Source organism: Athene noctua, chromosome 10 (genome assembly GCF_965140245.1).
Source record: "Athene noctua chromosome 10, bAthNoc1.hap1.1, whole genome shotgun sequence".
Taxonomy (NCBI): domain Eukaryota; kingdom Metazoa; phylum Chordata; class Aves; order Strigiformes; family Strigidae; genus Athene; species Athene noctua.
The window spans coordinates 2,185,551-2,242,187 of NC_134046.1; the positions used below are offsets into that span (position 1 = coordinate 2,185,551).

The window sequence follows — 56,637 nt, forward strand, 5'->3', positions numbered from 1 at the left end:
TGCTAATGGGATGAATCTCTAAAAAATAGATCCAAACGTGTTTATGTAACAATCAGAAAAGTTTTATTACCAAAGGGAAGGAACAGTTGTACTTTCAACATCACTTTTATTTGTACTATGTGCTGTGCCAAAAAAAAGTAATAATTAAAGAGACGCGATCAACGTAAAACTAAATTTATTGAAATTCCTCACCTGCGCTGCTTGGCAATGCGCTAGGGTGTTCAGATTTTTAAAATAAGTTTATTTTGCACTGCTTGGGTTCTTTGCTCTTTCTGCAGCGCTCAGTTTTAAGTATAAAATCCTTTTTTTTTTTTTTTCCTGGTTTCACTTGTAGTTTGTGTTCGATCACTCAGTGTTTCTGTGCTGTATGTGTTCTGAATTTAAAAGACATCTGCTTCACTTCAGCTATATCCCCCACTGTCAGTCTTTGCTTCCTCCTGTTATATGCGTGCTAAAATATTGCTGGCATGAATATGCAAGGAAAGTAAATGCGAAGCCAGCACCACAGATAATTGCTGATCCTTTTAAAGTGTCCAAACCTCTCACGAGGGCTTTGATGCAGAGGCTGTTAAGCAAGAGAGACTAAGATTTGACTGCTCTCTTTGCAAGCAACAAGAGCAAGCATCTGCAATTACTTTATGAAACCCACCGCTGGTGAGAATTACAAATCAATACATGCAATGTGCTTGGGATATTTTATTTTAATGAAACCCTGCTTCACACAGCATTTGGAGCTTCTCAGCTGCCTTGTTAGACCCTTGGCATCAAGGCACGGTATCGAAGGAGCGAGTTGCCTCCTCTGCAGCTGGGATCACGTGGGAGGTGCTGCAAGTGACCCTGCAAGTTTTGCTGATTTTTTTTTTTTTTGGTGTTTCCCCTGAATGGATGGTGTTGCAAGTAATTCAGTGGAAATCACAACTCAGTTGGTAGCCAAGTGTTTGCGAGTAGTATTACAAGGGACCGCATTGAAATGAAAAGAAAAAAAAATATATAAAAATGCATTCTGCTGAGTCTAGAGACAGGCGTGACCCTCTTGCCAAGCATCAGATCTGGCCAGACAGGGCCGAGCGGCGTTCGCATGCAGGTTGTGCTGAGCAGACATGCCCCGTCCAGATGTTGGAGCCGAGAGATGGGGAGGAGGGAGCCGACTCCCACCCCTGCATTCGTGTGGGGAGCGCTCTGACCCGCAGCGCCGGGCTCACGCAGCCCCACGGCTGCTGGCCTGGAGCCGGTTTGCATCTGGCCAGCTAAAAACTCAGCTGGAGGAATTTCTATCCATCTGCACCCACGGCCCATTACTGCTCAGGGTGCAGTTTGAGGTTAAAGCTAAACCAATCCTTTTTCTAGGAACAGTGCCCTGGGCAAGGCCTGTCTGATCCAGAAGATTTGATGTTCTCAAGACAAAAAAAAAAAAAAAACAACAAAAACAAAACAAAAAAACCCAACCACCCTCCTTTACTTCAAAGCCATGCCTTTCCCCCACTTATCGGGGTCATAACCAAAAGGGCTTGTGATCTTACGTGGTCAATCACAGCCCGAAGGCTGTGCAAGAGCCTGCTCTGTCAGCAAACTGCTTGTAACAAAGTTCAGAGAGGGGGGAAACCAGCCAAAAAGCAAAATGCCAGCAGAAAGTGTAAGGTCAGCTTGAGTGATGGATATACTTGAGAAAACCATGGCCGGCTCAAGCTGCAGTGGAGGATCTGCTCCCCAGACTGGTCTGCCAGGGAGTTCTCCCTCTCTCTTCAGGGCAGCAGGGAGGAGATGACCAAAACGAAGACGATGAACACTTCCTAAGATTCAAAAGAGCGTTGTGAACTAAATACTAGAAATATTTAGGTTGTGTAAATGTTCAGTCAGGTCAAAAGCCAATGGAAAACACTCTGCAAGAGCCAAGCCAGTCCACCCGACATGGCTGGCAGTCAGCAGGCTTTGTCATCAGCAGATAATGACCTCCAGAGAAATGTCACCCCCGCTGACAATTTCCTTCTGACTGGTTTCAGCCCTACCTCCTCGGATACAGCTCCCCGGAGCTTGCTGCCATCGCCGGGCCAGCACACGTCGTGCAGGACACGGAGGGGAATTCGTTACCGCCACGGCACTGATGAGGGGCTGCCTGGGAGAGGCTCGGCACCGCTGAGGGGAATGAATGCTCCTTCTCCCAAGGGCTGGGTGCAATTCCCCAGCAATAAATGCTGGGGAATAAACGCTCCTTCTCCCAAGGGCTGGGTGCTTTGCTGTAGCCGGGTTGTTTCTTTTTCGATTTTTTTTTTTTTTTTTTAATTTAAATCTCTTTCAGCCTTGGTTTGTAATTCTTCAGGATAACTAGTTTGCTGTTTTTTTCCTTCGAGGGCTTGGTAATTGCTTGGCTTCGTTCCAGTTGATGCTCCCCATGCACAAAGAGGGAAGTGTGCTCCTCTCTATTAGGGGCTTTTATATATATTCCTTCCCTTAAATTGAATAAAGAGGGGGTTTGTCTGCGCTGCGTTTTGGAGGGGTGAGAGGGGGAGCCTACAGTGCCCACGAGGTTCCAGGGTGAATTTAGACAAAATTACAGGCACACGCAGGGGATGTTTTGGGGAGTTTGCGTTGCCTTTGTGGATCTGAGCAGCCTTGGCAGCTCAGCGCGGCGTCGGTGCAGCTGCTGGGGGCTCGGTCCCTCCGGACGCCGGGAGAAGCTCCCGCGGTTCGTGGGCGGCTGGGGGGGAGCGGAGAGCACACTCTGCTCTTGGCTGCTCTTTAAAGAGCAGCATAACCTCTCCGCAGACAGAGGTTGTCTTTGTACTAGAAATGGCATTATTCCCTACGTCGTTCAGCAGTGTCCTGAGCAGGTTTGGGTTTGAGTATCCTGGTGTAATAGCCTGAGCTTGATCTGCACTGGACTTGGCCTCCTGCTGCAGGGGCATCCTTGGGAAAGTGCAGTTTGGGGGGTTAGAGTGTTCCCGGGGTGGGGAGAAAGCTCCGTGCATCTCTGTCAAATGCTCCTGCTCTCACGGTGAAGGTGCACTCCCCAGGCAGAATGCCTCTTTTTCCTGAAATTCAGCCAGGTTCTCTGCAACGTTTCATTTCTAATGTCCAAATTCATATCCAAGCAGGCTGGCCTGTGTGTTACAACAGAGAACAAAAACCACTCTGAGGATTGTTTGGATTGAATTATGCGTGCACACAAGGGAGAGACTGATAAAAATTATAAAAACCCAGCCTACGTACCCACGCTCATGTTTTGCTGCACTGCTAATGTAATATCTCCCGGGGCAAGTTGAAGCAAAGTGACACGTTTCCCCTTTACTCTGGAAGTAAACTTAATGTGAACTTACACTCTGAAATGCCTAAGTAAAAGAACTTGAATGGAACAAAAAAATGTGGATTAGTAGTGAAAGGTATCTTTAGTAGGTAAGTCGGCAGGAGTCCAGCTGATGTAACATTAACACCCTGAAAGCATAAAAGGCTGTAAGTTAACCATGAGAGATCATTAACTTCTGTCTCCTTCCGACCTATGGAAAATTATTTTCTTCCCTTTCTCCTGTTTTCTGGCCCCTTTGAACATAATCAAATGTAGCTCAGCTTTTCAATTCAGTGAAACCTTTTAATCCTGCCTGTGTATGAAACACTTCATGCCATAGTGTGGCACTTCACGGTAAATTAAATTAACTTTTCTGTATACTCCTGAACTGTGAGAGACCCTCAATAAATAAAATAAATCTGCAGATAAAGAGAATTTAGTGGAAGGCTGAACGTTTTCCATTCCCCTCAGAGACACGGAGATCAGCGTTACCCTCACACACCCGTGTACCTGTGTAGGTTCAGCCAGATGCCTGATTTCTCTGCAACTCTCTTTCTCTCATTTTCCTTCAGAGAAAAACCTGCTGTCTTCTGAAAACATTCTGGAGATGGCAACTGCAGCCTGCCTGGCTGCTCCGGGCAGTCCCACATCCCTTCCCACCACCGTGACGGACTCCTCACCCTCTCCAGGCTGTTTTGCAGGTCAGTAAAACAACCAGAAACCCCCTCCAAGTCCACGATACTCCCACGGGACGGGTGTTACAAGCCAAGGCCAGGCTGATGGCAGCACACAAGGATGCAGCACGGGGGTTTCCACGGGGGTTTCGTTTTGGGGATCATCTGTCACACCATGGGGTGCTTTTTGGAGTGGACATTTGGCACCATTTGCCTTCTTGTAACATGTGACCGCTGCGGCCCTAACAGGACACGCAGGGATCCTCAGAAGCCAACACTACACCCCCAAAAAGATGGTGTCGGCTCATCTTCAGAGACACGTTCGGGCCTGAGCACATGGCTCTGCTGCCCCTGTAGGGAGGTGACAGACAGAGCCTGGGTTGATAATAAACCCACAGAGGAGGTTCTCCAGATGGGCATTAGGAAGGAGCACAGATTCACTTTTCGGGGTGAACTGTTAGGAATCAAGTTACCTTGTTCCTCCATTCTGCTCTGCCACTGACTCATTCTGCATCCACAGGCAAGTCACTTCACCTCGATGCAAGAATTACTAATAACATGCCTCTGGGAAAAAAGTCTGTCTCGTGCCTTTCTTAGTAATTGGCTCTGTTTACTTTCTTTGTCCACGGTCAGTGATTGTTGAGTTATGGCTTTCACGTTTGGAAGAGGATAGTGTGAATTAGAAGTCCATGTTACAAGAGCCAAATGTGCAACACAGGGTTTAAAATGGTATTGAGTGAGCAATTGGCTAAATGGAGTTAAATGGAGTTAAATGGAGTTAAATGGAGTTAAATGGAGTTAAGTGGAAAGGAACCTGTGGCTACTGGTAGGGCACAGAGCTCCATGTTCTCACCTCATCAGCACACAGAAGCGTTTATGGGGCTCCTACAAAGCTTTCAAGATTCATTGCACACTTGGCTGCATACTTTTTGCCATAGAGAGACATAAATGTGTCGTGTTCCCCACGGCATTAACTTGTCTGGCAGCACGGCCTCTTCTAAATCAAGTATTTTTATAGTGGCATCACTGAAAGCCTTTTGGAGCTTGCCGCGAAGCACCAAGTACCCCCTTTCCGAAGCAGAAGTGTGGGGGGAAACTGCTGACACCCCAGGGCTCGTGGGCTTTCCTCCTGCTGGGGCTGGCTCGGGGAAGTTCTGCTGAACGTGTGAGCAGAGCTCTGCACTCACAGCTGCTTTCCTTTTGGTTTTACACAGGGCTTGTGCAATATGGTAAACTGGGGACGGAGCTCGGCAGTGAGCGTGGCTTTGGGGGGCTATTGTTACTTTGACGAGATGCTTGAGGGGGGACTCTCTCCCACACATCTTTCTGATGTCGAGTCTGATCCCAAAAGGTGCAAACATCCATCCCGGTGAGTCTTCAGGGTTTGGCGTGTTTGAAGTTACTTTGACAATTCATCTGTCCTGCTTATGTAATAGCTATAATACTCTCCTAGAATCTGGTTGAAGAATTTACATTCAAAACCCAGGACGCTGTCATTATACTAATCTCTTTTTATGCATCTGTCAATCCAACTCGTAGGCTGCGTGCTCCTTCTGCTCACCACTGCTTTCCATCATCTCCTTCTCCAACCTCAGTTCCCTACACAGCTCTGCCTACATCTTTACACAAACTGTACCCATGCCTTCATCCTCAAGTTTCTAATGCAGAGAAGACGCAGTACCCATCTACTGACCCAGTGGTGGCCCCTGATGCTTCCACTCAGAATCAGAATCCCAGAATCACTCAGGTTGGAAAAGCCCCTCGGGATCATCGAGCCCAACCCTCAGCCCGACTCTACAAAGTTCTCCCCTACCCCACATCCCCACAGCTCATTCCAACGGCCCTGAAACCCCCCCAGGGATGGGGACTCCCCCCTCCCCGGGCAGCCTGTTCCACTCTCGGACCACTCTTTGGTGAAACATTTTCTCCTCCTGCCCAGCCTGACCCTCCCCTGTGGCAGTTTCCAGCCGTTCCCTCTTGTCCTGTCCCTGATCCCCTGGGAGCAGAGCCCAGCCCCAGCCTCTCTGCAATGTCCTGTCAGGAGCTGCAGAGAGGGATGAGGGCTCCCCTCAGCCTCCTCCTCCTCACACTGAACACTCCCAGCTCCTGCCCTGCCTCCTCACAGGATTGATTCTCCAGCCCTTCCCCAGCCTCATTGCCCTCACTCCTGGCCTCTGTGTTAGAATGGGTAATAAAAATGTTGCTCATTTCATCTTTATTAGGCTTTTCAAAAAAGGCTTGAAAAATGTGGCGCTGTCTGTCTGAGGGGGTCTCAGAATTCATAGGCTTAGTTAAGGGCATGGATTAGAAACCACCTGGAGGACTTCTCTTTGATCCGTGAAAATGTAAATTCAGCAGCCAGTGTTTCCTCTGCAAGAGAGGGTGAAATGAGAACCTCTGGACTCCAAGGAAAAAGCTGCTTTCCCTGACTTCCACACAGGGCTTTAGGGTTAGTGATGAACAGTACCGGCCTTCACTCCTGCCTTCCTTGTCCCAGCACTAGATTCTGCGTGTTCAGTGAGTGAAGCAGGTACACCACCTATGGTTAAACTAGACTCACACTTCCAGCAACAATAACTCATTTCAGCTGCTTATCATTTTGCCAAATTACAACTATTCGAGTTGAAACTTCCCAGCCATAAAGCATCCGCTCCATGCCGATTAATTTGCATTAAATTTCAGCAAAAATGTTTCAGCTCTTCTACGACCAAGATTAAGGAGACGTGTTGTTGTTCTTACTACGTACTGGGTTATGGTAGAGGGATTTCTCCTTTTTGTAAAAGAAACTCTACTACCCACATGTGTTGGACTTGGAACTTGCCGTGTCTTGGATGTGCTTGAGCCAGTACGAAACAAATGTCAAAACCACAGCCCGTTTTGCTGCCTTCTGTTACAGTCTGTCTCCTGGATAACTCGCTTTCCTGCTGCTGTCCTCTCTCCCACCATCCAAGCCGAGTAGCCCGCTGCTGTCCTCTCTCTCCCTCTCTTCACCGAATTGTTTTGGGGTCTCGTCTCCCTTTCTCCTCTCTGTGGCAGGGAATTTGCAGGGAATCTGTCCGTGGCCCTGACCTGGGGGATAGTGAGCGGAGAGCAGTGCATGTGGTCAGATGTACCTTTTTCCCCTCCCTCGTGGCCTGATTTTAGTTGATTGTATGAGTCTGGACAATCACATTTGGAATATTTCCCAGTTGTTACAACCCCTCTGGAGTCAGCCACTAAAACTGGGAGATGACATTACTTTTCCCACTTTCTCAATACCTTCCCCTGGCTGCCAGGTTCATTCTTGTCCCCGAGCACCGTTGTGGCACCTGCCTCCACCCCGGTGTGTGTGGGGATCCTGGAAACCGGGGTAATTCAGATGCTGATTTGGTACCAAGTCCTGTGCTGTCAGAAATGGCACCTTCTGTCATCTGGAGAGGGTTTGGACACGCATCTCCTGGGAAATGCTCGTGCTAAGGGGGTGTCTTCAGATTGGTGATTGACTGCGCAGCCAATATTCTTGAGGGCAGGTGGGTAGAAGGGCTTTTTGGACAAGGAGAAAAACAGATCTCTGAAGCTACTTAAGGAAAGATTTCCACCCCTATTTTGCACTTAATATGATTTAAAGTTGGCAAGAAAGGCTTGGTACAGGAGAACGGAGGTATTCACATCTGTCCCTGCAACCGAAGGGGGCTTTCTCTGAGCGCAGCCCAGAAAGTCAGGTGCATTTGCTTCCACTGCCGTTGGATCTTTCACCAAAGTGCTGTTTTTAAAGCATTTGGTTCCCCAGCAGGATTTCCCGCTCTGGTTTCCATGAGATTAATTGTTTCAAAAGCTGGACTGGATGGAAAGTTTTGTTGGCTAAGTCCATATAGAAAAAGCACTACTTCTCTGTGCAGGAAAAGCTGATACTTTTAGCACTGCCATGTGTTTCTATGCAGTCTAATATGTCATTCAGCTGTTACATATTCTTACTTATTCAGCTGTTATTTAACACAGCGAGGAAGCACATGGAGTGGTTTCATGTTGCTATTGATTGATGCCATTTCCTTTATAGTCTTCTCACAGTCATTTTTTTTTTTTTTTTTCAGTTTTGCTGTCACATTCACAAATGTCAACACACAGCTGCAGATCAGACTTCTCTGAACTCAGGAGAGGTGTTTGGGACACTGCGTTCAGAAGGAGGAGATTTTGCTTTGTCATTCATTGCCATTCCTAGCCTTAGGTCACAAAGGGTGGAATTTAGGGTTAGGTTTCTCTCTACTGCGCATTTGCCCTGTCTGATTGCAGAACACATCTCGGAGGCTTCAGCCGAGAATGGTTTTCTTTTCTTGGCTTCTGCACAGTCCATTTAAGATTTCATTGGAAAATGTTAACTAGTAGAGTATATCCCTTCTCCAGCTAAATCTGAGCGACCACATAACGATAAATTCCTGCGTAGTCAAACAGTGGCTCACGAGATCCATGGAGTCCTGCCCACTTTGTCAAGCTTTGGAAATCTTGCGAGGCGGTCCTGGAAAGCCAGCATTAGCCTTGACTGCATGCTTGGCTGGTTTAGCACCATGAATCTCTGTTGGACTCTGCAGGAATAGTTTGGCTGGCTACAAACCAACTACCAGAGGAAATATAGCTAAGAGAGCAGAATAGAAGAGGACAGTAAAGCCATATATAACTGCACTGCAGAGTGGATGAGAATTAACTGTCAGAGTAACACAGCTTTATTACATTTTTTCCCCAATTCCTAATCTTTTCCTTGCATGGAGCCAGAGTCTATATTCTGCGCCAGCCATATTTCTAGGTAATGTATAATTATGGTTCCCTCTCGTTGATTATTTTCCTGCTCAGCTACAGCTGCTTTGCTGGGCAGCATGAAGCTCTTCCACGTGGTCTGTGGGCATCATTAAAAAGTGACGTGAGCTTGGTGCTTTTGGGCCAGGTGGAACTGCTGCCCCTCAGCACAGGGCTGACACAGCCCCGGGTAGGGAGCCTCAGCCTGCTCACACCACACAGGCTTGGACGAGGGCCACGTTGCAGCACTGTACTGATTTGTATTTCGCTCAGAGCGTGTCCCTCTCTGCCACCCCTGCAATTTGAGCAGCAGGTTTTCATTTCCTCATTAGTTGTTAGGTATTCCTCGTCTTGCTTTGATAAAACCAGGAGGTTGGGGGTGGCTTTACTGCCCCATCTGATGTTTGGGAGAACCCTCTGAAGGACTGGAGGACTGCAGCGCTGGATTGTTGGGCAGGGGCATTTCAGGGCATAAGCGAGGCTGACTGAAGCACTTTGTTCAAGCTCCTCCACTCCGTTAGCTCCAGGATGGCAAATGGAAGTAAAACAGAGCAAGCTTCAGTGCGCTTCTCGTGGCTTCAGGTTTTAAACATTGCAACATACGCCTGAGCTATCTTGTCCTGCATCCAGCGTGTGTTTTCCGAACGTGCCCCCACGGAAAGAGAAAATCATGTTTTGTTTAAATTCATTTCTGAAGTTTGAAAACCATTTTCTTTTGACTGCTCACTTGGCTGAATTGAGCCCCTGCACAGTAACATATTCAGTTTCTGCTGTAACATGCGACTCCTGCTTTTAGCTGTAACTTTAACCGCAGAAATAACAGCCAAAAAAACCCCACCACCCTACTATTTGCTTAATTTTTTTTTTCTTTTTTTTTTTTTTTTTTTTTCAATGACACTGGCTGCACTGTTAGTTGGAAAGAAGGTTTGGGGAAGGCATATGACTGGGCTTTCTTCCTCGGCTGAGAGAGGCATTTGAATTCTTTCTGGCTTTGCTGAAATCACAGTATTGATGAGAACATCTGTAGAAAAAAAAGAAATTAGCTTTTTCTCTCCCCTCCTCACTGACAGCAAACTTCAGAGAAGGTCAGGCTCGTTCTGTGACTATTTTAGCTACACTGGAAAGGGTAGAGCCCGTCTCATTGCAACCAGCTGGAAATACAGCAACTGCTTAAGAAGTACAGGAGTGAGCTGCCATCAATATATAGATTTGGTAGCGGTCAGACTGGTCTTTAACACTTTCAGCAGTGCTCACATTACAAGCCGAGTGCTCTGGAAGGAAGTCTGGCCATGCCCTGAGCAGTGCAGAGCACCAGGAACCCAGCCAGCCAGACTATCTGTGCCTAAATGGGAGCTCACCGTGTAGGTCACCCTGGTACCTCCCCCAGGGGCGCCCATAGCAGGGTGACAGGCTTGTTCCCACCGGGCTGTAACTAAAAACGTTTGGAAACTAAGACTGGGATGCACAGGCTTAAGTTTCTGGGAGCACATGATGCAAAAACCCATGACCCATCCCTCTGTGGTTAACATCTGCAAGAAGAGACCGAGGCATTACCCGCAAACCTTTGATCTGAGTTGGTCGGGCTGCAGTCGGCAGGGCTATTTGGGCTGTTTCTCCTGAATTAATTGCAGTAGTAATAAGAGCTCCGGCTGCAAAACCTGTCCCCTTCTGTCTGCGATGGACTGTGCAAACACTGGACCGAGTCCTTGTTTGAAAGATTATAAAAGAGAGGAGCCAGCCAGCTGGGCTTTCTCTGCGGTGGCTCAGACACTTGGAATGTGCATTCTCTGCTCCATACTAAGCTGATTTGGGAACTTTCCAGGACCAAACGTCTTGCTAAGACACCTCTGGATAGAGTTTCTGGAGCAGGCAGACACCATGCCTCCCAGATATGCCTCCTAGATGTTATGGGTAGGTGGCTGTCTGATTTTAGCAGTGCTGGCGTTTGCTAATGCAGACATAATTCAATTAGGGCACCCAGAGGATTGGAGAAAAGCCTTTATTATTTTTAGTCTAAATAAAAATAGTATCTCAGGCTTCCTAGAACAGTGAAAACACAGAGTGTCATGGACGATTGCTGGACACAGATTATTTATGTGCCTTTTCAGCCAGGGTTTACATGAAATAGAAGCTGTTTGGATTGGATTTGACCAGCCCTGTCATGTCTAGGCATATGCAATTAGTTCTCTATGCTGAAAATTGCAGTAACAAACCTGGGTTTGACTTTGTGGCGGTACATGCAGGGAACGGCCTCACAAATGGTATTTAGATGACGATGATTATTTTAATCATACGCTCTTTTGGTAAACAAGAAACTCTGTTTTTAGTCATGAGGGAATGTTTCAGCAGTACTAAAGGGATTTAGGAACCTAAAGACTAATCTAAATGTGGTCAGTGAGGGCCGCACCTGAGTCACACGGGTTTCTTTGACAACGTCACTCGGTACTGTTGTATTTTTTTTCATCCTCCTCTTCCTCCAGGGCCAGGCTGCTCCGTTGTAGGGATTTTCAGCAATGTCAGTATTTCTGGATGGTCTGGTTCTGCTGTCAGGACACGGGGTGCTGAGGGGAGAAAGGACAGACCTGTCCAAGGTTCCCTGCCGTGAGAGGGACAAGAACAGACAGGACCTGTGTCCCTGCCTGTAACACAAGGTTTTAAGGAGAAAGGGAGGGTTCTCAGCATTCTCATTCTGTGGTCGAGGAGACTTTTATAGCGCTGCTCTGACCACCGACAGCAATTTGTGTTGTTACTTACAGCGTATTTTTTTTCCCTTCTTTTTGTCTCTGGAGGCACTTCAGGTGGATATGTGTGTAAGAGCAGCAGAGTGAGCGCTGCCGGGAAGAGAGCTCTCTCTCAACCTCACGTCATCTCTCCAGGCTGAGGAGCTGCTTCCCTTGCCGTGAGCACTTCTCCCCACAGTACACCCCCTCGCCCCATTCTCAGGCACAAATTTGTCTTTGCTCAGACCTGGGGAGTTGGAGGATGAAACACCCCAGACCACAGTCTTGTGCTCACTGCTGCTATGCTAAGAAAGGGGGCTTTCCAGATGAGGTACTTCAACTAGGGACTCTCTCTTGGGCTGTATCTTGGCTGCTGGCTGGCTGGATATAGAGGATCACAAGACCAGATCATTTAGTCCTGGGGTTCTGGTCATGAACAATGTAAATAGATTGAAGTCCAGAAAACAGGACTTTTCACAGAAATTTCTGACCAGTCTTTGCTACCTGCTCTTGCTCCTAAGACACCAGACTTGTCTGTGCTATTGAGTCACATGCTTCCAAGTAAATAAAGCCCAGCTTAGAATAATCTGTTTTATACCTTCTATGAAGGTATAAAAGCATGCTGTTAACAAAGTTCTTTCTATTAAATGTATGTATAGACTTCCTGGATGTGGTCCCTCGGCTGGGATAAAAATGAATTCAGTCACTGAGAGAACGCTTACAGCAGCCAAAGATCTGGCCTTTTCATTACAGGCTTCAGACTAACAATTCTGGGCTTACAAATACATCAGCAAAGGCACCATGCCCGTGTGGGCAAACACTCCCTCCCTCTTAGTCATCACCCGCTTCGCAGGGCTCAAGTTGACCTGAAGTATAGAAACGTCTCCTGATGGCCTCTCCAAGCCCCTGATTCCCTATTCGGGGAATATTTTGAACACAAACTATGCCCAGGCTCCAAGGAGAAACTCTCTCTGACAAGCTGGAACTGTGGTAGCGAGGTCAGCACATGGTGCAGGTCTTGTGCCCATCTCACCTGCCACTGCTGGAGAGGCCCCACAGACCTGGATGCAGACAGAGGCTTAACAGATCAAGGGGTGCAAGCCCTGGACTCCCGATTACCCCAGCAAGGTCATGGTAGCTTACTGTGAGGTGTTAGCCAGTAATGACGACTCCCCAGTGTGTTCCCCCCAGTTGTAGGTGGTAGGAAACAAAAATCCAGGTGAGTTCCTCCTGTTCTCCACACACCTCAAGGAAGCAGGTAATAAAACTCGACTCATTGGGTCGTGATGCTTTGCAAAGTATTTGAGAACTAACCACTACACCAAATAAACCCTTCCTTAGCCTTCGCCCAAGGGAAACCCAAGGGATTTGTGTCTGGGAAGAGGCTTTCCTGGGGTCCAAGTCAGGAACGCCCCACAGGAGAGGGGGGCTGTGGCAAGCCTCTGCCATCCGCCACTCCAGATGCAAACTGTGCTCCTGAGAGCGTGCCTGCAGAACAGGTTCCTCTCTGTCAATGTGCACGAAAACAGCTCTTCTCAGCACCACGCAGAGTAGAGAGGGTGTCCAGTGAGTGTCTTTTTCCTGGAGGAGTTTCAAAATCAACTTTGGACAGTTGTTAGTCCCTTCTCCCAGTGCAGTGCTGGAAGGGGCAGTGAAATGGGGAGCTCAGTGCTGTGCTCGGGTGGCTTTTCCTGGTTTTAGATGTTCATCGGTGTAACACAAGCTGGCAGCTCCTCTAGTGCCTGTTACCTGGCGTTGGTACCATCAGTACCGTGTCTGCGACGCTGCCATCCTTGAAACAAAGAGATTCGTGTGCGTGCTCAGCTCTCCTAGAAGCTAAGAGCAGCTCCCGGAGGCAGGCTGCCTGCCTGGGGTTTACAGGGATGCTCTCCAGCCCTAATGCCCCCAGACTGCCCAGTCACAACGTGCTGGCACGCACGTGGCATCTCTGTTCGCCAGTCTGAGCCCAGTCGTTGCTACCAGGGAAGCACCACATCCCCAGAGAGGGATGTCCCAGTCCTGGCGTGGATCTGCCCGTTGTGAGGATGGTTTCTCCGGGGAAGTCTGGCAGTGACTTGTTTTTAATCCCAAACTCAGGCAGTAGGGCAGTGCTCGTAATCCCCCAGGGACCTAAATATTGCTGTGCTGCGCGGTGAGGTGGTGCAGCAAGGCTCAGGATGCAGTCAGCATTTTCCATCTGGACAAAAAAAATTCAGACTTGGGTCCCTGAGAGACCATCCTGCCCTGAGGGATCTGGGTATAGAAGTTTGGTTTGAGTTTTTTTTCCTCACAGTAGGATTTGGTGTTACCTGCTGGGATTTGCAGCACAAGGAAAGAATGAGACAAGATATTTTTGCTAAATAGTGAATATTCGATGGTCAATAATCCTAGGAAACCTGAAAGAAAAGGTAATACGGGTCCCGTGAAAAGTCTGGCAACGTACCTGCTCTGAGTTAGGTGTTTATGAGCCAGGTAAAACCCTACGGGTCCTGTTTCAGGAGATTTTACCCTTCTTTTCAGAGCCCTCATGATGTTGCAGATACAGTTCTTCCTTGGAGGAGGCAACATCTTAAGGAATAAGAGGGAGAAATTCCCACCTCCAGAGGGAAACTTGAAACATATGGTTTTTTTTGCAAGACCTACTTGTTCTTGGAAAGCTCAGACTCCTCTCTCCCAACCACCATAATCAGACTATAAAAAAAGAGCACCAAGTGTATGAGTCCCTGCTCTGTGCAAAGCCTTGCTCGCAGGAGATCTGTGTGACACAGTAGAAAAATTACCTCTCTCCATCTCCTCCCTCTGAAATGTGTTTCCTCGCGATGCAGAAGCCGCGCGTGGAATCGTCTGCTGGGCACTGACACGGGATGGGCAGGACCGTGGTGGTACCTCGCTCCAGGGCTTCACAGGGTTCCCTTGAGCAGAAAGGTGAGGAGCTGGCTCCCGCCCCAGCCACGCAGTGACGTTACAGCCCCCCCTTCTCTCTGTACAACCCCCCGTGCCCCCGCAGACGGCAGATAGACCCGGCGGGTTGCAGCTGCTCTGGGCAGTAAGGAGAAAGGCTGCAGCTTTCTGCTGTGGATGCACAAGAAACAGGAGAGCACGGAGCAAACGCCGACCCCAGGAGTGAGTCCCACGCGCCTGGCGGGAGGTTGGACAGGTTTGGTTTGCTGCTCTCGCTGTCCGAAGTAACCGCAGCGCCCGACGCGACGCCGAGACCAAGGGCACTGGGCTTTACCGTGTGTGTCTGTAAATCACAGCCCTTCCTCCTGCGGGCCTCTCAACCAGACAGCAGCAGAGAACAAGCTCCCAGCTGGTAACAGCGTATAAGCTAAGGAAATATGAATTCCTGGTACAAAAGGCGAACACGGTCCCTAGTTGCCAGCACTGAATAAAACGGTTGATGGGTGTTTCCATCATACCAGCGGCATTTCCAGTAGATGCAAGCACTGCAGACACAGAGTAGTGCTCGGAGCCTGTAATTTGGTTTGCTCCCATTACCACTGGTGCTTTTAAAAGAAAACAGCTGCTGCTTTGCTTTGGCTTTTTTTTTTTTCTTTTTTCCTTTTTTTTTTTTTTTTTTTTGATTGTGGCATCAAGAAGGTTAAAGGAATGATCTGAAATCTGTTTTGACGAGAGGCCAGCACTTTACTGTGAGAAGTGAGAGCCCAGTTTTTAGTCTCTTCATCTCCAAGGAGACCAGGAATCCCAGGAGATCAGGAGATAACTGCAAAAGGATCTCTGGGAAGCAACTGGCGTTTTGTTTGGGAACAGAAAGGTCGGAAAACTGTGGAATTAGCCAGGTTACAGTGTCAGCTACTCAGGACCAGATGCTATTTGCACCATCCTAACCCTTAGTACTTTTTTTTCTGGCAAGGCGTATGAACCTGCTTAACTTCAGGCAACGTCCACCATCATACCCACCAAATCAGTGGCATTCCCCTGGGTGTGGAGTGTCTTTGCTGCTTCTCCTCTGCCCCGTCCCCCTGAGACCAAGGAGATTTCTCAAGGCATCAGTGCCACCTTGTATGTACAAGTAGCAAAATCCGGCCATAGATTTAAAAGCATCTTGTTTTATTATACGTACTTTTAATTCTCCAGAGGTATTTAATGTGAATTCTACCTTTTATCCAACCTGTTTCTCTTATATACTGAGCCTGCAAATATTTACTCCAACGTGTAACAGTGAAAAGTCCACCCCAGCACGATTCTCTGCTGCTTTGAAGTGTGCCTGTTGTACATCAGTGCAAAAGGGATATAAGCTCTAGTGTTTTGATGAAATAATATTTGAAAACTGCCATTCTGCAGGTGAAAAGGACTGCAGGAGATGGTGGAAAACCAACGGACTGCTTTAGAAAGCAAGTATTCCAGCTTGGTGCTGTGAGTAGAATTGACCTTTCCTGGTTAATACAGAATTGTGACAGACCCTAGTGCTTGTCTTTCAGGGAAAAATGTCATGGGTCTCAGTCATGATGAGGATGGTTCCGATAAGGTGGCAGGAAAATTTTTTGTGGGTTTGCAGAGCTGGAAGGGGTTTGCTTGGTAAGATCATAAGGTGTCCGTCTCAGGGAAACTTTCAGAACAGGCTGCACACACATCTGCTCAAGTAGGGGATGAGCTGAGGCCTTGCAGGGTCCCTCTCAGCTGGCACGTTACAGTGATGCCGTGAGATTTAAAACAAAGCATCGGGTATCAGGATACGCTGGGGCTCGCAGAAACCCTGGAGGCAGAGTGATGTCTAATGCAGTTCTCCGAAAAGAGAGAGGAGATTACCCGCGGTCACCTCCGCGAGGAGCTCCCCAGCTGCTGGGCTCGGAAGAAAGCCTGTACAGCACCAGTGTCATTCCCCACGTATCTGCCCCAAGCCCTTGCTAACTGGGTAAAATTCGGGGCCTCCAGCAGCAAAAGCCGAATGCACTGGTGCCTGGCCACCAGCAGATGGAGGTCTCATCACCATGAAGCCAGGGTAAACTATTTCTGTGGCCTTCCGGCTCCAGAATTAAATAACTGGGTGCAAAATCAAAATATCCCCTAGAAAGGCTCCTTTTCACAGTAGCTGGAAAACCAGGACTTGGGGAGGAGTTCAACAGATTCCTCAGTTTCCAGCTGAAACTAGCTGCTGCTTGATTTCCATTCAACATGGTCACCAGAGCAAAGCTTGGGGTTAAATCTCACAGAGTGGCACCGAGGTCCTGGGAAACCGCAAGGCATGTTCGAGAACCCTGCTGAGAAGACAGTAACGAGCACTGCTAATGAGCAGGGAGGGAATCAAGCACGTTCTGCATCAAAGGCACAGCATCTTCCCGCAGGCAGAAAGCACTCCCTCTTCACCTGCGAGTCAGATGCAGTGCCAGGCCTCGGCAGTAATAAATAATTTTCCTCCACGCCGTGTTATTAGTACCATTTGACCATTGTTCTTGGTTTTCAATATTGTCTTTACAGTCATAAATAGCTCCAGCCATGGCCTGGGCCCCGCGGTGCAGAGAGGGAGCAGGGTGGCCCTTCCCCGGGGAGTTCACAGCCTGGCAGGGAAGGAGCCATTGCCACTCTCTAGCAAATATTCATTTTTCAATTCTTCCAGTTAACCTGGCAAAGCAGCAGATTAAGAGAGCGATGCTCAGTGCTTGCCCGTGGAAAAACGCCACACTCGTTTCCCACGTGCTCTGAGCACTCGTGTTTTCACGTGTGCCGCCGTTGTTCTCCAGCCACCGGTGGTGCCTGGGGAGGGCGAGAGGGGCTCTTCCACTGCAGACTGAATCTGATAATATCCCAAAGCCTAAGAAATAGGCTTGGGATAATAATTTGGGAGTCTTGAGAGCTTGAATTTAATCCTCTACCCTTCTACGCTTCTGGGGTGGCCTTTCTTCTCAGGTAAGCACCAGCCACTCTTGTTTGCCTCACGGGCTGGGGTTACTCTTTCTTTTCCCTACAGGGGGGCTGCAGGGGAAGGGGAATGATACAAGACATCAGCATGTGGGACCTGGGGCTGGGGGGGGGTTCACACACACAGAAATAGGCAACAGCAAAGGCCAGACCTCCCAGCAGCTGGTGCCGTTACCAAAATGTACCTCTTCCCCCTCGAAAAATGTGTTTGTTCTTCTAAAAGGGGTGTTTCGGCATGGGGGCTGATTATATTTGCAGCTGAGTCCACCCAGGAATCCTGTGAAGTCTTCGTGGTGTGCTTCCCCTTCCAGCCCCACGGATCCCAACGGCACGTTGGCCCCGGCGGGTTGAGACCAGCCCTGCACAGCTGATGTGATCCCAGCTGGCCGCCCCTCCCGCCGGCTACCGAGCACAGACAGCCCTCAGCAGGACTCCACAGGTCAGTGTCTGAGTTTCAGCCGGGATGTTTTACTGTATTTTAAGGCAACGTCCAACTCTGGGTGAAGTTTGGGCCCTCCTACTGGTTTTACTTCTCCCGCTGAACCCAGGGAAGCTGGGCTAAAGGGGTGATTTTTTTCCTTAACTCCTCTGAGAGCCGTGGGCTGGATTTTCCGGTGTTTCAGTACTGGGAGATGTAAATAGTGAAAAATTCATGGCCTGAGTGCACCTTACAGCTCCTGGAAAACTACTGGAAGAGGGTTCCCACTGCACAGGCTGGATGTGCCTTCAGTCTCTGAACCTCTGAACCCCTGAGAGGCTCAAGGGCAGCAGCACCAGACGTCCCTTTTGCTGCAGAGGACACAGAGCACTCAGGGAACTGCTCAGGTCTCTTCTAATGCTGACAACCCCCCTCCCTAAGTCTTTATTCCCCTCTGAGGTTGTTGGAAGCCTCTTCAGAAACAAAACTAAAGGGTGGTCTCACTTTGTAGCGCATCCCCGTTACGAGGGTAACTCCTGTAAGCAGATATCAAAAGCTATTCGCACAACCCCCCGTCCCTCCTCCCCACCTGGGCTCAGCCAGCCCCTTCGTCCTGGGGGTCTCGCAGCCCATCTTTGCCAGATCTTAGCTCTTGGCCCGGCCTCATCTGCAGAGCCATTCCCAGCCCTCCCCCAGCACGGTCTCGCTGCCCAGCGGCGGGGTGACAGCCCCCCCCCGCACACACCAGGCGGGCACAGGGCTCAGGACCTGAGCTGATCTTTCCAACTGCAGACACCCGTGTGTCCTTGCAAGGGGGTACATCAGGGTCTCAGCTGTGCTCTCTCCTTTCTATTGCCCCTCTCTAGACCATCCAACAGGGACTTTAAAGCGCTGGGTAATTTCATGGTCGTAGCTCAGCTTGGCCGGCAAGACACTGCTGGGCTGCTTCTTTCACTCCAGCTTCCTTCACGGCAACGAATTCTTCCTCCGGGTTTACTCTGCCCGAAACGAGGGCAGAACGGGGCCCAGCATGTGCGTGCACCCAGGCTTTGTCATTCCCAGCAGCTCCTCCTCGAGCTGTCCTCTCTTTCTTTGAGCTAAGCATTTCGGGGATGAAGGGAGAAGCACTTGCTGACTGTCAGTAGGAATCCAGCTCTCAGCCCAGCTTTCTAATTCGGCAAGCGGCCTTTGAGTAGATCCCGAGTGTTTTACAGAGGTGGGTCAACAGCATTGCTGCTGTGTCAGAACCGGGGCACAGAAGCTCAGAGCTTGTTTTGAGTGCAGTTCCAGAGCCTGGAGGTTAGAGGACGTGGTAAGAGAGCTCTGCGCTCTTGCTTTCCAAAAACATGCAGAGATTAGTAGAAAATTATGTCCTCTTTCTAGAATATAATTTAATTGCTTGAGTTTGAATTAGTCAGAAGCACGGCTGCTCTCAACTGAAGTCTGCAGGGCTGGGGGTGTTAGCCAACTGGACAAAATCAGTTCAAAGTAAGTTATTATTCCCATAAATAAAGGTGCTAAAATGCGGTCCGATACAGAATTAGTGCACTGATTAGATTTTTATAAAAACGAAACAAAGGCCCCACAGCCAGACTGAGTGCACTGTCCTCGTTTGACTAAGTCTCTGTCACAGATGAGTGGAATACACCTCACTCAAAAGAGAAAAGCAGCAGTAGGTTTTATTGAGGTAAAATAACAATTTGATGACATTTAACGGAGTTTAACAGTGGTCTGACAGGGTTCAGTAAGTTTGATGGCAAGGTTCATCTTATTAATTACGGCACGGCAGACCCGTATAGAGGAAAAATGCGTTAAAATCAAGTTGTAGTGATTCACACAGAGACGCAGAGGGTAAGGAGGGTTCTCCCGTGGAGTCGTGAGGTTCAGAGTGGAGCCCCCTTCGCTTTCTAAACTCCTTTTGGAGCCCAAGTGCAGCTGGATCTAATCTTCAAGTTTCCAACTTGGTCAACGGTTTGCGGCTGTATTTCACTGTGTGAACACCTTCAAAGGCTCCAGGGCCGGGGGGGTGGGGGGGGTGGGCGGGGGTGTCGCCAAAAGCGAAATCAATTAAAAATGAATAATTTAAAAAAAAAAAAAAAAAAGGGAAGAAAAAGAAAAAAAAAAAGGAAACATAAAAAAGGGGAAAAAAAAAAGAAAAAGAAAAAAAGCGGAAAAAAAATGAAGAAAAAGGAAAAAAAAAGAAAAAAAAAGAAATAGGAAAAAAAAGAAATAGAAAAAAAAAAAAGAAGAAAAAAAAAAAAAAAGAAAATCGGTCTGTTTTAAGGCCACGGAACTGGGGGATGCTCAGGAGGTCCCGAAAGCGCCGAGGGGAGTCCGGAGGCAAGCGCCGAGCCCTGTAGCGCCCGCCGGGCCCGGGGGGTCGGACGGGCCCCGCGCCCCCCGCCGCCGGCCGCGGCTGGATGGGGCGAGCCCCGGGGGGCGAAGTTCCCCTTCCCCGCCGCTGTCACTTCCTGCCGGCGGGGCGGGCGCGGGGCCGCGGCCGCGGAGCGGGGCGGGGCGGGGCGCGGAGCGGAGCGGCGGGGGCCGGCGGGGGCCGCTCGGCGGGCCCGGGCCGCGGCGGAGGATGCGGCGGAGCCGGGCGCCGCGGCTGGCGCTGGCCGCCTGCCTCGGCTCGTTCCTGCTCGGCGTCTTCTACTTCCAGAGCAGCCTCAACCCAGGTGCGTCCGACGGGGCCCCCCGCAACCCCGCGCCGCGGCCGCCCCACACCCCCCCCGGCCCGACCCCCCGAAGTCACCGCGAAGTCACCCCGGCGCCGGGAAGTTGCGGGGTGCGGGTGCTCGGTCCGTGCGCGGCGGGGCGATGTCGCGTTCCCCGTGACAAAGCCACAGCGGCTTCGGGGGGAGCGGCCCGTCCCGGGTCCCTGCGGCCGGGGGGGGCGGACAGACGGGGCGAGAAATCCCCGTCCGGCTCCGTGCAGCCCCGGCGAGGCTGCGCCGGGCTTGGGACAGGTACGGGGAGCTGCCGCTGTCCCCCGGGTGCCCGTTCCCCCCCCGCGGGCACTAAAACCCCCGGGAAAAGTGGCTGAATTGCTCGAGGGATTTCTTTAGCGTGTGCTCTTAGAAACGTCTTCCACATTGGGAAACAATTCAGACCGAAAATACAAACCGTTTTGCACTGGAGGGATTATTTATTTCCCTGTCTGCTCCGTGCTCTTTTGGGGAAATTAGCTCCTCTTTCCTCAGAGACGTTATTGAGTAAGTCCTGTAGTTTTAACAATGTACTAATGTTTTCTGATTACAGCAGCAATCCATCAGTGGGGCCTTTAAAGTTGCGTCTTAAAATAAAGAAGACTGATTAGACTGAAATGTTAGTGGAGTTTTATCAGTGCGGACTAAATGAAATGCGATTTCCCTTTTATAGGGGCCGCTCCATCACTTTAATGTGTTTTTTCCTAAAAATAAAAATTAAAAAAAAAAAAAAAAAGGCTTAACTTGTTGGCTGAATAAGATTGAAAAGGAATTAGGTTTCGGCAAGCGTTTGTTACTTCTGGAAGAGCATGTGAAGTTTGTCAAATGAATTCAGTAATCCCAGATCACAATCAGTGTTGTATTCCTGAGTAACCTTTTTTTTTTTTTTTTTTTTTTAAAAAAGAAACGATAGATGCATCTTATTTAGTGTTGGCACTGTTGGGTAAAAAGTGCAGCGTGGAATCGGCGCTGATCTCCGGGGCTCCTGACAGGCAATTGCCCTTTACATTGGATTCGCTTTCTAGTATTTGACTGGAAAATGTGGCTCTTTTCAGGACTCTGGTTTTCAAAAGGAGACTTCTGCATGGCTGAGTCAGCAGAACTTCCTATGCTTACTTGACTTTAATTCCTTGCATGATCTCAACACAGTTTCACGCCGAGTTCCCGTCAGGTCAGAGCAAAGCAGGTGACGGTGACGGCGATGGGTTTGGGGGAATCGCGGGGCTGGAGCGCTCCCCGAGGCTTTGGGAAACGCGAGGCCATTAATAGGCTGCACATCTGTTGCCTTGGTGGGAGTGTGATTTTTTGGAAAGTCTTGCAGATGGCGAGAGGTCCGGGGTTGGGATCCTCAGCTGGTGGGAACCGGCGGTGGGTGTCACTCGGTGGCACCCCCCGTGCCAGGGTGGTGAAAACCCTCCGCAGATTTGCTGCTTAACGTTCACAGAAGGGGTGGATTCAGGTGATAGTCATGTTCTGTAAAATCTGCTGATTTTCTGGCCACACAGTTGTCCCCCTGGGTCCAGCCTTCATTTTTGTGCCCCTTCTTTCCCTTATTATTTTTCAGTTTACAGTTCCTTTCCTCTTTAGTTCTGTGAAAACTCGCGCTAGCAGAGGAAAGGTCATTGCCATATACAGAAAAGAAGCAAGCTAAAAATTGCTGCTTTTTTTTGTTTTTTGTTTTTTTTTTTTGTTCCATCCCAAAGGAAAGCAAACTGAGGCCAATTACTTGAATTTTGGAAGTTACAAAAGAAATAGGTAAACAATCTGCGGACAAAAATGTCATCTTTAAAGCGATGGTTGCCTTGAGGTTATTTGGAGTTCTAGTTGTCTGGTGTCATTCGGTTTCTCTATCATAATGAAGAAAAATGCTGGAAAAAGCAGCAGTGCTCTGAGTTTCCCCCAGGAGCACTTGGATCCTTTTCTCCATCTTTAGGAGGACTCAGCAGGTCACCTTTCCTGGGCCACCCACAGTCTGTTACGTGTAACGTGCTGGATTAATCCGTGCTAACGGCACAGGGAGACCCAACCATCCTGTGACCAGGACAAGGCGAGGGGGGACAAAGGATACAACCAGAAACCTTTTAAGTTTGAGCGCGCTAAGGGCTCGCGCAGCTCGGGGAGCAGGAACGAACTCCTCCGTTTGGGTTTCCCACTTTTAACTCCGTCGGGGCAGTTGTGGGCTGGAAGGGTTTATGCTGAACTCCGTGGGTGCGCTGAAATAAGGCTTTCTTGTTCTGCCCTAGGAACACCCACACACCAGCGTGTGCTGAAATAACTCTGCTCCTAAATGTCGCTGAGTTGGTTATTTCGGTGCTGGGCTGAATTTGTTTGTACTGAAGTCGGTGGCAGAATCCCGGAGGCAGAAATGGGCTCGGGTGTGTTTGCCAACCTCACTGGCACTCGGGAGAGGTGAGACAAGTCTCAGTGCTCCCCAGGGAGAGCATCCGCATGTGGATTTGAGCTTGCGTTGGCTTCCTAGCCCCGAGTGCTTTGCTTTGGCTTGCCTTGCTGCTGGCTGGACCAGTGCACAGCTGCGGGGGCTGTAGGCCTTGACCCTGGCCGTGGGGGGCAGCTGCAGCACGTGGACTGTCCCCTGCTCGCTTCGGGACAGTGATGTCCTGCCTGGCCTGTTGGCCTTCAGCTGCCTCACTCCAGGCTCCCAGACACGTGGCCGGGGCAGTGGGGAGTTACGGGGTTTGGCTGGAGCATCTTTCAGCCCCCCCAGGCCCTCCTGCGTCTGCACTGGTGGTGTGGGCAGGTACGCTCCGCTCCGGGCATCCCTCACCCCATCTCAGCTTGGTGCTGGGAGTGACGTGGTCCATCAGGGCGACTTGGTTGTACTGGCGTCAACCCACTGCACCCAGGAGAGCCTGCCTGGCCTCGGCGTGATCGTCATCATCTGAATCACAGAGTCATCGGGGTTGGAAAAGCCCTTGGAGCTCCTCCAGCCCAACCATGACCCTCCCCCTGACCCTTCCCAACTCCCCCAGATCCCTCAGCGCTGGCTCAGCCCGACTCTTCAACCCCCCCAGGGATCCCGGGGACTCCCCCCTGCCCTGGGCAGCCCATTCCAACGCCCAACAGCCCCTTCTGCACAGAAATCCTTCCTCAGAGCCAGCCTGACCCTGCCCTGGGCAGCTTGAGGCTGGAGCACAGGTCTGCTGGGGAGCAGCTGGGGGAACTGGGGGGTTCAGTCTGGAGAAGAGGAGGCTGAGGGGAGACATCCTGGCCCTCTGCAACTCCCTGCCAGGAGGGGGCAGAGAGGGGGGATGAGTCCCTTGGCCCAAGGAACAAGCACCAGGACAAGAGGGAATGGCCTCAAGCTGCGCCAGGTGACTAAATGATCTTCAAAGTCTTTTCCAACCGAGATGATTCTGTGATTTAAGCGACAGCGGGGGAGCTGGGGATGACTGTGCCAGTACAGATGTGGGGTAGAGGGAGGGGAGAGCGTCTGAAGGAGGTAGAGGGAGGTGAGTGGCAGGTGGTAACCTTAAGTAAAACTGCTGTGGGGTCACCCTGATGATAGGTCTTTTGGGGAGACTCTGAGTAGGCAAATCGTGCTGACATCCAGCAAGCTGGCAGTTTTCAGGCCACTATTGAGGGGCCAGAGGACTCTGTGCACAAACTTGCAGTCTCCTAAGCAGTTCATAAGCAGCTCCTCCATCCCAGAAGAACGTATTTCCCCATGAGAGGCGACCGGGTGCTGTGCGAAGCATTTTACATAACCTTCCCCCTCCCGAGGCTTCTATCTCTGACGGTGTTATTTGAGAAGAAATCCCCTTGCAATCTCAGAAGTGTTTGGAGGAAGAGGCACCTTTGGAAGCCTGAGGCAAGGAGGGAGGGTGAGGTCAGTCAGTCTGATCCCAAGAGAGCCTCTTGCGTAAGAGCCGGGCTATTCTGTTCTTGCCCCGTCCTTCCTGTGTCCAGTCCAGTGACTGGAGGTGACTGGGGGGACAAGGCAGACCTTGCTCAGAGGCAGCCTGTGGGACGGGACTGCTCCACTTCCTGTTGTTTCGAGTTTGTTCCAGCACTGAATCACCTTCTCCAATAAGAAAGAAGGAAAACCCTCAATCTCAAAATGCTGTTTTATTTCTCCTCCGGTGCTGTCCGACTGCAGCATCCAGCTGTTGCATCTTACGTCTTTTTAGCAGCACTTGCTTAACGCTGGCGTCTGCACTCCCCACGTTCTGCCACGACCTACTACCAGCAGGAGCTGTTGGGCTTTTGCGGGTTAGACATACTCAGCCTTTGACCTGGGTCTTTCACAAGGAGAGATACCAGAACCAGGATCGTAGCAGTGCCAAGGTTGTGACGCTGCTCCACAAAGGTTTACCGGTGGGGAAGAAGGAAGATTCCTTTCTCCAGCCTTACCTGCTCCTGCATCAACCAGTTGGAACTCCTCTGGGCGCTGTTAGAGCAAGGTGTCCTCCAGCCACTCCTGGAGTGGAGGTACCACTTCCCCAGGCTGAGAGAGGAGAACTGGGGTGTCAGAGGAGGATGAGCAGCAGCGCCAGCAGCCACACCACCACACGTAGCACGTATGGCAGGCGGGAGGTTGTGCCTCATCATTTTGGTGTGGTTAGCAGCCCAAGGTGGATCTGGAGGATACGCACTGCCACCACCCTCTGCCAACTTCGGGATGGTTTCTTTTGCCCACCCCAGCATCTCTCAGCAGGTCCTAGAGAAGCTGTTGCCTCTGATCATTGCAAATCTGGCCCTTCAAGTTTTCTGAGCTATGCATCCAGTCTGCGGTTGCTTTTGTGAACTCTCAGTCAGCTCCATCCTTGTACCTAAAGATTTGTCCCTTCAGGGAGGGAGAAATTTTTATAAAGATTATAGAGTTTATAAGCAATTTGACTGAGGTCCCTCAGAGCTGCAGTCCCTGAACCTACGAATGCACCTAGACCTTGCCTGAACAGAGATACTTAGAGAGAGACACTTAGATATAGAAGACTCTTACAAAGCAGGGTTGGGGTTTTTTTCAGTAGAGGAAAGAGCCTGGTTTAGACCTCAGTTCCTCCCCATTGTTTAAAAGTATTTTCAGGCTGGAATTCAGGAGCTGCCCTGGGACGTGAGCGCAGGTTCGGCCAGCGAAGGCTCTCTGAGACTGGGTCATGTTTGCAGCTGGCTGACACATGTCCTCAGCCTTCCAGATAACAAGGGCTACGCTGCCTTCACCCCGGCTAACGCCGCAAGCACGGGCAGGGATGTGAAATCTAAGACGCCCTCTGAGGTGGTGTTGGTTTTTCTGTTTTGTTTTGTTTGCTTTTGTCGTGGGGCGGTTTTGCCCGGCTCAGATTCTCCGTCGCAGCGCTGTGACACCCAGGATGCGGCCACTGCCCTGCGAGGAGCCAGTGCTCAAAGTACAGAAACATTTGTCAGCCAAGGCGATGGGTAAGGCTCAGATCTGCCAGGTTTGAAGAAGACGTGACGTGCTGTAGCTGTGACCTGTCGTGGTAGAAAAATCTGCCCAGTCCAAGGCTGAGAGCAGGGGAGCAATGAAGCCCATCTGCTCCCGAGGGCCAGGCTTTTAATGAGGAATGCTTTCTCTAGTCCTTCTTGGCTTTCTACAGTTTCCTGAGAATCTCTGATACATGCGAGAGGTTTGGGAGGGGGAAGGAGGGGGCTTAGCACGCCTGGAGTTAACTCTGTGCCTGCAGGAGAGGTTCACATCTCGGGGGCTGCCCAGGTGGGTCCAGCCCTTGCCGCCCCGCAGCCCGCTGGCATCCCAGCCCGGCTGTTTTTCTCTCGCAGCACGTTACACCTGCACTTTCTGCTTTGTCCCCACTCCCAGAAGCCCAACGCCTCCATTTATCCTGCAAACGGGGCTCCACCAAAGCATCGTCTGGGAGCAGCAGGACTTTTGCCTGTGTTGGTGCAGGAGGGACCTTCTGATGATCACCCGTCAGGGCTGAGGCTGGGACACTGAGCGCTCCCACAGCGCCGGGGGGGGCTGGGGTTTATTACGTGCTGGATTTTCTTTCTTGGTCCTTGCTGCCCACAAGCATCTGAATGGAGAGCATGACAAACCCTCCATCTTAATCCCAGTGCAAACACAGCTGTCTTGCCCAGGACTAGCTATCAGAAGCCAAGAAACTACAAAGGCATTAGGTGCTTAACTCCCATTACTCCCCCTCGGAGCTGAGTACCCAAAGAAGAACTTAACTCCTCAGATACCCCTGTGGGGCCAAGGGGGGGGGTGTTTCACATTGAGGCTTTGAGGCACAGCTGGGCAAATGCCCAAAAGTTTCCTTGTTAAAAAGCAGTTAAAGGCTATGAGCAGTCTGAGAGGGAGGGAACATCTCACCGAGTAGCTGCCAGGTCTAGGTCCTGCCCAGCTTGCACGGATGCTGAGAACACGGCTACCCTAAGGGCTGGGGGTATGGGTTTTTTCCCCCAAATAAAATCATTCATGGGTGGAGGGGAGTGGTGTCAGTGCAGACTTGAACCTGTATTCCCAGCCGTTGCTCTCCAGTTCAGACCAGTCTGCCCTGTCCCACATCGGTGCCTGCATCTGCAGAGCTGGCACTGCTGTAAGCCCTGTCTCTGTCTCCTGTCTGGATCTGCAGCTTTAGGACAGGTCTGTATTCAACTATAAGCCCTCTGCGATTTCCCCTCTCTTTCACAGGGATCTTTTAATTTTACCCTTCTTCAAATACAACTCTTCCCTTGGCAGTAAAGTCCTTCCAGCAGGGCTAGATGGTGTGAGGTGTTGCTAAATGCTGCCCTGTGGGGATGTCTCCAGATGCCGGGATCCTTGCTCCGTGGCTGGCTGTCACCGCTAGCCCAGTTTTTGTTCTGTTGCAGGTTTGCACCCTATGTAATTCCAGTCGATTATCCAATAAAATCAGTTGCAGAGCTCTGATAAATAGGGTTCTACCCCCAAATGTCTCCTCTGTAGCCTGGACTCGCACTGTTCTCCATTTCCCAATTGCCTTTGGCTTCCACTGGGGAGCCAAAATCTCAAAGTCAAAGCCCTTTTCATGGGCAAAGGTGGGAAGAAAAAGTTGCTCTGTATCCCCAGGAGCTGCTCAGGTAAACTCTTTCTGCACGTCCGTCGCAGATCACCCAGTGGATGAGGTAGCACCTGGGTGTGTGGTTTGATTTTGTTCCTCTTATAATTTTAATGAGCCAGGGAGCAAAGACGGTGCTTTGTTTCTTGTGTTGGAAGGAGATGGTGATGCTCTGGGGGAGCACGCAGCATGCACGAGAACAAGGAGGGGAAGGGGAGCCAAAGGACAGGCTGTGACTTGGGTCCTGTGCAGAAGTGACAGCCCACACTGCTGCTGCAAGCCTGGTGGTGTCAGGAGAGGCGGGTGCTGGCTGGTCAACAACTGGGGGCTGCACCAGCACCCGCCAGGCACGGGGATGTCTTTGCTGGAGGCAGCACAGCTGATTTCAGCAGCCATCGGTGCCTCTTCCCCTCTGCGTGGAGCCAAACACGCCAAGGAGACTTGGTAGCCAGATGAACCTGCAGCGGGTGACATCCTCAGTGTCACCCCAGCATTTAACAGCCCCTAAATTTCTGCCCCGCTCTGGCTGGGCTGGATCTGGCAGAGTACAGTCGTGCTCTGATTGTGCTTCCAGCCCGAGCCCTGCAGACAGGACAGCGATTGCAAAAAGCAAACACCCCGCTGTGCCCCACGCACGCTCCCCTGCAGTTGGCAAATACCCCTCAGCGTCAGCCCCAGGCTTCGCTGTGACTCGCCCTGGGCAGCTGCCTAAAATAAAGCCTTTCAGTGTGGCAGGTGGGGGGAGAGAGCACTGCGTGGGCTCTGGACCCCGGCCGTGCCACTGGAGACCCATCTTGAACCCGGCGCTGTCCTGCTGCCCCCCCAGCCTGGCAGGACCTGTGGCTGTGGGGATGCTTCATGCTGGTTTGCTGGTGGACAGGTCAGTGTGAGGGGAGCCAAGCCTTTCCCTGAGACTTATTTTGAACGTTATCGAGCAAGTTTTACTTTTCCCAGGCCCTTACTGGGGTGGCTGGTGTGAATATGCTTTCTGAAGACCTCCTAACCCTTTCCAGCTCCCACTTTTCAAAGACTCGGCAGCAAAGATCTGGAAAAACCCTGAATTTTGGTTGGAGATGGACCTCCCTTGCCTTGGAGAAGGAATTCAAAATCCGTTCAGCTTGCACAAATCCATTCCCTTTAGCTTGCTGGGATGGCACTGAGCAGGTTTAGCTTTAGGACACGGAGGTTTCCAGCCTTGAGCCACCCCGTGGGTAAATTCCCGCAGCCTGGCAGAGGGACAGGCTGGCTGGCCTGGCTGCTCGCTCCTCTTCTCCCCATAGTGCCCCTGAGCTCTTAATATTTGGATGAGCTTTGATTAGTTAAAACGGTTGTAAATTAATGGGCAGGCAGACTGATGGGAATTTGGTTGGGAAGAGCTCAGAGTTGGTCTTTCCTGGGAGAAGAAAGCAGTTTTTCTCCCTGCAGCAGCTCTGACACCCTCGGGTTCAGCAGCTACATCCGCAACCAAAGCAGCCTGTCACCATCTACCCCTGCAGGAAGGCCTGCCCGCATAACCCACATCCTTTAGCAGCTCTGTGCTGAGATGAAAATCACCATTTGGTATTAGAAATGGTCGAGGGCCTGGTTTTGAGGGTGCGAGTGCACGTGGATTCAGTGTTTGCCCACTTCAGCTGTCCCAGCTGCATGCCCTGTGCAGTCTCTGGTCCTTCCCCGTGCAGTGGCGGGAGCATCCTGACCCACAGCTGGCCTCTCCGAGCTGGGAGATGCTGCAAACCACCCTGCCCCAGATCCGGGTCCGGTGTCACGTTCACGTGAGTCTGGTTTGGGGCCGTGTAACCCAACCGTGGCTGAGCCCAGCTGCTGAAACCTGCTGTGCTGGAGAAGGCCCTGGTGCTGGTAAGACCCTGCTTTTTCATAATGGGAATTTTCATAAACTCCCCCAGAGCATTAACCAGCTGGACTTGAAGTTGCTTTCTCCCCAAAAGTCTCTGAAGGTGGCACTGTCTTGTAGTGGATGAGGTGGCAGGTCAGCAAGCCCCGAGCCCGGGCACAGCAGATGGGCAGTGAGGTGGGGAGATGTTCCACTGAGCATGTTGGACCTGCACAGCCCTGCTCAAGGCGTGCTGCAGCCCGTGGGTCTCTTCCCATCCCTTGCCACCAGTGTGGTACGGAGGGACACTGGGACCACAAGTCCTGGCACAGCACTTACTCACAGCTTACTCTTCCCTTTGTAAATGCCCCTTGGTTAATACCCCCCACCTCCTGGCTGCTCTCCGTGTGGGGAGAGGGTTTGAGACGGGTCTCTCTGGGAGTGCTGCTCTCCCTCTGGATTTGCAGCTTCACCGTGAGCGTGAAACCCGACTCGAGCCTGCTCTGGCCAGATGTTGCTTCACTGCTCTGCGCCGTGAGTGACTGACCTCGCAGGGACGCGGGTGATGTTGACGTGGGGTGCAAAGGTGATATTTGTTCGGAGCCGCCGGGTGTGAGTGTCTCTGGGGCCGGCCCCCCTGTTGCAGAGGGCTTCCTTCAAGGCAGGGATCTGGGAAATTAGTGCAAATTGGAGGTCAGAAGCTCCTCAGGAATTCCCCACCCCCGTTCTTATCGTGATGCCCTGCAAGCAGCTCTGCTGGCCTGCCCCAGCCCTGGGGAGTGTCTCCACACAGTCTTGTTTCTCCGTGGCACGGGAGGGTGGCGAGTTCAGTCCTGCACACATCTGCAGTTCCTTTTGGCCAGGGTGCAGGGTAGCACATTCACAGTTGGGTCTTTTCCAGGTTTACTCCGGGCAGTATCAGAGATTGATTCCCCTTTAGCTTTAATAGGATCAGCAGACGCAGGCGCTGTGAGACTCAGGGCTGACCTGAGTTTCGCTCCAGCTGCCCCTGAACTGCTGGGTGGGTGTAGGTGCAGGTCTCCCAGTTCCCTTCGTCCTGAGGTCTCCGTTAGACCTTGCTCGTTCCCTGTAATAAGGAAGCAGCAGAGCACCTGCTGCTAACAGCCATCCTCAGGGCCTGACCCGCATCAAGGAGATAAATCCAACCACCACTCGGACAAGTTGCTACCAGTGATGTTGGATCCGTTGCGTCTCAGTGCCACAGTGACACTGGAGATGTTTGTGTCCCCCGTTAAAGACGCTGACTGGGGAGACAAGGCTCTTTGGAGGCCTCAGGCAATGCCCACTGCTAAATGCAGCAGAAGTAGGCACAAGGGGCTGTGTGATGAGAAGTTATGTGCTGGAGATGGTTCTCCCTAGTCTCCAGCAGGCGCCTCTGCCAGCTCATGCATCTCTTCACCCCACTGTAAAGCCTCTCGTTCTGATCTCGGGGTAGTGAGTCTCACAGGTTAATGACCCGCTGTCATTTGGCAAGGCAGGACACAGCCCCCCGGCTGCCTCCACCGAGAGCAGAGGGGCAGAGCTGGGGCGGGAGTGGCTGTGTGGGGAAGAGCTTGCTGACTGTGCATTTTTTCCCCAAGATCTGCTTGTTGAGAGGCTTTCATCAATTCCAGATGCGTGGAGCTGACAGGATGGCTTGAAACACATTCAGCAGACAAGTCGTGGAGCCGTAGGACACTAGAGAGACTTCTTCTTCTTCTTGTATGTGTGCAGGTAGCCTGTGTGCAGAGGGCACGGACAGCATCTGCCTGAACCAGGCCTGAGGGCGGGCAGGTTTTGAGCAAGTCCAGCCTGGTCCCCTGGCCTGCCGTGGCCTCAGCAGCTGAGCAGAAGACAGCAGGCTGGTGCAGATGGGCTCTTGGCTTGGTAGACCCATGCTGCTGTCTGAGCCCAAGAGCTTTGTGCAGCTGTGGCTTGCCTGAGCCTGCCCTGGCGATGGGAGCGTGCAGGGGAGCGGGCACCACGGCAGCGGGCGGGTGTGCAGGGGAGAGGTGGGCTCCTGGTGCCCTCTCGCCAGCTGAAAATCAGCCCCTGTGCATCCCGGCAGGGATCTCTGCCTTGGCACTGCCAGCCCAAGCCCTTCTGCTGCAATTCCTGTCGAGCAGCAGACTGGAAAGGAGGAGTTTATTGACAAGGAATGGAAATGCTGGCAGTTCAGGCTTGCATTATATATGCAAGCAGCCAGCTGGGGCCAGGAGATCGACAGGCATAATGGGAAAGAGAAATTGCTCTTGGAAAGCTTCTAGCTTGGCTAGAAGGAGGAATTAACCATTAGAAAACAGACGGTTGCATGGTACTTATGCACAGATATTTTATTTGCTCACAGAGGCCGTATTCCTGCTGGATACTGTTAATTTTCTGTTTCCTATAAAGATCTTAATCACAATCCTTGTGACAGCAGAGAGCTAGGCCTGTTGCCCCAGCGAAATACATCCCCCACACACACCTCAAATGCCTGTGGTCCTGCTTGTAAACCTTCCTGACATCTGCCTCAGGCTGGTACCAGGTGACCAGAGCCGCCTGCCACAGAGGAGACCTGAGGGTTGAGGAAGAACCTCTGAATGGGACAGAGTGTCCAGACCAGCTGCTGTTGGCTCTGCTCCTGCTCCGAGCCCCACAGACGATGCTGTGGCATTTGGCAGGTTGCTTGAAGCAGCTGGATTCTCTCTTTCCCTTTCTGCATGATTTATTGTGAGCTAATCCTATAGCTGTCACCCTTTTCCATCACTTTATTAGAGTTTCCCTGGCTGATCCTTGACTCAAGTTGAGTAAATTGGAATAAGAAAGCCTTTGAAAAACAGAGCCCGAGCCATCCCCATCTCTGGGGAGGAGGGAGCCACACAGCCAAGGACCAGCTGTGCCAAACCCTGTGCCTGGGTATGGCTGGTGACACTGAGAAATGAAGAAAAATTACCTTCAGAAACATAAAGGCAAAGTAAGCTGTGAGAGAAGCATGAGTCAAGAGAGGAAAGAGCTTTTATGAAGCTTCAGAGAAAACAAGGAGCTTCCGTATGTAATTTTAATCTGTTCCTAATGGCAATGGCAATAACTTCTTCCTAAGTAAACCTCCCAAGATCTTGAGGATCAAGAGTAATGCTCAAGTGGTTTTAAAGCATGTGCAGCAGCTGGATCTCTAATCACAGTTGCTTCTGGAACCAGCAACTGCCAGTCCCTGCGTTGGCTTGGGTATGGCCAGCATTCCCTCAACAGGAGTCATCTGGCTGAAGCCTGGAGAGACCAGGGATTTCAGCTTTCAGGAGTCTCTCCCAGGCTGTTGTTAAAGGCTGAGCAGTCTCCTGTTGGGGGGGGAGAAAAGGCAAAAAATAAAGTTAAAAATTAATTCTTTTCCTGCCCAGTGTGTGCGACAGGCAGTAGAAATCTAAACTAGCACAAGACGTTCACACCCAATCTCACGTCAGGAATTTAATGTTCTTTTTGTAGCAGCTTAAAAAAAACACCTACATCTGATGACACCCCCTCAAACCTCCCAGCTGCCTTTGTGGCTGCTGTCGGAGCAGTTGTGTACAGCACGTGGAAGACGGAGCTGGCAGCAGAGCCATGAATGCTAAATCATCTCTCAGCTCCAGCGCTGACTGCAGAGTGCTGAGTTTGCAGCGCAGACACGGAGCTCTCTGGGCTGGGTTTGTCATCCAGGCACGAGAAGCGAAGCGCACACACGAGTCCATTGTCTCTTTTGACGTGCAAGTGCTCCAGCAGCCTGCTGGGAAGTGCCCCTCGGAAGGGTCACACAGGGTCACGCGAGCTTTGCCGCGGCTGGGAGCGCTGGCGTGCCTCGGGTGGTGAGAAGGCAGCACCGTGCCTTCCAGTTCCTGAGAGATCTGGAAGAGGATTAATAGAAATGGACAGTGGAGATTACATAGTCAGCAGTGCTCGCCGTGTTTCTTTGGAGGGCTTTCAGCAGCGACCCCTCTTTTTTAGTGATTTGGGAAAAAAAAAAAAACAAATAGCTCTGAATATTGGCCCTCTGGCTGCCCTTCCCACATCCCAGAGGGTGTTGAATCGGACACACAGGCTTGATCTCACCCACAGAATCCCAGAATCCTTCAGGTTGGAAAAGCCCCTCGGGATCATCGAGCCCAACCCTCAGCCCGACTCTACAAAGTTCTCCCCTACCCCACATCCCCCACAGCTCATCCCAACGGCCCTGAAACCCCCCCAGGGATGGGGACTCCCCCCTCCCCGGGCAGCCTGTTCCACTCTCGGACCACTCTTTGGTGAAACATTTTCTCCTCCTGCCCAGCCTGACCCTCCCCTGTGGCAGTTTCCAGCCGTTCCCTCTTGTCCTGTCCCTGATCCCCTGGGAGCAGAGCCCAGCCCCAGCCTCTCTGCAATGTCCCGTCAGGAGCTGCAGAGAGGGATGAGGGCTCCCCTCAGCCTCCTTCAGACTAAAGCCGGCACCCTGTCTTCGGCCATGGGATGTGCCAAAGGCACAGCAGACCCTCAGGGGTGAGAATAGAGAACCTGCCCATTGGAGGGGTATTTTCTGGATCCTTTCAGTGGAAGAGGGGGTGATGACATGAAATAGGTTTTATTGTCACATTTCTGTAGTAACGGCCGTGCCAACCCCGTGTGTGAGCTGCCAGAAAGCCCTGTTCAAGCGCCAGGCCCCGAGGGAATGGCCTCAAGCTGCCCAGGGCAGGGTCAGGCTGGCTCTGAGGAAGGATTTCTGTGCAGAAGGGGCTGTTGGGCGTTGGAATGGGCTGCCCAGGGCAGGGGGGAGTCCCCGGGATCCCTGGAGGGGTTGAAGAGTCGGGCTGAGCCAGCGCTGAGGGATCTGGGGGAGTTGGGAAGGGTCAGGGGGAGGGTCATGGTGGGGCTGGAGGAGCTGCAAGGGCTTTTCCAACCCGGATGATTCTGGCATTCTGTTCAGGTGTGATCCTTGATTAGGATGTTGGCTGGGACGTGTTTGAGCTGGAAGAGAATATACTAAAAGGAGATGACAAGGGGGACAGCCAGCAGGAGACCGAGGTTTGGTCAGGTTGGCTGCAGGGCTGCTGGTCTGTCTCACCAGGAGGCGTCGGCCATCGTCCCTTGGCACCAGGGCATTGCCTCCCCTACAGAGGTTGCCACAGCATTTGGGAGGCTGGGCTGAGGCATTTTCCTATGAAAGTCGCTGTGTTTGTGTTGAGCTGGCTCCAGACTGAGAAACCTGAAGCCTGGTGGCACTGAGTGCCAGTGGCACTTTGCACTGGAGGCCAAATGCCCCCTACCTGCAGTTTTATTGCATCCGGCACGAGCTGTCGAGCGTGGAAATGTCCATGGGCAGGCGACAGTCCTGGGCAAGGGGCACAGGGAGCGTCCAGCAGGCTGGAAACCATGTGAGTGCATTTAATACACCCGGGGCTCCTGGGCTGTCCCTACGCCTGTCTGCCCTCAGGTTTCTGTGTGTGAGGGCCCCGTGCTGCGGGTAATTTGCACTTTGTGGGTGGCGTCAGTGCCCCCATATCAGGCAGAAAGGTGCTGCAGCTCTGCTGCCACTGAGTCCCCCGATGCATCATGCCACGTGCAGCGCCGTGGCGTCAGCCCCCGGGCCCAGGGTCCCGGATGGCAGAGAGCTGTGTACAGACACCCAGGATCTCACGCACAGGGGGGGGCAGGTGTGCTCGGATTTTTGGTCCCGCTTCAGTTCCCCGAGGCCACGCGTTTCCACCCCCAGACGTTCACCACAGCCACTGCTGCTTCTGGCAGGCTGGGCTGTTCCCTGTCTGGCTGGCACAAGAGCAGGACGTGTACTCAGCCCTCTGCACGGCTCCTCCCATCCATCGCACGGAGAATAGCTCAGAACCTTCATCCACACCCTGAATTAACATTTCCTGGAGGCATCACACCCCCTTGTCCCACTCTTGCCCGTGGATTGCTGCCTTCCAGCCAGCAGGGCACATCCCAAGAAGAGTGAATGATTTTTCCTATTAAAAGCGGTACAGTCCATCAGATCGCCCCGTGTAATACAGTGACTCATTGTCCCCTCTTTAGAGTGTGTTTCTTGGCTAGAAGGGGACAGTTGTTAGTGCCAGGGAGCCTGGCTGCCGTTACCATCCAGTTGTGCCACACGGCCCTGGGACTGTGGAGAAGCTGTAAGGTGGTGATTGCTGCAAACAAGGGTATTATTTTTAGGGGGTGGCAGCCTCCTTTCATCTCCTTCCCAGAGGAAGTTATCTCGGACATCTTGCCCATGCACACGTTGTAGTGGTGTAGTCGGGGGATCCCCGATACCTTCAGAGCTCTGTGTTTGTAGGAACTGTGTGGTTTGGGGCTGGAAATGCTGCAGAAGGGTTTGCCCCAGGGGACAGTAGCTGTGAAGCATGTGCCTTTGGTGGAAGGAGGTTGGAAAACACTCCTTTCCCTCTTGTCCAAGGGGTTTGTACAGCTGGGCCTCCTCAGAAGTGAGAAGTGTCACCTCAGGTCACTGCCCAGGGTACCTCTTCTGGGGAACGTGGCTGGGAAGGAGGCACTGGGGGTGCTTCAGCAGCAGAGGCAGGGGCTGGGGCTGGGGTGTCCCGTCACTCTTCAAGAGCTGTCTGTGGCTGCTTGGAGTTGACCTTAAGAGAGAGTTGGCTGTCGTGAGACCCCCCTGCAGGGCTGGGTCCAGCTCTGGGGCACCAACAGCAGAAGGACACGGACCTGCTTGAGCGGGTCCAGAGGAGGCCACGGAGATGCTGGGGGGGCTGGAGCCCCCCCTGTGAGGACAGGCTGGGAGAGTTGGGGGGTTCAGCTGGAGGAGAGAAGGCTCCAGGGAGACCTTAGAGCGGCCCCCCAGGGCTGAAAGGGGCTGCGGGAAAGGGGGGAGGGACCCTTGATCAGGGGTGAAGGGAGAGGACGAGGGGGAACAGTTTTAAACTGAAAGAGAGGAGATTTAGATTAGACATAAGGAAGAAATTCCTTACTGTGCGGGGGGTGAGGCCCTGGCACAGGCTGCCCAGAGAAGCTGTGGCTGCCCCCTCCCTGGAAGGGTTCAAGGCCAGGCTGGACGGGGCTTTGGGCAACCTGGGCTGGTGGAAGGTGGCCCTGTCCACGGCAGGGGGTTGGAACTAGATGATCTGTAAGGTCCTGTCCAACCCAAACTGTTCTGTGATTCTGTGATTAAGTAGCTTCCCAGAAAGCCAAAAGGATAATTTGGGGAAAAGGAGGAGATTTCCAGGGGAAGAAAGTCTCCATTGTAGGGGCTGGTAGGACTCCACAGGAACAGGACATGTTTTTGCCAGGTACTGGAGAAGAGGAAGAGGGTGGACCATTGTGCAGCCTTCATCCCTCTTCTGCATTCCTGCCTCATTTTGCTCTGAAATGTTACTTTATCATGGTGGCTAAAACATCACTTTCAGGTGCCTGTGGTGCTGCAAAACCCCTTTCTCCCACATGCGATAGTGTGCGGGTTCGTCTGTCTGAGCGGATGGGCGAGAAGATTTGTCTTTTGCTGCTGCAGCTTATGGTGCCTATTGTTCACGGGCTATTTTCTGGGTAAACCTCCTCATGCGCACGTCCTGTCTTGCCTCCAAGCTCAGGTTTGCCTCCAAGCTGCTTTTCTTTGTGGTTTTTCCCTCAGCTTTGTGGGTAACCTCCTCGCAATGCATCTCCGTTTAGCCCTCTGCTATTTCTAAGCGCTTGGGAGGTGAGTGGAGGCCGGGAGGGGGGTGGTTAATTATTTGGTTTGGCTGTTTTGAAAGGGCTAGTGAGGATGGTAGAAAATATGTAGCAGTGGGGAAAAAAGCCTGAGCTAAGCTTTCAAGCATCCCCGTGCTGCTGGGACTTGGTTCTGTCTGATCCAGCCGAGTTCAGGTCACTGGGTTGGTTGAATTTCTGCTGAATGAAACAGTGTGAGGTCAGAACCACACGAACTGCTGTCAGGATCATTCCCCCTTCCCGTGGGGAGCAGTCCCAGCAGGCTGGGCTTGCTGGTACTGGGGTGTCTCTGGGCACGATCCTGCACTTGGCTGATTCAGCAGGACCTCCAACACACCCGTGCCTTATATAAACACATATCAGGAGTCTTGTAATGGTAAGAGAAAGTAAATACCCTTTGTTAAGCCCTCTGATGGACAAGCAGATGAGCTTCAGGCTCAGGTGTGTGTTCTACTCCCCATCCCTGCAAGAACAGACATGTTTTGGGTTTCTGTGCTTCTGGGGGGGGGTGGGGGGGTGGGGGTGTGACACTGGTGACAGCTGCCAAGCTCTGCGATGCACCCTGTGACAGATGGCACCTGACTGGAGATGGGGCTTTGCCATGGGGGATAACTGGGCTGACAACATCCAGGTGGTGGCTGTGCTTGAAAATGGAGTTGGATGGCCCAAAACCAAGCTACCTGGAGGCAGTTTCTGAGCCTGAGAGTTAGGATGCAGGGATGCAGGGCTGGTGAGAGAAGACACTTACCCAGTGGTTTCAGAGGGACAGCTGAGTTTCCAGGGTTGTGGCTCAGCTGGTGACACAGGGGGATGCCATTAATTGGCTTATCCAGTGGTTTTGCAAGGGACAAGAAAGCAGCACAGTGGTAACTGTAATCCCGCCCTTCTGCTATGCTCCATCAGCCTGGCTGGGTTACCTGGGAAGGACTTGCTCCAGGTGCCCTCGCAGGGGTACAAGCAGCTCCAGCCCTCGGGCTCCCCTTGGAGCTCCTGTCGCTAATGCTGCCGTTGCCCATCCCTCCAGGAGATGGGTACAGGCTCGGGGGGTTAGTTGGGTCCTGCTGCAGATGTGTGGGTGCCCTGTGCGGGTCTCTCAGCCGTCCCTGGCTAGTCAGCTCTGCTAGAACGTCTGAAAATACTCTGGAGCAAGCGAGGGGAAGGTCCTGCTGCTCCCCGGGATGCTCCGGGCTGTCACTCTGATGCAGGCAGCGGGAGGGGAGCTGGCAGGGGGAGGCCTGGCTGAGAACAGAGGATTATTCCCCTTCCCTAACGAGGGAGCAGAGACAGGCCAACAGACTCGACGCCGCCTCTACCTCAGCAGAGAGAAATGCAGAGGCAGCCAGCCTTTCCCGAGGCCTGGCCATCAGCAGGGGAAATCCCGGCGGTGGGTCTGCCCGTGACCACACTGCACGGGGCTGTGTCAGGTGGCAACCTGTTGCCCATGCCCACCTAGCCTCCTGCACAGGAGAGGCACTCGCTGCTGGGAGGGGAAGGATGATGACCTGTGAATGCTCTGAGCTCCTGCGAGAGGATGTTGTCAGGAGGCAGAACAGGCTGAACAAGCCATAACTGCGGAGAAAAACACCAATGCAAAGAGAAACAAAGATGGGAAGGGCGGCAGGGGCATTTCCCGAGCTATGGAGGATGTTGGTCTGGAACAAGAAATGTATGTTTGTATTGTAAATATTAGTTACGGAGTTCTGAGAGCCGATGCCAGCTCCCCTCCGTCACTCCTCCTGCTCACCACTCGCTGGCGCAGCCCCAGGGTGAACAAAAGAGGCCAGATCCAGCGTTTGCTCCAAAGGGAGCTGGTAGCTGCCACATGGAAGCTGTGCAAGGTGGGGGCTATCACAGGTTGATATCTGAGCTCTCCCCCTTCCCTGTAACACGGTGCATGGGAGAGGCCGGGGGAAAAGATCAGAAAACATCTCTTCTGGTTGTTCTCCATAGGGCTGGGTGCTTTCTGCCATTGCTTGTGCCTGTCTGAAGATTGCTGTTCACCCTGAAATGCTCTGTCTCCCCAAAATGCTTAGTCCTGCAGGTGCTGTGCTGCCACGTGTACCTGCCAGACCGGGGCAGGGGTGCTGCCCACTACCTCTGAGCATGCCCAGGGCCACAGTCTCCTACCACTGGGGTGGAAACAGAGTGCAGATACCCATCACCTGTCTGGGGGGCAAACCTCAGCTCTGGTGATGTGGGAGGGAACTTGGTCTGCTACCTGAGAGAGCTCCTTCCAGATCCTCCCAGCCCCAGCAGCTCCTGCAGGCCCTCTGGGTCTGGAGGCTGCCAGGCAGGTCTGAAATGCCTCGTGTACCCCCCTGGTTCTCCTGGTGACCCCCTGCATGCCCCGACAGGCAATCGCTGGGGCTGTGCTGCAGAATGAGATCTTTGTACACAGTCATCGTGCTGTTGTTTCACTTTTGGGGGCAGAACGGGCCCTGTCACGTCCTGCAGATTCCGGGAGCAGTGTTCTTAGCTGTGAGTGATGTTCTTGGCTCTCCCCCAGCTCCCGTGTTTGTACTGACACTCTGCTGGCGCCCTCAGCCAGGTCTCTGCCGTTTGCCATCCGCCCCAGATTTCCCACACTACAGCCCCAAGTCCTGTGCCCCACATCCAAAGCCTTTGGGACGTTCCCTCTTGCCTGGCGAGCCGTGGGGTTTGGGTTTTATTCCCAGAGGTGCTCCCCTCGCTCTGAAGATGTGTGAACACTGGAATTGCCACGCTTCCTCACAGCTGAACGCAGCGGGCAACAAAGCAAACGGGCGCTTAGTTGTTCATCTTCTCCATCAAAGAGAGGTCACTGCCTTCAGGTCTGGAGTTTGCTGTTGGATTTTGGTGTTTGGGTTCCTGCATCACCACATCATCAAAACACCAGTTTTGTTTGGAAAACTATCTTTTTTTTAAAAAAACAAAGCAACAGTCAGCCCTTGTGCTTAGGTGAGGCAAATGTGTTCTCTACCAGTACAAGCCCAAGCATAAAAGCCAGAGCTTCCTAGAATTAGACTGCCTCCTTGAGACCAGCACTGATAGCTCTGATCCTTCCAAGCAGGGCTGCTCTTCACGTGGACCACCGGCCGCTGCCCAGGGGCTCGACTGCTGCTTCCATGTGTGATTTCTTGGCCTCTGTGCCCTGGACCATCCTCACACAGTTGAATGTCCAGCTGCCAACCAGGCTGCACATCCCAGACTTTACTATCAAACTGGGAGGGAAAACTGAGCTCAGACTGCAAGAACTGGATTTATCACTGCTGCTGTCAAGCTCAATTTTCTTTTTCTCTCTTTTTTTTTTTTTCCTCTTGGATGTTAAAATCGAAAATTGGACAGATTCAGCAGGCAGTGGCTGCAGTTCGCGTTTGGCTTTGAATAACGCAGGCTCAATATCCTCTGTTAAATGAGATGGCAGGATTCTTCTCCGGGTCCCTTGGGTGCCGTCATTTAAACCGGAGGAGCCCGTCTCCGTGGAGCGCGGCCGCGTTCCTGCAGGCAGGGCCGAGCGAGCCGTCGCGGCTCCGACTGCCCCACTCCCTCATCGCCCATCACGGGTGCCGGAGGGGAGTCAGCAGAGTCTGGAGAAGCTCATTGTGGTGCCCACAGAGCTCCAAGTCCTTATTTCTGGCTCTTCCAGCGACTGATTTAAGGCAAGTGCTGATCCCTTTATGCTGTGGAGCTCTGTGTGTTGTTTCCCCTTCCGATAAAACAGGGTAGTACTGTTCTTGTTTCCCACTGTAAATTCTTCTTCCTTCTGTGAACGCCGCTCAGCTGCACACGTGCCGTGTGTGCCAGGCAGCCCATTCCTGTCACCAGTGACCTGTGTTCAGATCCAGAGGCCGTCACAAATGTGAATCCATCACTAATGTGATGTGACAAATTCTGGATTCACACCCCACCTCCACCAAGTTCAGATTTTTTTTTTTTTTTTTTTGGTCTGAGAGCTCATCCCCTTTCCAAGAGGGGCTGCCCTGAGAGCTGGGGCTTCATACAGTACCAACTATCCCACTCACCCTCTGGGAGTCACAGGCTGTAATTAACACTCAGACTGATCATTTTGGGTAGCCTGGCTACAATTATTTTTTCTCTTTTTTTAGGTTTTAGCACAGACACAACAGGAAGTGAAGCTGGGGCTGTGAGACAGCAGCGGGGAGACAGTGGTGGGGTCAGGATTAGCTCCTTGGGGCCTCTGGGGTTCATACTCATGTGCAAGTATGCGTGCTGTCTCTTCACTTCCCTTGGCTGGAGACCACTGAACCTCCAGGTTTTAACCCTCTCCAGCATTTCATATCAGAGAACACAAGTGGAGCTTTTGGCTCTTTGTGGCCCCAGGGTCCAGCCTGGATAATGCCTGAAAGCTCCATCCTCCAGCTCAGAAGGAGTTGGGGGATTCCTCCTGCTGCATCTTGGCCAGACTCCCTCTGATCTGAGGTTTCCAAAGCTCTTCTGATCTGGCACCCGAGCAAGCGGGCAGGAAGCTGTCCTGCACGTGAAACTCTTCCCGTCCCTCTCTGCCAGCCTGTTTCTGGGGGACAATCACATCCCAGCTCAGCTCCAACACACATCCAGCCCTTCCAACCCGCCAGGGGCAGGGGGTCCTGGGGTCACCTCGCAGCCCCTACCAGCAGCTCTGGCTCTGCGCCGGGCCCAGGAGAGCAGAGCTGTCCGTGCTGCCACTGAGGGTCACCAATGCTATGGATAATAGTATTCATGCTTGTTTTGCTGCTGTGGCAAATACCTCATCTGATACGTGTCAGGACTTCATTTGCCTTTTTCTATGCCTGTCACACTGGCAGCTGGTAGCCCAGAACTAATGCATCTGGGAGCTCCTGCCACTTCCAGCAGCAAAGTAGTAGAAACTGCTGAATTCCAACACTGTGACTTAAATTCTGTCGAATTTCCACTCGCCTGGTCCAGGACGAAGCTTTAGTTTCCCTGTTTGGTGTTTCAGCCTCCCCCTGCCATGGCAGCCTGTCTCAATGCTTTGTCTGTCATCAGTATCTTTCTATTTTTATGGCGACTCACTCCCAAAGTGCAGATCCCAAAGCCAATCTTGGAGATATTTTACTAGAAATCCGCCTTCTGCCGAGCATTTCCCGTTTAAGCGCTGCCTGTTTTCCACTTTGTCCTTTACAGTTCACCTTCTAAACTTCATCCTCTCTGACTGAAGTACTTGTTTCCTGTGGTATGTCATATCTTGTGCGTTACATATATCTAGGTGAGGATCTACCACATACCCTTGATCTACAGAAACAGCTTATTTTATTCACAGATGAGGTTGCGTGGGTATAAGCCGCGCTTAGTAAATGCCGTGTTGATTTTATTCCCCTATCCAGTTGCACCCACATCTTTTAATTGTTTTCTTTCCTTCAGACTGTTTTCTAAAGCCTCAGTAATGCTGATGTCAGCCTAGCAGGCTCGTCGCTGCCTGAATCCTGTCTCCTAGCCAAACTCTTCAGCTCAGGCGCTGGATTTGCTGTTGTGGTTGCTGAGAACCTCCCTCCGTAATTAAGAACCTCCACAGCCAAAACAGCAAATTCTTTCTCTGGTGCTTCCAGAAGTCTGGAATGGGCATGATCCATTCTTTCCCTCACCTCACACATGTCTGGCTGTCTTCGTGATCAGCTAGTACACCTAAATATTCACAGCTTTAAAATCTATTCCCTTTTCCAAAGACAGCTGGCGAGTGATGGAAACCCCGGGTCCTGCTGGGGTATTGATGTCACATCGCTGCAAGCAAATAGCTTTGGTTTTGGTGGGACAGCACTAAAATCTGGGCTGTAGGGGGGAAAGGAGGGAGCGAGCACGTTGCCTTTTTAAGCTCTGAAGGAAAGACCGAAAGACTCGTAGCACGGGAGATTCCAAAATGTGCCTGAGCTGCCTTTCAGTGATTTCTGGTTAATGTTACTGCCTTAGCACGAGGCTTTTGGTCTCTTGCTCTGCATCACTCCGGTTCCCTTCCCTCATCCTTTGGAGATGCAAAGAACAAACGTGGTATTTCCTCCTGCCTGTCTCAGTGAAAAACATTTTGGATTTGGACCACGGACATACACTCACTGTCTTGATAATTGTTATCCAAATGGTGATCCAGCAGCTGCCTAGGGTTGATGTTTTCTCCCCTTTAGAAACTCGATATACCTTGGCAAAGTGACATCCTCGCTTTCGGATGCAATTGTGGTGATGCTCAATTTCCAAGGGTTACCACTGCATGTGGTGGAATCTGGGAACCTCGGGAACAAGCTATAAAGTCAGTAGGAAAGACAGGATTCAAAGATCTTGGCAGCTCCCCCGTGATGGAAGATCCTGCTGTACTCAGGGCCATGGTGCCAAAACGCAGCATGAACCACTAATTTACTCTGATGATACTCCCTCCTCAACACTGTCATATATTTTGGTATTCCTTGGCCTTTCCAAACTTGGAGTCCCAGGAGCATCCCAGGGATGGGTAAGCCAGCGGTACAGGGGATGGGGTGACTGACTCACTCCCAGCATGAACGAGGGGAAGAAGAGGGATGTGTAAATGTGCCTACCTGCCCCCTTCCTCCCTCCTTCTGCTCACAGTCCGGGCTCTGTCCCAGGTCTAATAGAAGAAACAGGCACAGATCAAGAACAGATCCTTTCCCCGGTGAGGTGGTTGGGATGAAGCAGCCAGGGAAGAGGGGTTTTGTGTCCAAATTAGGGCTGAGCTGTGTTCCTAGGGCTGCACAGTGGGCACCTGGGGTCTGGCGACGGGGGAAGACTGGGAGAGGAATGCATCAGCAGAGATACTACAGAATCATCTAGGTTGGAAAAGAACTCGAAGATCATTTAGTCCAACCATAAATTGCAGGTGCTGGGGCTGAGGGATGGTGAATGGGATGGCTGCAGCTTGGGGTCACGAGGCAGAACTGTGTTAGGTGCCAAAGCCTGGTCTTAGAGAGGCTGGACTCTGTTAAATCACTGTCTACAGCCTCCCACCGGCTCAGCCTACCGCTGTGTTGGCCCATGTTGCTCTGCTGGGCGATCCCAGATTTCTGTGGGGTGCTTTGGGCACAGGCAGGCTGGACTTGCCTCCGTTTGAGCTCACGGAGGCGTTGGCAGCCGCTCTGACCCCGGCCCTGTGGAGGAGGACGCGTTGGTCCCCACGGGGCACAGGGATGGGTGCTGCCCCCCGCGTGCACCGTGCTGAGCCGCACACGTCCCGCTCTGCTGCAGGGTTCAACGCTGTTCAAAATCCATCCTCATGGCCCAGGCAGCACCCCCGTCACTTTTCTCCTCGGGACGCCGGGTGTAGCACGAGCAGACGGTTTCTGAGCTGGGGGGGGCATTCCTGCGGTTGGAGCCTCGTACAAACCTGCCGTTGGGCCACACATTTGCTCTGAAGGGTTTGGCAAGAGCCCCGGGCAGGGGATGGTGTCATCTCTTTGGAGAGCAAAAGCTGTCAAGATGCGGAGTGGGGAGTGCTGGTGGCTTCCTCCTGCCAGCTCAGCGCTCCCGGGCTCCTCCAGCCACACGGGAGCAGCCTGGCAGCTTTTTTTCCTTTTTTATTTTTTTTTTTCTCTTCCCTTTTTCTTTTCTGGAACCCTGTACAGCATGAGCATAGCAGGGCTCCCAGGGGGTTTGCTGCTATCCAGAGAAGATGTCTTGTTCTCTGCCAGATCTTGTGCTGGAAAAAGGCTGGAGGAAATCCAGTTTGCAACGTTTCTGCTGGGGGTGTTGGTGAAAGTCCTGTGAGGTGCAGCAGTCCCTGGCCAGGCTTGTTCCCCTGCCTCAGCAGCACCAAAAGGCACAGCCCAGAGCGGGTAAAGCATGGATCTGACCTACCCGACCTCTGCTCGCTCCACGCTTTACTGCAGATTTGCTTTTTGTTCACCCGAAAGAACCTTCTGCCGAGCCAGCCCGCTCCTCCCAGGCCACGACCTGACCCTGCACCACGCACCGAAGCTTTTTCCAGGGAAGGTGTTTCCACGCACCCCTGTGCAGCACCAGGAGGAGCAATTTGCATTTCCAGCAGCTTCAGGACAGCCAGAACCACCTGGGGTTTGCCTACGTCCCTCGTAAGAAAGGTTCTGCTTGATGCACATGTTAATCTCGAAAACAAACGCCTCCACGTTGCTTTTACTAAATATAGGAGAAGTGTCTGCTGCGGCGCAGGGCGCTTGCAGACAGCCCACAGCGGGGTCACACTACTGAATCGAACAGGAGTTTATCAGCCCCAGCCAGGAAAGGGACTCGAGTTTAATGCTCTCCGCTTGCAGATTTGAGCTGCAGTGAGTTGAATTTTCAAGGTCAATCTCATTCCCTGTCATTTGCAGAGGACTGAGCTTGGAAACGTGAAACGGGGCTCCTCTGGGATGAGCATCTCAGCCCAGCGCCGAGTACGTTGGATCTTCCGCTTATCTCTCGTTAGCACAGATGGCTTTTCACCCCCCTGTGGGGTAACTGATACAGGGGGTTGAGGAAGAAACCGTCCCTTCTCGTTGAGTCACATCTCGATCAATCCAGTGCTGCAGGAAGTGTCATTTCCCATGAACGCACAAGCGTGCATGCACTGCTGGTGGATTCTTGTGAGGTCAGGCACTCATTTCCCCCTAATTACAGCTCCAGGAATGAACAGTGTTCAGCTTAGAGCCTGGTGACTTTGTGCTTTGGAGCAGTTTTCATTTAAGCAAAATATAAGCATGTGAAAATGAAGATGGAATTTGGATTTTTTCTTTCTGGTTCTTTTGGTTAAAAAGATGCCATCTGGGGCTTGTATAACTAGTTTGGGTTTGTTTGGTGATGGTCAGTGAACGAGAAGATCCAGAGCCCCAGATTGTCATGCAAAAAGTCTCCACGTTAGAAACCTTCGTGTTGCCAGAAACAGTTTGCGAGCGATGCTTTCCCCTGCACCACATACATCCCTCTGAGATTTCAGAAGGCCCCTGTAGGAGCAGGAACTTGGAGGACTGGAAGAACCTCCCAGGCCGTGATCTCCCGAACAATGTGTCCTATCATCCCCTCCAGAAAAAACATCATCTTCCATTTTAAAACTCAATGTGGTTTCTTCTGTGGAAGCCAACTCCAGGGCTGCACAACCCCCACGGTTAGAAACCTTCTCCTATGAAAACTGTCGTGGCATCCTCTGCCAACAAAGAGGGTCAGATCCAGGAAGCAGAGGGTGGGTGAGAGGCACTGCTGCATGCGAAAGCCTGCGCCCCTGTCGTGGCTGGCTCCCTGCATTAGGTTTGGGATATCCGGGCCATGTGGTTCTGCCCACGCTGTGCTGGAAACATGTCCCCGAGGCTGAGGGATGGCAGCTGAACCAGATACTTCATAGCCTGGAAGGTGGTTGCATCCCTAACATAATTTATGAGCGTGAAAACTTGAACATCTGTCACCTCTGGGGTGTCCGGCGCCACATTCGTGGCTGGCCAGGCCCAGCCTTGGGTTTGGTGCTGCTCTGAAATCAACCAGCCAATCTGCGTGGCAAGGAAGGGGCGAGGACTGCTTGGGTGGCTGTCTTCAGCTTCAGACACTCAAGGAGATGTTGGTTGTTTAGAAGGAAAAAAAAAAAAAAAAAGGCAAATAAAAAACTTAAAACGACTTATCAGTCAGACACAGCATAGCTATTAATTTGCCTATTAATGACCGTGTGTCTGAGCCTGGAAATGCAAACTCTGAGCCCGTGGGGGCTCAGCACAGAGCTGCTGGCGTTGGATCTGCCCCTTATCTCTGCCAAGCACAGGCGCTGTCTCGCCGCTGACGGGGCCGCGGCGATGCTGGTGGGGTCCTGTCACCTCCTGGGTCGTTCCCTCGCCAATGCAGTGGCACCTCCCAGACACACATGGATCAAACTGTTCCCAGTTGCTCTTGAAATTGTAACAAGCTGTTACCTTTATTTATGGTCTTTTATTTGTTTAAAGGTTGGGTCTGGACCTTCTGAACTACAAGGGCAGGTTTTGTTCAAGAGGGAGGGACAAGCATTGCTTGAGCACCCTCTCCCACAGCCAGAGGGATTTGTCTCTTCTTGGGGATGTTGCCTCATCCCAACTTGGGCATCTCCAGAGAGGATGAGGGAAGCAGCCCCTCCCAACTCCTCTGATTTTTCTCATTTTTTCCAGCTGCAGAAGACGGGGTTATGAGATCCACCTGGCAGGGGAAGGGCGGTCGCAGCCCACTCCAGGCCCTGTATGAGAGTGACCAGGTAAGGGGACAGGGAGATGGGGAGGGGAGTGAAGAGGGAGTGGACCCCTTCTTCCACCCCTCTGGTGTTCAGGGCACTGCACTGTCTCCAACCCCATGCCTGAACCTCTAGTCACGTCCAAAAAACCACGCTGCTTTGGGGAGTAATTGTTGATAAAGAACTGCTTATGGCCCTTCCTGGGGCAAATGGTTTCATCACCGGTGGGCTGTGGCCATCACAGTGGGGAAGGAGCATCATTGCTGCACTTTCTGAGATAATAAGTGAGAGATGCTTTTACGCTGGGAGCTCTGTGTATACACTCACATGTGTATGCATAGATATACACAATATATATACCTGCATAAAGCTGGACCCAACCATGAGGAGTTTATAATCCTGGGCCATCTCAGTCCTCTCTGTCACCGCGCCCCTCCGGGTGGGTTTAGTGAGTCCCTCCCTGTGTAAGGCCCTGCTACAGGACAAGCCACGGGCCAGATCGGGGCAGAGAGCACTTGCCCTTGGCCACTGAATGGGAGCTTGGAGGTTTGTGCCTGAAGCTGCGGAAGGTGTTTTTTTTCCCTTCTGCTGCATTTTCCCCCTGGGTGGGCCGTTTCCCCCCATGCAGCCAGCCTTGTCTTTGCAGAGGGATTCTCGCCCACAACTTCCCCGCAGGAAGCGCTGCAGGAAACCACCCTCCCGACACTGCAACGGGCTGGGCCACGGCCACATGCCCCGGCCACCAAAAGTGCCCCGCACCTCCCCATATCCACAGGGCCACCATCCTCCGTGGCCCCCAGGGAGCAGAGGGACTGGTGGTCCCTGCAGCTGGCTGCCGTCCCCAGTGCCGCAGCCAGATCTCCTTCCCGTTCGTGTTGCTCTCTAGGTTGATGCTTTTCTGTCTATAAGCAGCCACATGACATTTGTTCTGGGAAAAACAGCAAGCGTGGACTTCCCTGGCCACCACGCCGCAAACCCGAAGGCTGCTGGCGTGCCGTGGTGTTACTTCCTTAAAAGCAATACTTAATTTCTCTGGCTTTTAAAAAAGAAGGAAATGAAGGGAGCAATTTTGCTCTGAAATAACTGCAAGACAGGCACTTACTGCAGTGGGCGGCTGTTGAAAAGCAGTCACATTTATCTGTTGCCATGCCTGCAGACACTGTCTGTCTGTCTGTCTCTCTGGTCTGATAGTTTTGAATTACGCAAGTGGAGGGAAAAACACCTGAAAAAAAAAAAAAAAGCACATGGTTAAAATGCAGCTTTGTTTTTTGTTTTTTTTTTTTTAAGTGCTAGCAAAAAGCGTTGCCAGTTTTAAAAGGTGATGGGGAGCCTCCAAAGAACTGAAATTACTACTGAAAGGCTTAGCTGTGTTGCAGGGAGGTGTAGCATGAGAATGCCTCTTCAGCTGTGATCGTCACCACCCAATGTGCTCTATCTTTTTCATATATCAGCAATGTCAGAGTCATCTTTTGCTGGCAGTTCCAGGTCTGTTGACCTGCATTTCCTCCACCTGAGCATTTCTCCTTATCATCTTCCTCTTGGAAGGAGCAGCAATGGGATGCTTTCTCCTGCCCATGCAGGTTCCTAGAGAAAGTGGTCACTAAGGTGACCTGGATAAGGTTATTTCTTTTGTGAAAATGAATCCCAGAATCATCTGGGCTGGAAAAGCCCTTGCAGCTCCTCCAGCCCAACCATGACCCTCCCCCTGACCGTTCCCAACTCCCCCAGATCCCTCAGCGCTGGCTCAGCCCGACTCTTCAACCCCTCCAGGGATCCCGGGGACTCCCCCCTGCCCTGGGCAGCCCATTCCAACGCCCAACAGCCCCTTCTGCACAGAAATCCTTCCTCAGAGCCAGCCTGACCCTGCCCTGGGCAGCTTGAGGCCATTCCCTCGGGGCCTGGCGCTGGGGCCTTGGCTCCAGAGACTCATCCCCCCTCTCTGCCCCCTCCTGGCCGGGAGTTGCAGAGGGCCAGGAGGTCTCCCCTCAGCCTCCTCTTCTCCAGACTGAACCCCCCCAGTTCCCCCAGCCGCTCCCCAGCAGACCTGTGCTCCAAAGTGATGAGACACAAGATCCAAAAGAGTCTTGAATGTGGTTTATGCCTTGCAGGAGGAGCTGTTTGCCCAAATGTTAGTGCTCCTCTGAATGTTGGATCATCCACAGGATGGGCAGTTTGTGTCAGGATCCCAACTCACGGCAGGAGCTTTACAAAGCCCCATCTCCACAACGCTGCCTCTCCCAAAACCCCTGATGGTCCCCAGGGAGAGGCAAGGGTGCACCTGAAGCTTGGTAAAGGATGTCCTTTGGCCTGCCTCAGCGATGACACCTGTCAGCAGCAAGGATGTAGGGACCAAGGAGGTGGCCTGCCCTTGCCCTTCGTCTTGACATTGCCACATCTCTGCCAGCTGCAGAGGCATTAACCGTGGGGCCACGGGGTGCCAGCAGGACTGTCTTCACGACCACAAAGTGGAAACCACCGTCATGACATGGAGGTTCCCAACCGTCATGACATGGAGGTTCCCAGCAATGACCCTGGGTTCGAATGCAAAACCTCCCAACCCTTGTGAGCAAACCGGGCAGTGAGTGGGCAGGAGGAGGAGGAGGGGACCTTCCCCTTCTGAGTTCCTGGAAATAATTTCCTTCTGCAGTTCTTTTACTGACATTTTGGAATTTATGATGAAAGCCATGACAGGAAAGGTCATGTCCTCAAATCTGGAGGGGGGGGGGATTTCAGCTGGGGCAGGAATCGGAGGGTTCTTGGCTCCTGGGAGGCCAATGCAGCAGCTGCCAGGCCTCGATGCAGGAGTCAGAAGGGATAAAGGACCATATGTGGACTCCTCATCCCTGTAGACAAAGGAGGCTGGGACCAGAGCTGAGGCACTGGTCTGGCCTGTGTGAAAAGTGTCCCTCAGGAGAAGAAACCCAGACCTCTCAGGAAGGGCCCCACCACCGCCTCCAGCAGCATCTTGCTTCTCTCCATCATGCCCCGCCACCCCACTTCACCTCCAGCTCCCCATCTGCTCCCCAGGGGTCAGCTGTCACCATTAAAAGACCATTTTTCCTCCCCCCCAGGTCCCTTTGCCTTTCCTTGGCAGCACACCCCCACCCGTTCCCTCATGCGTGCCCACACCCGTGTGCCACGTTTCTGCTCTCCCCATTGCAGCCGGGCAGGAGCCAGCAGAGGGGCTCTGCTGTTTCTCCTGGAGGGGTCGGGCCATGTGTGCCCCTCCGGGCTCATGCATGCCCCCCTGGGCTCGTGCGTGCCCCCCTGGGCTCATGTAAGGGAGAGCTTTAGCTCAGTGTGTGTGGGGGTGCTGTTACAAACGTTCAGTTGTTGACTCTGCACCACCTGTTCTTCCCTCACCCCCTTTGACTTGTCCTCCCATCCAGCTCCTCATCACATTTCATTCCTTTTTTTGACCCCAGCAGGCACAAGGATTAAATGCACCAAAGCAAGTTGTGTTCAGAGCCAGCGCTGTCCCCAGAAATCTCACTTGGGTGACTACCAAACCTAGGAAAGGGAAGGGGATTGGGCTGAGTGTTGTGTGTAGGGCAAGCTAGTGACCATCTCTTTTTTTTTTTTTTTTTCCTCCCCCCAGTTTGAGCAGTCATCACTGCAGGCAGTTCACCAGCAGAGACGGGAACTGTTGAGCAACATCTGCAACCGTTACACCCGCAAGCGGCGTCTCCTGCGGCCGGATGACTTGCGGCACTTGGTGGTGGATGACACCCATGGGCTGCTCTACTGCTATGTGCCCAAGGTGGCCTGCACTAACTGGAAGCGGGTGATGATGGTCCTGACGGGGCAAGGCAAGTACCAGGACCCACTGGAAATCCCCGCCAACGAGGCCCACGTCTCCTCCAACCTGCGCACCCTCTCCGAGTACAGCATCCCCGAGATCAACCACCGCCTGCGCAGCTACCTCAAGTTCATCTTCGTGCGGGAGCCCTTCGAGCGGCTGGTCTCGGCGTACCGCAACAAGTTCACCCGCAGCTACAACACGGCCTTCCACAAGCGCTACGGGACCAAGATCATCCGGCGGCACCGGCAGGAGCCCAGCGACAAGGCCCTGGAGCGCGGGGACGACGTGCGCTTTGAGGAGTTTGTCTACTACCTGCTGGATCCCCGGACGCAGCGGGAGGAGCCCTTCAACGAGCACTGGGAGCGGGTGCACTCGCTCTGCCACCCCTGCATCGTCCACTACGATGTGGTGGGCAAATACGAGACCTTGGCCGAAGATGCCAACTACATCCTGCAGCTGGTTGGGGCCGACGCGAGCGTCAAGTTCCCATCTTCATCCAAGACCACCAGGACAACAGATGACATGACGGCCCAGTTCTTCCAGGACATTAGCCCTTTCTACCAAAGGAGACTCTTTAATTTATACAAAATGGACTACTTGCTCTTCAATTACTCCATCCCCTCCTACCTCCGCATCCGATGAGGCAGGGGCTGGGGGGAGAGGTGAGAGAGAGCTGGGTAACTCTCATCTTGCCGCAATTCCTCTCCTCCCACCCTGTGCTCATCTCTCAGTTGACTCCTCCCCCGTGCCCTCGCCATTAGGGTCTGTTCCACAACCTGATGCCTTGTTCATGCGTGGTCTGGAGGGAGGACACCTCTCAAAACACCGGGGCTGGAGCTTTTCCTTCCCTTTCCCTCCACCCTTCAACATCTCCAGGGGATGGTGGTGGGACCGGACACTGCTGGGTGGGAGGGCTTGTCTTGGCTGGGGACTTTCTTTTCAGTAAGAGACTCCTCTGTAGATCCAAGTTGTGGGAAGGCTCCTTTTTTGGGCAGGATCCCTTCAGGTCTTTCTCCTCCTTACTGGGCTGTTTGGGGTGGACATGGCGTCTTGGGGGGCAGGGTGGAGTGTGTCAGAGACTTGCATAGAACCAGAAATAAAGCAATAATTTAATGTAAGTTTTCCCTTTTGTTGAAAATTGCTCCCACCTTTTCTTTCCGCCGTTTTCTCCTCCGTCCTCCCGCGCTGTCCCCCATTGCTGGGGAAGGCAGTGGTGTGCTACTGTGACTACATATTTCTGCCTTGATAAAGCCTGGAGGGGTTTTTTGTTCCTTTCGTTCCACGTGCCCTCGGCTGGGATGCAAAATACTCCAAAGAGAAAGAAAGGAGCAGGTTCGCAGCAGGTATGGGCTGATAGAGACACGGCACTTTCTCCTGAACTGCAGCAGCAGAGCACTCAGTGCTGGTGTGCGTGTGTGTCTCTGGGTTTCTGGTCAAATCCAATAAATCCAGGCCCCACACCTCCTGTTTTTTAGGAGCAGGTGGTAAGTGTTTTGCAAAGCCATACGTACAGCTGGGGGGGCAAGGGGTCTGCTCCAAGGACATCGCGGTGTCCTGCCCATGGACCTGCTGGCTTTTTGTCCCCTGGCACTGTGGGCTCCTGCTTGGGGTGGCCACATTGCCCCCGGGGGATGGAGAAGGGTGCTGGGACAGGTTTGAGTTATAAAGTGCTCCAGGGGGCTGGGATGGGAGAGATCGTTCTGGCCATGAAAAGGTGGCGCTGGGCTGCGAAGGACAGAGAAGAAGAATGTGTGTCTGTGTGTATGTGTCTGTCTGTGTATGTGTGTCTGTCTGTGTGTGTAAAAATTGAGAATAAAAATGGGGACAGAGACACCTAGAGGAAGATTCCCCTTTGCCTGGCTGGTTTTGGACAATTCGTTCCTTGACAAAAAAAAGGGGAGGAGGGCGCAAAACACAAAAGAAAATGACAAACCCAGTCCTAGGATTTTAAATTAAAACCAGTCGAAGGAGCTGTATTTCTTTAAAACCATATTTCAGTCTTTCCTCTTTTCTGTTCAGCTTTGAGTCAGTGGCTGCCTTTGTAAATAAACACGTTGGTAATAGAATTTGCTGTGGAGTGTGTCTGCTGGCTCGGCTGCAAGCACTTGACTTATTAGTGCAATACAATGGGAGGTTTTATAAAACCCCAGTGCTCTCAGGCTCTTTTAAAAAATAATGTTTTCATCTAAAAGCTTTCAGCTGTTATATCTTAACCTTTTTCCTCTCTGCCTCTCATTGGCATCTAGACGCTGACACTCCCTCCTTGGTTGCTCAGTTTGGAGATGAGGTTTAGTAAAGCAATGAAAACGAACAGTAAATAAAATTACTGGTGATCCTGGCAGTCTGACTGATTCTCCCAATCTGGACTGGAGATCTCATGAAAACGGCCTTTCTTGTGCTATCTTAGTATCTCCCCGTCTAGCTGAAACTCAAAGCACAAAACCAGATGATATGATGCAACAAATTTCATCCGCAGCATTCGGGCTTGGAGTGCATTCCTCCTGCTTTCTCAGGAGTCTCGCGTTCCCTGCTTCACACTGCCTCTGCTTGGAAAAAAATCATTGTTCAAGTCACCACAAGCTCTTTTCATTGCTTTTGGTCATGAATCATAATTTGGGGTCAGATTCAGAGTCACAAAGGGATGGATTTTTGGATGGATTTCTTTTTTATTTTTCTTTTCCTAAACACCGGTCCCTGCAGGTGGCTCTTCAAGCTGATGGCACAGACAGAGCATGGCAAGGACAGACACACAGACTCTGTCCCCGTGGTGCTGCCTGTGGGTGCTGAGGCAATACTGGGCCTGGCTGGGAGCCTTTTGGGGCTCTTTTTGGTGTGAAAGCAAGGGAAGGGCTGACCCATCGCCCCAGACAGCTCCAAAGCCACGCGAGTGGGGAGCAAATGCAACCTCCCAGCCTTTGCCATGGGCTGCGAAGGGCAATAAATACCCTGCTGAGACTTGGCTTGTGCCAGGGCCATGTATCTAGGACCTGTGGAAATACCCACCTTTGGGCTTTTTCTTAAAAAACCCCCAAACACCCAACCAACATCCACAAACCAACCCATTTAGGTCATACTCTTGGCTTTCCCCCTGCCCAAATACCACTTCCCAAAGCAAACAGAAAATGGCCATTTTGTATTGCTGAAACAACCACTTCAGCCCGGGCTGGAGCTTTCTGGGCCTTGGAAACGTTTGGGGGTTTGGGTTTTTTTCAGCCGAGGCCAGGGGGTGGGCTCAGGGGCCGAGGGAGCTGAGGGGCAGCCCCGACCCTCCCGACAGGCGACCCCCTTCTCCCCCCGGCTCGCACGGAAAAACGCTGCAGGACTGGAGCAAAACGGAGTTACGAGGACACCGTGTGACTGGTGATCCCAACTACAAGCATTTTCCTTTCCTTCATGATTTCGGGTGCTGGGAACCGTTTCTCTGAGGGGCTCCTCGTTGTTCGTGACATTTTAGCTGTTTCACTGCATCCCTTTTTCTTGCTAGAGGAGAAAATATCAAGGTAGTCTAGGTCACCTCTAAAGTGTAATTGTATTTGGTTTTCTCCTCTGTTTGGGACTGGAAATGTGGCAGCACCTGATGGGCACAAAGCGCAAGGAGATGCCCGGGGGCTTCCCCCCAAGAGCACGGAGCAGGGGCATCATCCCCACAGCCCTGCCTGAGCACCCCGCTGTGAGTGGGGAGTGTTTCTAGGAGGAAAACAGTGATCTGGTGATGAAGGGCACAAATGCACTGCTGGGATCCCAAGCGGGGCCAAACTGCAGCCCTGCAGGTGTGTCTGGTCAGTGGCGATGGGGCTTTGGTGTGTCTGGCCCGTGGGGCTACATACTGTGTGCTGAGCTGCCTTTTGGCCAAGGTCTGATGGCAAAGGGAGATGAAGACTCTTCTCAAGCAACCAGTGAAGTGAAGACAGGACCAACCATCCCACCAGGAATGAGCTCAGCCACTGTCACCTGGAGAAAGAGCAAAGGGATAAATGCAGGGGCAGCAGGACTTCTTTTGGTGCCCTTAAATACAAACCATACAGTGCTAAAAAAAACCCAACCAACCAACCAACTTGTATTTCTGCAGGGAAATGAACCTCTGCCCAGGCTGGAGTTCTCAGTAGCGCTTTGGCAGCCACGGGTGGGGGCAGGAGAACCTGGGGTGGCCAAGGGACAGCCGCTGCAGTCAACGCTGCCAAGGTCACCCCGGCTCGGCAGCAGGAGCCCGAAGGCAAACAGAAAAATCTGAGTTAGACGACTCAGCCTCAGGCAAGGAATAACCTCACAAACTCTGTTTAAACCCCCCCTTCTCCGACCTCCCCGTTAAAAATAAAGAAACAGAACATGGCTGTTGCCCTATTCAGCAGCGTTCAGACTTCAGAGTCACTGAGTGCCCGTGACACGCAGCCGACCTGGGGCGGGTGCAGCACAGGCACGCTCAGCGCGGGGCTCGGGGGCAAGTGCCCACCCTGCCAGGCTGGCCCTGGGGCTTGGTGGGAGGCTTGGGAGCTGCTGGGGAGTGTCAGAGCACCGGAGAGGAAAAAAGGAAGTAAGAACAGCCTCACTTTGGTATGTTCACGTGTGCACACATACACAGTGTAAATAACAATTACATGATAACGTAGAATAGAATCATTGCAAATAACTGAAATATTTATAGGTGACAATAACATGCATTAGATGTAATGTGTATAAAGTATGTATTACAAGAATAATTAAAAGAGCATTTATGATTACATATTGTATGTTGAGTGATTATATTTGTATAGTTTGCAATCACAGAATCCCAGAATCATCTGGGTTGGAAAAGCCCTTGCAGCTCCTCCAGCCCAACCATGACCCCAACCCTGACCCTTCCCAACTCCCCCAGATCCCTCAGCGCTGGCTCAGCCCGACTCTTCAACCCCTCCAGGGATCCCGGGGACTCCCCCCTGCCCTGGGCAGCCCATTCCAACGCCCAACAGCCCCTTCTGCACAGAAATCCTTCCTCAGAGCCAGCCTGACCCTGCCCTGGGCAGCTTGAGGCCATTCCCTCGGGGCCTGGCGCTGGGGCCTTGGCTCCAGAGACTCATCCCCCCTCTCTGCCCCCTCCTGGCAGGGAGTTGCAGAGGGCCAGGAGGTCTCCCCTCAGCCTCCTCTGCTCCAGACTGAACCCCCCCAGTTCCCCCAGCCGCTCCCCAGCAGACCTGTGCTCCAGACCCTGCCCCAGCTCCGTTGCCCTTCTCTGGCCACGCTCGAGTCATTCAATGGCCTTTTTGGGGTGAGGGGCCCAAAACTGAACACAGGAATCGAGGTGTGACCTCTCCAGTGCCGAGTCCAGGGGTAAGATCCCTCCCCTGTCCCTGCTGGCCACGCTATTGCTGATCTGGTTTATGCCTACGTGTGCATGTGTGCACATCATATTGATTACAGAAACACACACATACCCCAGCGTTGCCACAGTCCAACAGGGCTCAGCAGTTAACGGCGAGATGGCCCCTTCCTCCGAGTGCTGCCAAGAGCTCTGCTGGCTCCAGCCTTCGGAGCGTGGCGGGCGCTTTGCCTGGGCTGTGGGTACTTCACGCTGCGGAGCTGCTGGCCCCATCGCTGGTGGCCCATGTGAGGCTGCTGAGTTTCTCCTTTCAGTGGAACAAAACTGAGCTTCAGTGATAGGGAGGTTTCCTTCCAGAGCTTGCTGTGCACCACAGATTGGGTTGTTTACCAGCTAGAGGATTAAATAGACTTGCATTGAAGGGAAAAAAAAATAATTTTAAAAAATTTAAGTGTTTTCAAGT

At 52.2% G+C, this 56,637-nt stretch overlaps 1 protein-coding gene across 2 annotated transcripts; it reads left to right on the forward strand.

Moving 5' to 3' along the window:
• The first annotated feature begins 20,305 nt into the window (after positions 1-20,305).
• CHST13 (carbohydrate sulfotransferase 13) lies at positions 20,306-52,302 on the forward strand. Of its 2 annotated transcripts, none has more exons than XM_074914195.1 (3): positions 20,306-20,417; positions 47,021-47,103; positions 50,678-52,302. In XM_074914195.1, exons 1-3 carry the CDS (start codon positions 20,324-20,326, stop codon positions 51,521-51,523), a joined length of 1,023 nt encoding a protein of 340 aa, XP_074770296.1. In that variant the 5' UTR covers positions 20,306-20,323; the 3' UTR covers positions 51,524-52,302. The 2 variants fall into 2 exon arrangements, with proteins under 2 accessions (XP_074770296.1, XP_074770297.1); XM_074914196.1 differs by having other exon boundaries at positions 47,027-47,103.
• The last annotated feature ends 4,335 nt before the right edge of the window (positions 52,303-56,637 follow it).

Coding starts and splice junctions, on each gene's coding strand:
- CHST13 (XM_074914195.1), top strand. CDS start 20,324: ATGCGGCGGAGCCGGGCGCCGCGGCTGGCGCTGGCCGCCTGCCTCGGC. Junction 20,418..47,020: donor CCAGAGCAGCCTCAACCCAG/GTGCGTCCGACG, acceptor CATTTTTTCCAG/CTGCAGAAGACGGGGTTATG. Junction 47,104..50,677: donor CCCTGTATGAGAGTGACCAG/GTAAGGGGACAG, acceptor TCCTCCCCCCAG/TTTGAGCAGTCATCACTGCA.